This window comes from Dasypus novemcinctus, chromosome 30 (assembly GCF_030445035.2).
Source record: "Dasypus novemcinctus isolate mDasNov1 chromosome 30, mDasNov1.1.hap2, whole genome shotgun sequence".
NCBI classification, from domain to species: Eukaryota; Metazoa; Chordata; class Mammalia; order Cingulata; family Dasypodidae; genus Dasypus; species Dasypus novemcinctus.
This window is the reverse complement of record NC_080702.1, coordinates 38,021,519-38,093,607: the sequence shown is the minus strand read 5'-3', so window position 1 is coordinate 38,093,607 and position 72,089 is coordinate 38,021,519. Positions and strand designations below refer to the sequence as shown.

Below are 72,089 nucleotides of genomic sequence, written 5' to 3'. Positions count from 1 at the left end.
AAAATATGTTTTCCTTACCTTTTCATTTTAAAAATTTCAAAAAGCACCCATTAAAATTTCTATGACTCTATAAAGTTCATAGAGATCCAATCCCAGTCCTGCCTCAGGAAGTTCCTCCCTATCCCTTTCTTGAGAAGGATGGGATGGATGGGGATACACAGGTTTACCAGAAACAGAAATTGCCATCCAGGAAGATGGGAGACCTGCAGCATCACATATCTCCAATGTGAGAAGGGGAAGTCTGGGGCTGCCTCAGTGCTGAGTTTAGAAGGGTGGAAATAATCTATGTCTATCAATTTTTTATGAGAAAAAAAGACACCTTCACCCAAGTCTCCTTTCTTTCCTGATGAAGATGGGGGACATGGGCCCTGCTTTCCACTTTTTTTGTTTATCCTTAATGAAATGGAAAAATTCCACCGCTTGTAATTCTTCTACCCCTGAACACACTTTAGAGCTATTGTATCTATGTGTGTATACAGGGAACAGCCAGGGAGTCTACTGTGGGACTTGTTTTCCTCTCAGCCCCAATGAAAAGTTCAATGATCATGTAACCTCTCTCAAGCCCAGAGTCTGGGCAGGCAGGTCCTTGAATGTTGATGACTGCACACACAGGTGTGGTGACCTTGGCTATTGACTGCTGGACACGGTAGCCCTAGGTGGTGGCTTTGTGGGGACACACAGAGAAATTTCCTTTCTCTGTTCTTTTTTCCTCTAAATGAAAGGGTATATGATAGAAGGGAGTGGTTCAGAGGAATGAGCCTTTCAAATTGGGTTGATAAGAGGAGAGGCTATTTATAAGCTTGGGCAAGACATCTCTTCACATATTCAACTGCTTCACAGGTTTGTTTATAGCCATATGATGAGAACTGGATTCGAAAGAGGAAATATGAATACTGACCTCAGGTCTGGGTCAGGTGTCCCCACTGTCCCCTCAGCACAGGGTAACCCAGCTGTAGAGGAGTTCAGGGATGGGAACACTTCCTGAAACATTGTGGCTTTTATCATTTCACAAAATATATACTGTATTTGGTGGTGGGGGTGTGTGTATGATGTGCTCTGGGATGGATGGTGTAAAGATGAAGAATAGACTATTAGCTTAAGGAAGTGAGTTTTAATTTAAATTTTAAAAATTATTATTTTGGGGGTGTGTAGGTGCAGATGTGACATATTAAAACACTGTATAGTGTGGACTTAGTAAGGGGTCTGCGGTTTTCCCCTGACTGGCAAAGTGGTCCATGGAACCCCTGGCTTAGGGGATGTTTGAACTGGGCAATGATATCACCCATTGGGTGTACTCTATCTGGAGGTGAATTCCATCCCTATGAAGTCTTTGCCAGGATATGGCTTGATGACTTTATTGCGGGTAAAGGAATTACTCAGTCATTCATACTGGAAATGTTCACATTGCCCAAGGAAAAATGTGGCAGAGTGAGGAAAAATGTGGGTATGGTGGAAATTGAGGAAAGAGAATGAAGAATCAAAAAGAGCATTGGGATGTTAGAAGGAGTAGGCAGGTCCCTAATCTCCTAATCAAGACTCTCTCCTTGTGATCTTGATGAGTACTGGGGAGTCATGACATATTTTCCCCAGGGCCACCCTCAGCTGATGTCCACATGTGGGTCCTGTAGCTTTTCCTCTGGGTAAAGTGGTTCTGGACCTTGGCACCAAAGCAGCCAGGTCTCCATCTGTTTCATCTCCATGTCACCTGTGCTAAAGACATTAAAAGGCCAATTGGAGTTGCTGCTAGCAGAGAAGTTATGAAAGGGGTGGGGACCACTAAAGAGGCAAATGTTTTGTGGGGAGGTCCCCATGAATGGTTTATGAAAGAAGCCACCAGAGCTCCGTAACATATCAGTGCTAAATTTTATGCTGATAGGTTGGCAAATTAGAGGCAAATGGGGTACATCCTGGCTTCATCCCAATGCCTCCACATGTCCCAGCTCCTGAACCATAAGCCTAGAAAAGATGTTTTTTCTAATAATTGATTTTTATATTATTTTTTGTTTCTAAAGCCCCCATGGATCTAATCTAAGAAATCTAGAGGCTTCCCTCCTGCTTTTGTGACCCTGCCTTGGATTTCCTGTCTTTTACTCCAGACCCTCCTCTACTGGGGCCCTGTGTTATTTCCATTCCTAATTCCTTTACAAACTCTGGAGCTCGTTACTAATAACAAAAATTATGATCGATTCATTACTGTTTTCTGAGTTCCTAATATATTGGGTTAGCAAGTAGTGGAAGTGGATTCCAGAGTCTGGGTTCTCAAATACAACCTCTGGCTATGATGTTTCAACATCCATGCTTTCTATTTTCTAGATAAAAAAGGAAAGGACAATAGCACATAATAAGCACCTGCTCTATGGTATATACATGAAGTTTGAGAAAACTTTTCTTAACCACTGGATCACATGAATCCAAATTATTGGTTATTTAAAAATGTGAGTGTTACCGCCTTTCTCCACCCCTCCTCCCCTTCCAGCCTCCGCCGTCCTGCCCACCAGTCCCGCCCATATTGCCAACCTACAATCTGCCTTCTTCCCCAGTAACTGCTTACCTCAGGTCAGTCCATCAGCTTTAGCTTATCCACAGCCGCCCAGTAGATAACCCTCCCTTCATCACACTCCTCCCTCTACCCAACCCTATATAACTAAGTGTACTTCCTCAATAAAGCAGACCTGTTCTTGCGCTCAAGCGGTCTCCGTGGTTCTTTCCTAACCGCGCGTCCCCCACACCTGGAGAGCTGGTGCTCTGCCCGGAGCACCCCCCGCCAGCGGTTCGACTGGAGCAGCCCCCCAACTCCTGGGCCTGAGCGAGGTTGGAATCCCCCCGCTCTGCCACAACTGGCGCCCAACGTGGCGGCTCCTCCCCCGGTCCCTCTCTGCTGCTGCTGCTGCTGTAATCAGCGATCATCCTCCTCTCCAGGTAGGGACCCCTTGCCATCGTCCCACTCCTATCTCGTCATGGGCGCCTCTTTGTCATTGCGTCAGGCGCCTCAAGTCAGGGCCCTCGCTGCCCTGCTCAATGCCAATGGAGTCTGTGTCTCTCTGCGGCAGCTCCAAAAGTACTGGGATCTCTTGCTCCCTTTTAATCCATGGCTCGCCACCTGTCAACTCTGGAGTCCAGTTACGTACTCGCGTCTCATAGATCGAGTCACCTCTGCCATGGAGCACGAGAAACGCGCCTTCCCAACAGGCCTCTTACCCATTCTCGTTGCCATTCGCGCTTGTCACCTTGGTGCTCCGACCGAGGCTGTTTATGAAGCTTCTCCCAAACGGCCTCTAGACTGTGATCCCGATGAGCCCACCGACACTCTCTGTCTGACCAACTTGCTGCTGCTCTCGAGCGCAATCCTCCCCGTTCGAGCTCCCCGCAGCAGACAGAAATCATTCCTGCCGCTCCCCAAGATGGCGGACTTCCGCCTTCTTCTTCCACTTCTGCCCAAGATGGTGCACATCTGGCTTCTTCTCTGCCAGCGCCTTTGTCCTCCTCTTCCCGCCTCTACCCGCCTCTTCCTGCCCAGTCAACATCCGGTTCGGGCCTGGAAACTGCATGGTCGCCATCTTCCTCTAAACTGGAAGCGCCCCTTACGCCATCTTGTCCGCTGCCGGATGTAGCTGCTCCGCCATCTTGGCCGGCACCCGGAAGGGTCCCACCGCAATTTTGTTATTGCCTGGAAGCCACTAAGCCACCATTTTTTCACCCGTGTTCCGCTTATCCCTTGCCTCCGCTGTACGGCAATAGCCCTTCACCTGCCTTAGCTGCTCAATCAGTCCCCAATGCCACATCTTCTCAAACCCCTCAGCTGTATCTGCTGAATCCGCAGCCCATGCCACAGCGACCCCAAACTTGGTTACCCTTTACAGCGGAAGAGGTCAGAATCCTCTGCAAAGCTGTGAAGGAAGACAGGATTGGCAGCCCCTATGCGCAGCAACTCCTTGAGGAGTTGGGGACCCAACTCGTTCTCCCATATGACTGGATTGCACTGGCCCATGCCATCCTGACGCCGGGTCAATTTATTGAATGGCGCGCCCATTACCAAGCGGCTGTTGACCGGCAAATCGTGGAAAATGCCCAAGCTGGCGTCCTCGATCCCTCCAATGCATATATGGGGACCAACAATTATGCAGACCCTCGTTCTTATCTCCAAATTGACCCAGGGTTTTGGCACCGGGTAAAAGTCATCGTCCAGCGGTCTTTCTCTCTAGTCTCCACCAAGCAGCCCACCAAACTCGCACAACTGCTTCAAGACTCTAATGAGACTTTCCCAGCATTTGTCGCCCGCGTCCTTGAAGCTTGTCAGTGAAAAATTTCTAGCGAGGGTGCCCAGTTTGCGCTGGCCAAAGAACTTATCATAGACGGGTGCCTTGCGCCGTTCCAGGCCATAGTCCTTCCCATACGTGACAAAGCTCTGCATGAGTGGGTCCTTGCTTGCCGTGACGTCGACCCACAAGTCAAGTCACTCACCGCTGCCTTTGCCTCTGCCATGGCTGTTTCATCCGCCCCCACTCCTGTCTGCTTTCGGTGCGGCCAGCCCGGCCACTTCGTCCGTGAGTGCTCCCAGCCAGGCCCAACGCCTCACTCAGACCCGCCATTGCGGCGGCCAAGGGGCCCTTCTACACCGTGTCTGCGTTGTGGAAAAGGATATCACTGGGCCCGCGACTGCCGTTCCGCCCAAGGTCCCAGCAGCCTTTAAACTCCCAGCGGGGCAGGCCTCAGCCCCACCCTCAAGAGGCCCTCCAAAAAATTCCCAAGCCATAATGTGGACAATGCCCATCACGTGCCGCCAGAGACCCTCATTAGAGCTCAAGATCGATGGGCAATGGCTCGATGGGCTCCTGGATTCTGGCGCTGAAGTCTCCTGTGTTCCCTTCGAAATCGCCGCGTTCAATCACTGGCCCCTAGAAACCGGCCCTCAAGTCATCGGCGCCACAGGAGCCGCTACCTCCTGGAAAACATCCCAGCCTCTGCATTGGAGTGACCAAGAAGGCCATGAAGGCCAAATTCGCCCACTCATCCTCTCGTCAGTCCAGACCATCTTATGGGGGAGAGATGTCCTCAGCCAGTTAAAGGCCCAAATCACCACAGAAGCCTTCTCAGCTGCGCTGCCCCCCCCCCTTCTAGGGACCACTGCTCCCATCTCAAACCTGACCCTATCCCTCTGAAATGGGACACAGAGGAGCCCATCTGGGTCCAGCAGTGGCCCTTGCCAGCTCACAGGCTGCAAGCTCTCTCTGCCCTCTTTGAAGAGCAGCTACAAGCAGGGCATATAGAACCATCCACTAGTCCCTACAATTCACCAGTCTTTGTCATTAGCAAGAAAAACACTGGCAAATACCGCCTTCTCCGTGAGATTAACAAACATATTAAGCCTATGGGGTCACCTCAGCCAGGATGCCCGCATCCCACCGCAGTCCCCCAGCATTTTCATGCAGCAACCATCGACATCAAGGACTGCTTTTTCTCCATTCCTCTTCACCCCCAGGACTGTCCACGATTCGCGTTCACAGTTCCGCGCACCAACAACCAAGGCACAGCGCTGCGATTTCAGTGGTGAGTGCTGCCTCAAGGCATGCGCAACAGTCCAACCATGTGCCAGCTTTATGTTAACCACGCTATTGAGCTGCTACGCTCAAAGTTCAATCCAGAGCAGGTATACATCCTCCACTACATGGATGACCTCCTCCTAGCCGCGAGCTCCGGTGCGCTCCTCAATGACCTGCTTTCTGCAGTGATAACAAATCTCTCCAGCCTCGGGCTTTCCATACAAACGGATAAAATAAACCTCCAACCTCCTTTCCAATTCTTAGGCTTTCATTTTCATCGGTTTATCCAGCCCGCCAGCCCAAAAATCCACCTCTCTCAAAAAATGGCATTGACTGAACTCCAACAGCTCTGCGGGCAAATCAATTGGCTTCGCTCAGCGCTTCCTATCACAACAGCGCAAATGCAGCCTCTCTTCGAGCTTTTGCAGACAAAGGACAGCCCTCCAACGGCGACCACTCACAGCATCATCATCACTCCTGCGGCCCGAGAAGCCGTCCAACAAGTCAGCGCCGCTCTGCAACAGTGTCGCCTAGAGCAGTTCTCCCCTGGCCTTCCAATCTTGGCTTTAGTCCTGCCAACGCCAATCACTCCCACGGGTCTCTTATGGCAAGATGGCCCCCTCCTCTTTCTTCATACGTCAAAAAGCAAGCTCCCAAAAATCTTCCCTTTCATAAGGGCCTGGATCGCGCTAGCCACTGACTTAGTGCTTCTTTCCATACAGACGTATGGTATCCCACCACACACCATTGTCTGGCCTTTAGATGCCAAAGAAGTTACCTCCCTCATCATAAACAATGCCCAAATGCAGAGCCTGGTAGAGCTCTTTCGTGGCTCCTTTAACAACCACTATCCTCATCGCCGATTGCTGGAAGGAATGTCCCAATTGGCGTTTTCTAACCCGTTCCGGCCATTGCCCGCATGGAACCCGATCCCTTCAGCCATCACTGCCTTCACAGATGCCTCAAAAACGGCGTTCGCTGTCATCATATACACTCCTGGGAGTCCTGAGCTACAGCAGCTGCTATTCGCAAATGACTTTTCTGTTCAAGTGGGCGAACTTCTAGCCATCACTGCAGTTCTCAATCTCCACCCAGACCAGCCTCTCAACATCTTTACTGACAGCTTCTACACTCTTCAGGTGTGTCGCAGCCTCCTGCTTGCCACTTTCCTACCAAGTGACTCAAACATCGATCGGGCGCTCGCCTTCGTACAGCGGCTGCTTGAAAAATGGCAGCAGCCCTAGTTCATCGCTCACATTAGAAGCCATTCTGGCCTACCAGGACCGCTCACTCAAGGGAATAACCTTGCTGAAACTTCTGTGTCAAGCCGCCAAATAAACCTGGTCACCCTTCATGAAGACTCTATAGATGAACCGCGGCTTGGAGACTTTGTTAATCAAGCCAAGCTCCTACATTCCCAGTTCCACTTCTCTGCGCAGTCCATCCAGAAGCTCTTCCCAGACCTACCCATTGAAACTTGTAAACACCTTGTGCGCGTGTGTCGGACTTGCACACCATTGTTGCCACTTGGGCCTTTGCAACCTCAAGGTGTTAACCCCCGCGGCCTCCGCCCGAACTCAAGGTGGCAATTAGATGTCACTCATGTCAGCGCATTTGGCCGCCTCAAATATCTTCATGTGGCAATTGACACCTTTTCACACCTGTGTTATGCAGTTCCTCTCACAGGAGAAAGTGCTAAACAATGCATCAAGGCACTTCACCAGGCTATTTTGTTCATGGGAATTCCATGGGATCTCAAAACAGACAATGGACCAGCATATCGCAGTGCCGCCTTTGCCAGCTTCGTGCAGATGTATCACATCACACATCACTTTGGCATTCCATACAACCCACAAGGGCAAGGAATCGTTGAGCGTACTAACCAACATCTCAAGTTGCTCATTCAAAAGGAAAAATCCTCATCTCCCCACAAGGCTCCAGCCAACATTGTAAATGCCTGCCTTATCCACCACAATCTCCTAACCTTCGATGACAATGGACTCTCCCCCACCCACAAACATTGGGGACCAATGTGGCACCCCTCACAAGTCCCCCTTGTCCATTGGAAGGACCCCACCACGAATCGTTGGCAAGATCCAGCTCCTCTCCTAGCCCAAGGGAGAGGTTTTGCTTGTATTTTTCCTGACTCAGAGCCACAGCCGCTCTGGGTCCCCGGATGCTGCATCTGGCCAGCCACCGACCCATTAGTTCCACCGAACGATCAGCACCCTATGCCTTCGGTGAGAGATAACATTGACAGTGGTTATGGTCCAGAGGTCGCCCCGTTCACCTGGATCCAGCACCAGCCACCATCAAAGAACACCCCCTCTTAATACGTTTCCAACCCTCACCCCGCTCTCTTTACCCCCCTCATGCTGCCCACTCACCATGCGTGGAGAGCGAGGAATTTTCTCTTCTTTTGTCTCCACAGATGCCTCGCCGCCGGATGATGCCCCCGTGCTGCCTCGCGACCGTCCTCATCGTTCTGGCCTCCTTCGCTCTCCCGGTCGCTGCCAACCCGAATCACCAGCCCTTCAATTGGACCCTCTCCCTCTTGACCTGCAAAGGCTGCCATGAACAAAAAAGGCTCCTCGCCTCAAATGTGACCGCCTCCGCCCCCTCTTTCACAACTGATGTCGCCAATCTCACTGGACGCATAAACCTTCTGTCTTATAATTGGGGGGCAGGCCAACCTGCTGCCACAGGTTTCTACATGTGCCCATCCTCCGCCAGAGGATGCCATGATCCAACGCATTACTACTGTCCTTCCTGGGGGTGCGAAACCATCGCTCACGGATGGTCCGGCGCCCCTAACAAAGACCCATACCTCACTCTCCAGCGTAATGCTACTCGATGGAACACCATCACACTCACAGTTAAAGACCCCAACTCCGACCTCTGGTTACAGGGCCGCATGTGGGGAGCCAGCCTGTATGCAGTAGGCTACGATTACGGCGCCATTATCACTATAAAAAAGGAGCCAATTCCCTCACGTTCCACCCCAGTGGGCCCAAATCAGATTCTCAATCCTCCACAAGCACAGCCTCCCCCTCCGTCCCGTTCTGCCTCACCCTCTCCCTCGCCCAGCACCCTCCTCGCTACCGCCCTCCTTAGCTCCCACCACCCCAAGCCTCGCTTACCCCTTAGTCAGCTTTCCAGCCCTCTCATCAGCCTAATCAAAGCCTCTTACACCTCCCTAAACTCCTCCCACCCCAACCTCACCCGGAGTTGTTGGCTCTGCCTCTCCCCCTCCCTTCCTATCTATGAGCCTGTTGCTGTTAACTTCACGTTCAATGAACCCACTTCAGACAACCCAGCCAAGTGCAACTGGAACACTTCCTCTGTTCCCCTAACCTTCCAATCTGTTTCCTCCACAGGGCACTGTGTTCATTCCCGCCAAGGTTCTCATCCTCTTGTGCACGCCTGCTCTAACTACTCCTCTCCTAGCGCTTCCGCCAAATTCTTAATCCCCCTTAACACCTCCCAATGGCTTTGTACCTCCATGGGATTAACCCCCTGCCTCAATGTTGCCACCCTCAATGCCACCAATGAAACTTGTCTGCTCATCCTTCTCGCCCCTCGAGTCCTTTAACACTCTGACACCGATTTCTTCCACCGTTTGCTGTGCAAACAAGCCTCTCTCCAATTACAGAGGAGGGAGCCAATCACTGCAGTCCTAACAGTTGCTTCCCTCTGGGTATTGCAGGAGCAGGCACAGGGATCGCTGCCCTCGCCACACAGTCCTCTGCCCTCTCCTCTCTCAGACAGGCCGTTGATGAAGATATCACCTATCTTTGTAATGCTGTAAAATACCTAAAAGACTCTCTTAACTCTCTCTCTGAAGTAGTTCTCCAGAACCGTTGCGGCCTCGACCTCCTCCTCCTTAAAGAAGGGGGTCTATGTGCCGCCCTTGGAGAAGAATGCTGCATATACGCCAACTCCACTGGCCTGGTCGAGGACAACCTGAAGAAAGTCCAAGAGGGACTAGATAGACGCCGCAAAGAGCAAGAAAACGCGAACTATTTTTCCAGTGTTTTCCATACCCTCCTCCCATACCTCCTTCCATTTCTAGGCCCACTCATCATCATCATCTTAGCCCTCACTGTAGGACCTTGGGCCATAAGAAAAATTGTCCGCCTTGCCAAAGACCAAGCCAATGCAGTGTTCAGCTCCTTTGTACAAGTCCACTACCAATACCTCGCCACCGATGAGTCCCCCCCCAGCCGTCCACCACGCCCCTTCCGCCCACGCCACCTACTCCAAACCACACGCCTGTAACCTCCTGTCCCTCTCCCTGCACCTCTCCCCGCCTTTTCTAGCCGTCAGGCAGGGGTGTTCAGGGACATTGCGGGCCCGTTTTGCTGGCAAGGCTCGGCGCGCGCCAGGCGCCGGCGTGCGCCGACCCTAATGGCGGGCACATGCGTCCTGGCCAGATGCTATGTCGTCCGCTCACGGCCGGCCGGTCCTCGTGGTCTCCCCCCACCCCTCGCCCTATCCTAGTACACGTCCCTATGATCCCCTTTTCCTCCTCCTCCTCATAATCCTTGTCTTTTGTTGCTGCGCACGCTGAGCCATTCCCACCCACCGTGCACACCAAAACTTGTTGCTTCAATTTCCTTTTAAAACAGAAGGAGCAATTGTTACCGCCTTTCTCTACCCCTCCTCCCCTTTCAGCCCCCGCCGTCCTTCCTGCCAGTCCCGCCCTTATTGCCAACCTACAATCTGCCCTCTTCCCCAGTAACTGCTTACGGCAGACCACCACAGATCTGCCTGCCTGCCTCAGCCTATCCACAGCCGCCCCGTAGCCAACCCTCCCTTCATCACACTCCTCCCTCTACCCAACCCTATATAACCAAGTGTACTTCCGCAATAAAGCAGACCTGTTCCTGCACTCAGGCGGTCTCTGTGGTTCTTTCCTAACCGCGCGTCCCCCACGCCTGGAGAGCCCCGGTGCTCTATCCCTGGAGCACCCCCTGCCAGCGGTTCGCTAGGAGCTGACCCCCCCCGACTCTTGGGCCTGAGCGAGACTGAGACCTCCCCGCTCAGCAACAGGGTACAGCCAATTTGATCCCCTGTATAATGAGGTCTCTAAGATCTTTCATTTGTGCTCTGTCCCCCAGGTCATTTTTATCCCAATTAGGGTCTGTGTTTGGGAACTTCTGTTCTGCTGCCATTACCCCCTGTCCGGGTGGATGCTGCCTTTCCCACTCCTTTTTATACTTGACCTCTGCACCATTCCTCTTTCTTCTCCCATAAAGAGGATATTCAGTATGGACATAAGTTCAGGCAAGGTGTATAAACTAGATCCAGCCCCGCTTGATCTTCCATTAGAGATTTCATCTCCTTTTTGAAGTTCCTTCCTTCAGTACTTGTCAGTGGGGCATTTACATAGCCAATTTCCCCTGGCCCCATTGGTAATTCTTTCAGTGGATACAAAGGCTCAATGGAGTTTTGTCCTTTCACTCTCTTCTCCTCAGATGCTCTGGACAATGGGAAATTTTGTTTATCTTTCTTACACTGTTCCAAATCTTTTCTCAGCTGTTGGTGTGTTGTAACTGGTGGCACTTTTGGCCTCACTCGATTCTCTGGCTCCCCAGGGTTTACAATGGGTTCTATTAGACCCTCCAAGTTTAACGGTCCTTCTCCTGGGAGGGGAGGGGGAACATAAGGAGGAGGGAGATTAGACAGGGGGTCCCAGGGTTTAGTTTCTACAGATTTTGTTTCTGCAGCCTTTGATTCTGCAGCCTTAGTTTCTACAAACTTAGTCTTGGGGCCTGGATTTTCAGCTTTCAATGGATAGAAAGTGGCCCCCTTTCCCTTTAACCAGCACATGGCATAGTCAGACTCTTCTTTGGAGAAGGGTGTTTTTCCATTAACACATAGTACAAGGTCAGCACAAAGTCAATCCTCATCTGCCCCGTATTTTGGCCAGAATATGTCAGGCAGTAAAATACTTTCTTTGGTCCAGTTACAACAGCCATATTTAATCATTTTCTGCTTGTCTTTTCCCTTGGTCTGATTGCTATTGGTCCAATGCCTTAACATCCTCCCTAGTGGACTATCCGGAGGAATGTCTCCGGGAAATCCTACAGATACCCTCTTCCCCTTTTTTCCCAGTCTACTGACTGCCTCTATTTCCCATTCTGAATCTTGTCTGGGTCTCTTTCTTTTGAATCTTTCGCTTTGTCCGTATCCAGCCCTTTCCCTCACAGGTGAAGGGAAATGCGAATTGGGACCCTGCACTCAATTCACACTGTATGTAATGCATCTCATGCACACACAGAGAAACTCAGACTCATCAGAATTCCCAACCACCGAGGTAATACTTAAAAACCTTTGCTCTTACCTTGGTCCATGCATGTTGTCACCTGGTCAACAAGAGGCAGGTTTTTCCTTCCCTTTTTCTCATCCACAATTGGCAGATCTAAGTGTCTGTTCTTGGGCCTCCTGGCTGCCAGAGGTGAGGCTCCCGCTGGCAGAGTCCAAGACCGCTTAAGCAGTGGGATGCATCTCCCTGTCGTCCACCCCAGGGGTCTGCTCTCTGAAGCTTCAGAATCCTGGGTGAGCCCCCAAAGCTGTTAGAAAGAAATCTTCTGGAAGAAAATAAGGCTCACCCGATTGTGGAGAAGAAAAGAATTTATTCTCAGTCTTTCAAGAAGAGGGGCACAGCCAGAAAACGTGGCTTGTGCTCCAAACAAAGAAAAATGACACAATTTATACCCCTAAGCTTCGCACACAAGTTTTTCCTCTGTTTCTCCATAGATTGGATACTTTAGAAGTTATAGCCTATCCAAGAATATCTAACTTTCCCACACAAAAGTTTGTGATTAACCACTTCCCCCATCACATTCCAACCATTTTAGTTTTTACCTGCTCCCCTTCATTAAATAAGGAATGGAATTTAGTGCTGATTTGGTATTGACTTAGCTCTTTCTTGGGCATCTTTTTACTGCCTATAGGACTGGCTAAAGCTGGTTTCCTTTGTTGCTGTTTAACCTGGGAGTGGGAGACCGAGGCAATACATTGCCAGGTTACATTAATCAATATTTTCTTCCTTCATGTGGAAACTAAACTAATCATTTCTTACCTCATTTTTCATCAAACACATGGCAACCCTAGGCTTTCCAGACATCATGGAAAATATGCCTATTTACAAAGATAGCTTCTCTGCTCCACTCTGTTGTTCCACTCAGAGGGATGGAAACATTAATGCTGCATCCATCATCACATTTTAGGGAAGTCGAATGTCTGGATATATAATTCAAAATCATCCAATTTGTAAACGTTGATGACTGTTTTTTAGTTGACTATTTTTAAGTATGATATAAAAAATGAAAGTGCAATATATATATACACACACACACACACATACAAACACTCAGGTAACCATCACTTTGATCAAGATCTAGACATTTCCCTTGTGCTCCTTTCCAGGTAATAGCCATTTTTTTAACAGCATGAATGAAATGAAAGGGATCTGCAAGAAGGAGACAGGTTTTAGAAGCCCTGGATTAATATCATGGGCTGAGCTGTTTGATTTCAGCCAGACAAGAGTGCTAATTACAACAGGCCCCAGGGAATGTGGAAAAGAAACTAGTTAGCAAGTGGATAGAATAAAGAAGGGGAGGAAACTATAAAGCCTTTGGCATGGGAGGAAGGTTTTGTGTGAAAAATGAATCTAGGAGTGGGGAGGAATCCAACTGCACCCTGGATCTGGAGAGTGGCCATTTTCGACTTGAAATCCATGTTAAGTAGTCTTCAGATGAAAGTCTGGTTACATGTGAATCAAGGATATGGAAGGAAAATTCCATGAAGATGATTAGTGGGCATAAGAGTTAGGTTACTATGAAAATGGGTTTCCATTCAGAAATTTTCGCAATGTGAGATGCTATGGGCTATGTCTCAAGAGTGATGAAACATTCTGCTGCCTTAGGGAAATAAGAGTTTCTCAGAAGTCATTCATTCATTCATCCATCCTACACTTATTTGAATAACTTACTATATGCCAAATGTCTAGAGGCTCATTCATCCTGGGCAGTGAACAAGATTGAAGGGATTTTGACTCATGAGAGGGTAAGTTAATCACCAAATGCTCAATACTTTCACCCTGAGAAGGAGGAAGGGAAAAAAAAAACTAATACAGGCCTCTGTGGGATTCACCAGCACTGGCTAGACCCAGAGTAACTTGATTTATAGAAATCTATCATGGATTAGGCAGCAAAGAGTTTAATACATGTCTAGAACCCTAAGCATGCATTGACTATTCTTCCATTTTAAGATGGGTTTTTATAAAATGAAGATTCCTTTTAAGTTAAATACTTTTTCATTTTCATAGATGGTCCAAATGATACCTTCTCAACTCATAGGAATAGAGAAGGGGATCACACAATCCACTCAGAGTCATGCATCTAGTAAAACAATGATTTTTTAAAAATCTAATGAGCTATCACCCATCAAACTTGTCCTAGTCAATAATGGATGGTGGGCTCTTGGTGCCCATCAAACACTGTAGGAATTCTCCTCCCCATCTCTAGGTGCTGTGCTCCATCACTGCAGAGGAATTGAATTATCTCTACTTGACCTTCTTCACCTGGATGTTCCCTGGAACACTACCTGTTTGTCTCTGTCAGGACCCTCAAGATGGCTAACTACACACGTGCAAGCATGTCCCCTGTTGGTTACGACATCTTAGCTTTGATTGTGGCTCTGTTCTCCAGGTCTAACCAGCATGGATACAGCACACTAGGCAGTGAGTGTGGTGTGAACTGCTGGTAATAGGGACCTGCATACAACCTGTCGACTTGTGAATCCAAGGGGAGGAAGAAGAGAGAAGCTGACTCTGACAAATCTGATGCTAAAACTGCTGAATATTTACTCTGCCAGTTTTGTGCAAAGGGCTTCTCATGCAACGTTTCTCTTTACCCTCAAACTTACCCTAAGAGGAAGGTACTATTATTATACCCGTTTTTTTTTTTTTAACCTATGTAAACTCAGATTTATAGAAAGGTCATGCAACATGTCTCCCAGGTGACACCTATAATAAATTTGAAATAATATGGACCCTATGGCCTGGAGGCATAGTTCACATCTAAGATCCCTCATTTAATAGCTGTCATAAGTTAGTTAACTTCTTTCTAAATTTTTCTCATCTTTAAAATGTGGATAATAATATATCCATTTTACAGCACTTACAATAGTGATTGGCAAAAAAGGAATTTTCATAAAAATAACATAAATACATTTATATCATTTTTTTATATTGCTTTCATATTTGCTGCTACTAGTCTTATCTTTTTCAGTTGCTGGATAACCTTCCATAAAGGTTGTATCTGGAATTTCATAGCACCCATATCTACAGTCATCTTGGAATGTTTATATTATGTCTCTTTTCTTTTTTATGTTGAAGTTTAAAATAGCTATTATTTTTACACTCATTTGTTTCCTTTAAGGTGGAAAATGCTTGAGTATATTTCATTATTGATGGATAAAGAGAAAGATATGTGTATCTCCAGCACCTAGCATATCATGTACAATCTAGAAAAATATTGCAATTAATATGATAAATTAAATATGATTTGAAAGAAATTTGAGTGTCCCAAAATTTAGCTTATGATTAGATATAGCTTATGGATATAGCTTATGATTAGATATTTTAGATATTTTAAGCTAAGATATACTAATGTAACAAATATATCCTGAAATCTAAGTGGTTTAGTGCAGCAAAGATTTATATTTTTCTCCTGCAAATTCCAGCATGGGTGAGGTTGCTTTTTCCCATGTAGTGACTCAGGAATTAAGGCAACTCTAATCTTGCAGCTCTGTTATTTCATCTTGGGGTTCCTTTGTTTGCTGATGAAAGGGAAGAAAGCTGGAATACTGAGTAGACCCCAGACATACAATATGCTACCAACATCTTTCTGACAAGAACTAAGTCACAAGTACCAGACTGTCTATAAGTGATGCTGGGAAATGTCTTCCTATGTGCCCACATGCCGAGGAAGATTAAATGATGGGAAAATTACACTGCAATATTCCTGTCTAACTTGACCCTCTCCACACGGTTCCTTTGTAGGTCTGCAGAGAGGTCTAGTGTTATTTTACCAGAATCCGTGTTCTACTCCACATTAGTCTCAACATCTTTTAAATATGGAGGCACACCTTTTCCCCTGGTTATCTAGCACTCTGTACTCTGAATGTACTTATTGGCCTGCAATAGTAAGTAGTTTATCTATTTTAAACTCAGATAAATTTTATCTTGTTTTGATAGTCTTGTGGATTAATGAGAGTACACCTTTTTTTCCCTCAATAAAGACATATCTATGACCCCAAACACAAGATAATACAGGCTCAGACAATTAGAAGCACTTAGCATAAGTTGTTTTGCTATAGGATTTTTTACCACACAGGTGATGCCATACAGATTTTCCAGACATCCAAGAAATTCTGTGAGGAATATGGAGATGAATGTTGGAATAAAGGAGAGGAAGGTAGAGGGAGGGAATTGTTACTCATCAACAACCAAACACTTGATTATATAACTACGAGGCAGCTATAACTTTCTCATATTACAAATGGGGATAAGAGAGAGGTCAGGATGACTCTTACAGATATAAGATAATTTCTTCCTTATGTAAGAATTTTTTCATTTACTTCGGATTTGTTTATTTCAGGTGTGAGCAAACTACTGCACATGTACCACATCTGTACCTCTATTTTTAGGTAGCCCATGAGCTAAGAATTTTTCCTGTAATTTTAAATGATTGTGAAAAATTCAAAACAAAATATTTAATAACATGCAAGGGTTATGCAAATCTCAAATTTCAGTGCCCCTAAATAAAGTGTTACTGGGACACTGCCTTATTCTTTTATTTACATATCATCTGTGGCAAGTTTTACACTACATAGTCTAAGTGGAGCAGTTGTGACAGAGACCACAAGGCTTACAAAGCTAAACATATTTACTATCTGGCTCTTTACAGGAAAATTATTAACACAGCCTTCAATATTTGCAAGGGGCAAATTACGAAGCTTATATACATATAGGTTTACATACAACCACATAAACAGTAATTTGCCAGAGAGTTGATTAATGTGTTAGAATCACTTCAAGAGGATCAATATTTAAAGTGTATGAATTTTAAATCATAAAAGTAATGTAAAATACCATCCTATTGGCAAAAATTCATATTAGAGAAACACATCTGACAAAATATGCATTTATAAATTACTGGAGTTTTTACAGTTAAATAAGCCATTGTCTTCTTAAATCAAGTACTAATTATTATTTATTTTTTAACTGAATTTTTTTTTAATTTAGATGGGTGGACTGGGGGAGAGTGTAAACTACAATGTAAATCCTTATCCATGTGGTGTAGCAGTACTACAAAATGTATTCACCAAATGCAATGAATGTGCCAAGATGATGAAAAAGTTTGTTGAGGTGGGAGGAGTGGAGGGAGAGGCTGGGGGATATATGGGGACTGCTTAAATTTTTTCAAATGTAACATTAAAAAAATAAAGAGAGAGAGAGAAAGTATATGTATAGGTGAGGATTGTGGGAGCAGGACAGATGGGTTAGACAGATAAAGCTTAGCTCTTACTAAAATACCTGAGAGGGAGTCTAAGGCCGTCTTGGTAACCTGCTTTCAAGTACAGCAGACCAGGGCACTGCTTCATAATAACAAGAGAGTCAGGGACAGAGAGGAGGAAGCTGAAATAGCAAATGGTGAGGTATTGAACCTCCCAGTCACAGGAAAGTCTCCCCTTCCCTATTCCTGAGATATCCAACAAGGGTAAAACACCTGGCAAAAGGTGTCTGAGTAAGAGGAGAACAGGCTTCTTCCTTCCTGCCAGCACCTCAAGATATATAGGGAGTGTACAGGGAGGTGTGTGCCCCGGGTCATCCAGGAGGGTGCTAGAAAAAAATGAAAGACTGTTTATACTAAATTGGATATTTATCAATTGGATCGACAGTAAGGGGACCTGAATAGACAAAAAGATCTTAGAAAAGGAAGAACAAAGTTGGAAGACTCACGTTTCTGGAATTTAAATCATATTATTTAACCACAGTTTTAAAAACAACATAGTACTAGCATAAAGACAGATATATTGAACACTGGACCCTATTTAAGAACTCAGATATACAACCGCACATCTGCACTCAAGTGATTTTAGAAGGTGGACAAGCCCCACTAGCTAAGCTAGAACAGTCTTTTCAACAAATGGTGCAGAGAGAACTGGAGATCCTTATCAAAAGAAAGAAAGAAGATCCCTATTTCATACTTTATAAAAAAATTAACTGGAAATGGATCAGGGATCAGGGACCCATGTATAAAAGTTCCAATCATAAAACTCCTAGAAGATAATTTAGGAAAATATCTTCAAGATCTTGTAATAGGCAGTAGTTTCATAAAACTTACATCCAAAGCATGAGCAACAAAAGAAAAAAATAGGCAAATGAGGACTTTCTCAAAAATAGACACATGCACCTTAAAGGAAGTTGCCTTAAGGGTGAAAAGGCAGCCACTTCAAAAGAATATTTGGTCATAAAGTATCTGCTAAGGGTTTAATATCTATGATATTCAAAAAGATCACACAACTCCATTACAAAAAAAAAAATACCCCATTTTTTAAAAAATGGGCCAAAGAGTTGAAAAGACACTTATTGACAGAAGAAATACAAATGGTGAAGAAACACAAGAAAAAATGTTCAACATCACTAGAAATTAAGGAAATGCAAATCAGACACTGGGACATCATTTTACACCTATTGGACTGGTCACTATTAAAACATCATAAAAGTATTATAAACATTGGAGAGGATGTGGTGTGAAAGGCACACTTATTCATTGTTTGGAGTGTAGAAAGGTAAAGTCATTGTGGAGGACTGTTTATCAGTTCCGAAGGTCATTGACTATTGACTTGCCATGTTACCTGACAATACCATTACTAGGAATATATCTAGAAGACATGAGAGCAGAGATATGAATAGACATCTACACACACAGCAGCATGATTCACGATTGCCAAAAGTTGGGTACAACCCAGGTGTCCATCAACTTATGAATGGCTAAACAAATTGTGGAGTATACACATGATGAAATATTACGTAGCAGTAAGAAGAAATGAAATCATGAATCCTATGAGAACATGGAAGAAGCTGGAGGATATTTTGTTGAGTAAAGCAAGCCAGACCCAAAAGGACAAATGCTGGATTATGGCACTCTCATGAACTAAGTGTATTGTATAAACTCATGGAGTTAGTAATTAGAATATAGGACACAAAAATAGGAGGAGGATAGAGACTAGAAACCTGATGGTTAAGCAGCAAAATTGGTTAAAAACAAAGGCTGTTTTTAAGACTTAGGAAATAAATAGAAATAGTTAAAGCACATCATGGATCATGGTGTTTGTAACTAGCAGAGCTATTATATGTGTATGACAGTGAGTGAAATGAAACGTTTAAGGTCATGTATATTACTAGAAAGAAAGCTAAAAACTGCAACATGGGACTCTATAAGATAGTAAAACCTCATGTAAAATACAAATATGCATGATATTGCATATATAAGACTTTTTACAAATATAAATAATGATATACTAGAGAGAAGGAAAAAGTTTACCAGCTATCTATGGCTGGGGAAGCAGAGAGATTGAGAGGTGTTGAGTTTTGTTTGTGTGTGTCTGTTTTTTGTTAATTATTATTATTACTGGGGTAATGAAAGTGCTCTAGGAATGAAAAATATGTTGAATGCACAAATATGTGATTAGACCAAATACCACTGATTTTACACTATAGGTGGATTTATGCTTTATTAATATTTATCAATAAAATGGATTTGTTTAAAAATGTTATTAGCAAAGTTGTGGGTGTACAGAGCAATCATGTAGAAAATACAGGATTCCCACACAGCGCCACACCAACACCTTTCATTGATGTCAAATAATTGTTAAATTTGATGATAGATTTTTAAAATATAAGTGACCTCTATTTTTTACTGTAATAGCCAGTATTTAACGAAAGATTTTATATTCTAGACAGTGTGTGAAGCAATTTACATGGATTACAATAAATAAAACATTACTCAGCACATGAAATATTTCCTATTATCATTATTATTTATGCTTAATTTAAAAAGTAATTGATTTGCAGAAAAATCATGTAAAAATTGAAGTGTTCCCATATGTCCCTTATTCTTGACACTTTGCATTAGTAATTACCTTAGTTGCAGTGGATGGAGGATTATTAAAATAGTGCTGTTAACTGTCATCCATAGCTTACATTAGATGCATTTTCCCCATATACCACACTATTATTAACATCTTGTATTAAAATGTTCTACATTAGTGATTATACATAAAACAACATTCTTACAAATGCACTATTACTTATAGTCCATCATCTACAATAAGGTTCCCTGTGTTATACAGTCCTATGTTGTATTTTTAACATTTTCCCCAGTAATATGTAAGTCGCCTGTATAACTCAGTGGTGTTAATTAACTCACAATAATGTGCTACCAAAATGAGGTCATTTTTTATGAACAACTTCCACTTCTCCAGTTGTCAATCTTTCAATAAATTAGCCTTCTTAGAATAAAGTTAAGCGCACCTAAAATGAACTACATAATCTGTACAATCTGTTTATGCCTGTCTATTCTCACTTCTCCCTTTGCCTTGGATTCCAGTACCTCTGTCTTTTACAGTGCACCTGTCAAACTCAGGTTCTAGGCTCAGCTTATTCCCATGATTGTAATATTATTTTTTCTGTATCTCTGTCCCCTTTCCCTGCCTAGTCCTAAGTCCTGCTCATCTTCCAGGTATCTTTTCTAATTTCCTTATCATGCAAGGCTTTTTCCTTAGTTACCATATTTAGATTAGGGCATTCCCTTCTATTCTCTCATTGCATCCTGAATTTTCCTTCAAAGGCCAATGCCATCAAATCAAACTTTACACTTAGATTAATGAGGACAATTTCTGGTTCTATGATGTTCTGTTTTATATCTTCATAGAATAAATACTTTAAATGTATTAATGCATACATGTTGAATGAATGAACAAATGTCCACAAAATGAAATGCACACATAGCATCACAATTTTATGCACTCACAAATTTATTCAACTCTCCTATTGAAGTCTAGTGTGGACAAGGCCTTGTACATAGAAAACACTTCCTCTGAAGCCTTAAAGAGCAAAACTCATAATAACATTTCACATAGGGATAAATTCAGGGTCAGTAATGCAGTGTTAGTGACTATAAACTAGAGCAAGTAAAATGGGACTCAGAAGTAGAGAGTAAAAATCTGCTCTCATGTCCCATTTTAGTACTTCTAGATAGCAAGTATATTCATTGTAAATATTTTCAGGTGAGAGTAGAAAAAATGCATTAACATGATAACCAAAATGACTGGTTGAGGCTATACCATGGTCCACTCCACCACTCACACACCATGGGGTTTTCTCACCCAGGTCATGCTATTTCCTAGATGAGCTATTTGTTTCTGCCTGCAGTTTTCCTGCTGCCTGTAGTGATGGGAAAATGCTGTAGTTCTTTGTACAGAATTCAGTTAAAGTTTATTTCTCAGCTTAGTCTCAGTGCCTTGACAGTGAGTACCTATAGGTCTAGGGGCAGTAGGATACTTATCCATGCATTATTTGCTCTGCAAATTATTTTGGTGTTAGGGGATTATTGGTTTCTGAGTCCAAATCATGGAATCTCAGAAACAAGGGAAAGGGGATTCAAAGTCCAACTGATATGGCCCAATAAAAGCTGTATAATTCAAACTGCTACAGAGTGTGCCCAGAAACAGAGCTTTTATATGTAGGTATTTATTATCCTTAAAATATAGCAATTCAAATATGTGGGAAAGTAAGGAATATTCCCTAAATGGTATTGGATCATTAAGATCACCATAGTCAGGTAAAGACAAATGAGTTTATATGGCTAAGAATTCAAAATGTGTTGGGAGGTCATCAGAAGGGTGGTGCTTATGCACATCTCACATCTCAGTAGGATCTCAGAGACAGCCAAAGTAGATACAACCCCAGGTAGTGGTGCTTCTGAGGGTATGGTGACACCCAGGTCTTACAATCATGGCAGATGGCTCTGGAATTTAGTGCCTTGCCAGTGGGCCCTACTTGGCAATTTGTGCTCCTGAATTTGATGGAGTTGGACTAAGATGTGACTTCTCCACACAAGCGTTTTCTGATGCTATTATTGAACCATTTTTGGTGCTGGGGCTGGTGTATGCCAAGGAGACTTGAATCTCTGGACTGTTCATGTGCTAGCTGCGGTCTGAGTCTCAGCAGACTTGCAAATCCTACCCTCTGATTCATTGGATTTACCCAGGTCAGCTGAAAGGGAGGTAAGGATGGACAACCACCACGTCAAGGAACTGAGAGTTTAGACCTGTGGGCATGAGATTCCCATTCACAAGCCATGCATGATAGAAGTCCCTTCTCAGTTGAGAGGTGGAAAGGGCATCGCCATCCCAGGGTCCTCAGGTTGGAGATGTAAAATATGGAGTAGAGTGGACTTACTGATATTCTACTATAGAATTATTGTGACTCTAGCAATGGAAGAAATTATAGCAGTGATGTGGAGACAGTGGCCACAGGGGTTGGTGAAGGCAGGGAGAGGGAAAAGAAGGTGTGATAAGGGGGCATTTTCAGGCTTTGGAGTTTCTCCTGAATAGTGTTGCAGGGACAGATGCAAGACAATATATATCCTGCCATAACCTACTGAGTGTACTAGGGGAGTAAACTACAATTTAAACTATAATCCAGGATGTATAAATTATAATCCAAAATGTATTCATCAATTGCAATGAATGTACCACACTGAAGAAAGAAGTTGTTGATGTGGGAAAATTGGGGTTGTGGGGAGTGGGACATATGGGAAACTCCTATATTTTAAAATGTAACATTTCATGTGATCTATGTATATTCTAAAAATAATTAAATATATATTTTTAAAAATCAAAAAACAACAATTAAGAAAGACATAGCCAGAGAAAAGGAAGAAATCTATATCATGTTTTCGATGGTAATTTGGAAAAAAAGAAATTGAGAAACAAAGGACTGAAAACCAAAGTAAAAGTCTATATAAATATATTCAGAACACATAAAATATCTAGAATAACAGTATTCAGCATTAGATTAATTGTGAAATAAAAATAAGACAAATGAAATTTAAAGTTGAAAAGTTGGATGGCTGTGGTTGTCATTCTGATATTTTGAGAGAGGAGGAAAATTATATTTGCTTCATAATCAGTGAGGGTAAATGCAATGATGGTATAGATTTTCTTCAGATCTTCTATTTATTGCAGGAAAACATTAAATTATAACTTAAGACAGCTTATTGCCCCCAGAAGGTGATTTATACAATAATCCATGCTGAGTGTTCCTATCTGGCCTTAACAAAATAATATAGCACTTTGGGCCAAAGATGCAGGTTAGTAATCCAGCACTGGAAGCCAAGATGGAGAAGATCTTCACAGCTGCCATGACCTTCCCCTTGGTGCTGTGGTAGACAGGGAGGAAAGTGACCCAAACACTGCAGAACACCAACATGCTGAAGGTCAAGAACTTGGCTTCATTAAAGGTGTCAGGAAGGTTCCTGGCCATGAAAGCTACAATGAAGCTCCCGAAGGCCAAGCAGCCCAGGTATCCCAGGACACAGTAGAAGGCAGTGGCTGAGCCCTTATTGCACTCGATGATGATATAACCAGGCTCAGAGTGTGCATCTTTATCAATGAATGGGGGAGAGGTTCCCAGCCAGATGCCACAGATTGTCATCTGGATCAGGGAGCAAACGGGAATAACAAAGTTAGGTGCTCCTGATACCAACCACTGCCTCATCCTTCTCCCTGGAGCAGTGACCTTGAATGCCAGAACCACAGTGGTTGTTTTGGCCAAGACAGTGGACACAGCCACGGTAAACACAATTGCAAATGTGATTTGTTGGAGGGTGCAGGTGGCTGTGTTGGGACGACCGATGAAGAGCAAGGAGCAGAGGCAGCACGGCTTGAGGGAGATGAGCAGGATGTAGCTGAGAGTCCTGTTATTGGCCTTGACGATGGGAGTGTCCCGGTGCTTCACAAAGACTCCAAGAATAACAGCGGTGAGGAAAGAGAGGCAAAGTGCTGTGCAGACCAGAGTCATGCCCAAAGGGTCTCCATAAGCCAGGAAGGTCACAGTTTTTTGGATGCAGCGAGTTCTCTCACTGTTTGCATACTGATGATATGGACACTTCACACAGTGTTCTATATCTGACAAGAAATGCAAAGTGTCACCAGCACACATTCAGTAATTCTCACTTATTCACTGGACCCAAAACAATAAAATTGGACAATTTCAGCCAAATCTGCCCAGTTTGTGATGACTCGAAAGAACTCTGTGTTTTAATCTGCTTATTTTCCTTCCCCTAAACTTTCTTTTAGACTTCTGGCTTTCTTTTGGAAGTTCAGTCCTTCAATTTCATAACAGTTCCACTTTACTCACTTTTGAGCTGCCATTCTTTTCTTTTTTAAAATGTATTTCTTGGTGTGTAACATATAGTCATACAAGGGAACAAACCATACGTGTATGCCTTAATGAATTATGAGGAAGTGAAACTATGGGTAACACCACACAGGCCAAGCACTAGAACACACCCAGCCCTCCAGAGGCCTCTTTTCTAACCTCTCTAAATCATTTACTCCCTCTCAAATCTCCAAATAATCTACCTTCTTGAATTCTAAGCACCTAGTTTACTTCTGCTTGGGTTCTTTTACCAATATTATTTGTGAGATTCATTCATTTCACTGGATGTATTTGTATAGTTCATTCGTTTTTTAAAATTTTTATTCAAAATTACTAATATATGAACATACACAAAGACTAAGTATAAAATAAAAGTTGTGAACTTACAAACAAACATGCATAACATCACACAGAGATCCCATATGTCAAGTCACCACCAACACACTGTATTGTTGTGAGACAAAATCAGGGAGTATGGAACTAGTGTACCAAATATATGGTATGGATGATGGCTGGTGGTGATATACTGATTATATTATCTCATAACCTGTAACAAATATTCCCCTGTTTTGGTGTGTTGATGAAAGGGTGTTGTATGGGAATTCTACACATATGCTTGATTATTTTATAAGTGCCAACTTTGTAATAAAAATATATTTTTATATTATTTATAATAATAATAGAGTGGGCAGGTGATAAATACACTGAATATAACATGAAATATAGTTAATAGTAAGATTGTGATAATATTCTTTCATAATTTAGATTTCATTCACTTTTAAATATATTTTTATTTCCTTTTTACACACTCATTATGTGCACCAACAAATATTTCCTCTTCCCTTTACCCTCATCCCCTTGAACCCTCTTCATTGATTTCTGCTCCTGGGGATTTGCTCCTTTTTAACATCTCTTATAAATGACATTTCACTTCCTTATTTCAAAGAGTATAATGTTTGCAAGGTTCTTATATTTAGAAATGCATATCAGAAATTCAGTGTTCTTTGTAGCCAAATCGTATCTCATTGTTTGTATGTCCCACTGCTTATTTACCCATTCATTTATTAATAGACATTGGGTCACTTCCATGTGTTGGCTATTGTCAAAAATGCTGCTATAAACATTGTGCACAATTATCTGTTTGAGTACATGCTATCACTTTGTATGGGTACATCCAGGGAAATGGAATTAGCAGATCATGTGGTAATTCTATTCTTTAAGAAACTGACATATTGCTTTCTGCAGCAGCTGAACTATTTTACATTCCCACCACCAGTTTATTAGAGTTCCAATTTCTCTGCATCTTTCCAACACTTGTTATTTCACATTTTTAAAACATAGTCTTTGTGGGTGTGAAGTGTTATAATCCATTCTCTTATAATGCTGAATAGAATTCTATTAATACATCATTTTTTTAATCCATTTTACAGTTTATGGACTTTTGATTATTTATGAGTATTAGTTATTATTAAAGTTACTGCCATGAACATATTTGGTACGATAAGATGCTATAATTTTGGATTGTATAATAAGCAAATATTCACCATTACAGGTAATACCATAGAGCTGTCCAAAGTTTTACACCAATTTACCATCCAGTTGTTCCATATTCTTTTTTCTTTTATTATTTTAAGATTATTTATTTATTTATTTGTTTCTCTCCCCATTCCCTCCTCCCCCGTCCCACCTGTCTGTTCTCTACATCTATTTGTTGCGTGTTTTTTGTCCACTTATGTTGTTGTCAGTGGCATGGGAATCTGTGTTTCTTTTTATTGTGTCATCTTGTGTCAGCTTTCCCTGTGCGGTGGCATTCCTGGGGAGGCTGCACTTTCTTTCATGCTGGGCGGCTCTCCTTATGGGGCACACTCCTTGCGCATGGGGCTCCCCTACATGGGGACACCCCTGCATGGCATGGTACTCCATGCCCGCATCAGCCCTGCACATGGGCCAGCTCCACAAGGGTCAAGGAGGCCCAGGGTTTGAGCCACAGACCTCCCATGTGGTAGACAGATGCCCAAACCACTGGGCCAAGTCCGCTTCCCTCCATATTCTTTTCAACACTGGACACAGTAATAATGTTTAATTTTAGCTTTTATGGGATGTTCTGAGTATTTCATTATGCTTTTTAAATGCAATTTCCTTGTGAATAATTAATCTGAGCACTATCACATATGTGCATTGCATGTTTGGAGATGTTTTGGTAAGGAGGACTTGTTCACACATCGAACTTTTTTCTAATGAATTTTTTGCTTATCTTGATCTATAGGAGCTCTCAGTATATTCCTGATGTAATTCATTGTTGACTAGATCTATTTTAAATAATTTAATCCACTTGTGGCTTTACCTTTCATTGATGAGCAAAAAATAGCAGTATTATTGTAGTTAACATTTATCAAATGTTTCCTTTAAGGTTGATGTTATATTTGTTTTATTTAAGAAATTTTCGACTTTGAAGATGAAAATATTCTTCTTTAAGTTTCTTTAATATTTTTATTTTTACATTTAGAATTCCAATGTGCCTGATTTTGATGAATCTTTATGTGACCAGATTGTTTCTGGATATGCCATTTGGGTTTTCTTTTGTTTTTCTTTCTTTTTCTATCCTTATGCTGAAAGAACATTATTGTGACTTCATAAAAAATGAAACAGGTAGAATAAGTACTCCAATTTCAATCTTTGTCTTAAAATTTCTCTTGACCAAGTTTTTTTCCTGTTTGATTTCATATGAATGATATAATAAGTTTCAATTGCCTCAAAAAAGTTGGGATTTTGAAAGCAATTACATTGTGTCAATCCATTTGGAGAATAATGATACCTTTCCAATACTGAGTCCTTTCCCTTATGAATATGGTTTCTCCCTCCATTTATTTAGTCTTTTTGAAATTTTCCAAATGATTTTCTATATCTTTATGTGCAGAAGTCTTTCCAAAATTTGCTTAATATTATTTTCAGGTATTTAATACTTTCAAGATATTGTAAATGTAATCTCTGAAAATTTCATTTTAGAAAGTCCTATGACTTGCATATATAAGGATTTATATTACACTTGTATTCAGACCACTATCTCAGTTTGTAAAATCTTCCCGATTTTAGACATACACAATAAAATCCTTCACAAATGATGTCAGCTCTATTTTATCCTTTCCCATAATCACTCATTCCAATTATTTTCCTGCCAATATTACATTGGGAAAGAGCCCCAGTGTATTGGTGACCGTGTTAATACTGTGGATTTTTTCTTTATTCATCTCCCAGGCCTGAAATGCTTCCAAACGATGATACTTGTTAGTTTTCAGGTTGATACTTGTTAGTTTAAGGGATTAAGATGATTCCCTTCTATTCCATATTTGATAAGTGATACTTTTGTTGTTTGTTTTAAAATCACTGGCGGTGTTGAATTGTATTAAATGTTTTCCTGCATGCATTGAGATGACTCTACTTTTCAGGGGGCACACATACTGAATTACCTTGCTTTGTCATGAGAACACATCTTTATACAAGCTGGAAACCTAGACTACAAATTTTTTTCTCTTTGACATGTGAGTTCATGTTTAAAAAGCAAGACACCTGTAAATTTTCTATCTTGTAATGACCTTATAAGATTTTGATAAAAATGTTAAGCTTTAATCATAAAATGAATTGAGAAGTTTTCCCATTTCTTTCCTATTTCCTGGAAGAGTTTGAGTAAATAAGCTTAATTTTTGCCTTGAAAGTTTGGTGGAATTCCCCAGTAAAGCCATTGGTGAATATAAAAATATATGACAATGTTTTAAAGTTTTTAAAGTGTGGATTCAATAATTGAAGGAGATATGAAACTTTTCAGATATTTCATTTTTTCTTGGGACATTTTTTGGTAACTTATTTTTCTGGGAATTTGTGAATATAATTTACATTTTCAAATATATTGGAATAAAATAGTTTATACTAGGCTTTTATGATACAAAATTCTGCACAGAGGGCAACTTTTTTTTAGTCCTGATATTATTTATTTTGCAAATTTCATTTTTCATAATACACCATTCTAGGGATTATTAATTTTTTCCCTAATTTTAGCCTTAGCTTTATCTTTTTATCCTATCTAGATTGTCCTTTATTAAGTTTCTTATAATTATTATTTTCTCTCTTCTCTTTTCTTTATGATTTATTTGCTCTTATTATTTTAATTTTTGAAGAATACTTAGCTGTTCAGTTTTTTCATTTAAATATATATAATAAATAATTTAAAATTATATATTCTATCATTATACATTTTTCTCTAAAGACAGCTAGCTTTAGCTCTATCCCATATCACTTAAAATGTAGCATTTTTAATTTCAAAGTAGTTTTATAAAATCTATTGTATTATCTAAATTAAATGAGTTGCTAAAATGTATATTTCTTGATCTCCTAACATGTGGGAGTAGGCGTTGATGGTTACAGTATTCTTTATATGTGCACATGGAACATATACTTGTACCTGTATTGTACCGATGTGTACATGGATCATTTTCCCAAATTGACAAATTGCTTTGTTATATCTTTAGTCTGAACACATCTCCAAAAAATGGAATAATAGGAAGTGTTTTGGAAAATTTAACCTCATATTAATCAATAAATGAAACTCAGAAATTCCCCACCAAAGATGTCATTCCAGCATGTAATATCATGAATATGGCTAATTTCAAGAATTGTATTATGAAGAAAATATGGCATATTGATTTTCTGTCACATTTATATACCGTGTCTCCATCTCCATCCTCAATATCTTCTGTGATCTTAGTCACACTGAAATCTGTTTTCCAGTTCTCTGAATCTATGAATAATACATGCAGTGGTGATTTGCTTCTTTCTCATTTATAAGAATTCTGCCAAGAATTTATTGCCCCTTCATTCATCTTACATAATACTAATGCTACTGCTTCTATGAAAAACTCCATGGAAACATTTGTCCCAATGAATTTGCAAGCCCTTAAACCTCTGCACATGCACTAATTGCAGGCTTTAAGGATGTACACAAAGTATATCTATGTTTTGTCCCCACGGTCAGCTGTGAACTATGAGAAAGCAGAAAGTGAAACCCATTCATTGTAGCTGTGCTGTATATTGTCCTCATATGGCACTCCACAGAAATATTCATTTCTAAAAAATGTAACAAATGTTCTGAGCACCTGTTCTTCATATCAGTGTTAGTTATGGTGAAACTGAAGAGGATTAAGACCCAAGCTTTTGATACAATCTAAATATTCTTTCAAACAGGATGCAGAGCAGGTAGTTATAATACAATGTATTAATTACAGGATAAGGATGAAACTTAGTTTACTATTGTGAGTTCAAGAAAAGTGTTTCCTATAGATGACTGCCTGCAATGGGTCTAAAGTTTATCAAATATAATAGATAAGTGCAGAGGAGTGTCATCTCAATGGAAAATATTATTGATTATAAAATTAAATTGCTAAATGAAGGATGAATTTTGACTCTAGTTTCCTACAGAAACTTTTCAATACCTTGTATGAGTGGGGGATATAAAGGAGAGATGGGACTTTCTTCTTGTCATGAACTTACCTGTCTCATTGGAAATCTCATTCTCTGGGCATGCAGTACAAAGAAAGCAGCAGGCAGGCTTTCCCAACTGAGATGTTTTGCTGAAACCAGGAATACACTTCTCACTGCATACTGAGTGGGGAGTCTAGGAAGAAAATCAAAAACCTGTTAAAAAGTGTAACTTTATCTCTCCAAAATATACACTGCTAGGGGTGTTGACACAAACACAAATTTAAATTTTAAATACATGAATCAATTTATCTGAAAGGATTTCATTTTCATGGTAATATGTGAAATAAAAAATTATATATATATATATATATATATATATATATATATATATATATATATATATATATATAAAATGTGTCCTTACCATCCATTTGACAGTGTGTAAGAAAAATTTTCAAGTTGAAGGTTAAGATGTTAAATATACAGATTGGCAATTTACTGAGCAATAAGGAGGAAGGAATCCCCCATAAAGATATTTTCTTTATATGTAATACAAAATACGATGATTGAATCATACCCACCTCTGAAAATCCTGCGTTCCACTCTATCATCTCCTCAGATATTGAAAATTGTTGATCATGTGGCATATCTGAAGCAAATTGTCCTACTTTAACTTTTAGACCAAAACCTTCTGGAAAATTCCAAAAGTTGAGAATGTCAAACCTGGTATCCAATTTCCTTGCCTCATCCAAAACCACGTGGTCACCAACAGGATTTTTAAATTGTGTGTTTTTCAGAAATGGGTGCAGCTAAAAGAGACATCATTTGTTGAGAGAGTTTGTCCAAAGATTAAAGATTGAAAACCCAAATTAGGGAACATCCATGAACCTATGGGAGCCCTGCTTCATAATACAAATTAATTATTAGCATCCGATGAAGTAAAAGAAAGAAAAGTGAATGGAGAGAAGATGGGAAAATATGGTGGCCAAATAAGTAGCTAGAAATGTCAGCTTGTCCTACAAGACAATTAGTAATCACCCAGAACTATCTAAAGCACTTGTTTGGGGTACCTGGGGGACAGTGGAGCATCCTGCAACATCTGAAAGAATGGAAGGAGACTTCCCATTTGCAGATATTTGTGAGTAAAGTTCTCCCCACCATGGAGGCTTGTGGCAGCAGTGCAAGCCACCTTGGAAACTATTCTGAGTCTGAAATTGGAAGATCCACTTTGAAAAAAATGCAGAGAAAGAGACTTCGGTGTCAACTTCAGCTCCTGATTAGGAACCTCAACTGGATAAAGTATAATCCTAAGAACAGCTCAAATTTGAAACTGCCTAAGTCAGAAAAAGAACAGTAGGCTAGGCTCCCTTTTAAATCTGTCTCTGGCATGATGGGAGGCAGGGCTGACAGAAAATCACAGTGAAGGTAGGGACTGGCATCTTTCCACCAGAATTGGATAGCAGCCCTAAGATCGGCTCCAGCCAACCTCTGGCAGGAAGGAAGCTGGGGGGACCTGGACCAACCTTTTTGTGTAGCCACAGGTGATTTTGACAAGTACAGACTGAATATTTGGAAATCTTAGACCTGCTGATTTTTAATCACTTTCAATTCCATCTTCACCTCTGCCTCCAAATGGGATAGGAAGGGAGCTGTGTGTCCTCAGCCTTTCTGGACAATGGTAGGCACTTTTGGATTGCATAGACTGAACTGGTGGGTACCTGTTGATCTGCCCCCAACTCCCAATAGGTAAGGAGGGGTCTTAGGTTTCCAGTGTCTTTCCAGGCAATGGCAGGTAATTTCAGCCTGCATGGTCTGAACCTCTGGTCACCTGTGGGTCCACATCAATGACCCAAAAGGATAGGACAAAGCTGGCATTTTCTCAGTCTCTCTGGGCAATGGAAGACCCTTTTGGCATGCATGGAATGAAGGGCAAGGTGCCTTGGGATCCACCCCCACATGCTGAAAGGTTAATTGGGGACTGGTGTTTCCTCAGCCTCTTCAGGTATTGGTAGGCACAGACTAAACTGTTGCGTATCAGTGATTCGGTTCTCACCCCTTAAAGGGAAGTTCTTCAGGGCAACTGAAGCCATATTTAGCCCAAATGAATATGATTGCTGTGCACTCTAGAGAGTCCATTCCCACCCCCAGCAGGGAGGCGCCCCAGAACTATGTCATTCTACCTGGGCCTGACATTTTGAACCTATATGGCATAAGATTGAAGCCCATACCTGAATCTCTACCCCCACCCATACCAGTCGAGGAAGGGTCCTGAGGCTTCATCAGTCTATTTGGGCAACTACAGATAATCTTTGCCTGAACAACTTGGATTATTATGCATGGCTGAAGTTCGGTCCCTACCCCTGACAGAGAAGAAATGTTGGAGAAGATTAATCAGTTCCAGGGCAATGCAAGCAGCTTAAGCCTCCACAGCTTGCAGCACCAAGTTCATCCTCAGTTTCTACTACAACACCAGCAAAGGAGAAAAGGCAAGAAGGATCTAAAGTAAAAGGAGAACATGCATCCATTATAAATAAATCTTGTAAGCCAGATGCCAAGGCACCAAAAAAATAAAAATACAATCCTTGATAAGAAAAAGGAAGATATGGGCTATTTAAAGGATCAAGATAACCCTCCAGATGACAAAGGATTTGACACAACTAAGCCTAGATTTCAAACAAGTCTCCTTAATAAATTCAATGAGATAGCTAAAGGAATTAAGGGTATTAAGAAGACACTGAGTGAGCACAGAGAAGAATTTGAAAGTATTCATAGAAAAACAGCAGACCCTAGGAGAATGAAAGATTCAATAAATGAAATTAAATACACACTGGAGCATATAGCACCAGATTTGAGGAGGCAGAAGAAAAGATCAATGAGCTTGCAGATATGGCTTCTAAAAGCAAACATACAAAAGAACAAATATAGGAAGGAACAGAAATAATTTAACTGAGTCTCATGGAACTAAATGGCAGAAAGACATGCAAGCATACACGTCACTGGTTTCTGAGCAGTAGAACAGAAGAGAAAATGGGCAGAAGGATTATTTGAAGAAATAATAGTAGAAAATTTCACAACCCTATTGACAGACATAGATATCCATGTCCAGGATGCACAGCACACTCCCATTTGAGTAAATCCGAATAGACCAACTCCAAAACACATAGTAATCAGAATATCAAATACCAAAAACAATTAGGGAATTCTGAGAGTAGTAAAAAAAAAAAGTGATGCATAACATAAAAGGGATACCATATAAAATTAAGTGATGATTTCTCCTAAGAAACAATGGATAAAATTATGAAGTAACATGATATATTTAAGATACTGCCTGGGAAAAAATACCAGGCAAGAATTTATATCTGGCAGGACTGTCTTTTAAAAATGAGGGTGAGTTTAGAATAGCCATGGATAAACAGTAACTGAGAAAGTCTATCACAGAGACTAGCATTGTAGGAAATACTAAAGAGAGTGCTAGAATCTGAAAAGAAAATAAAGGAGACAGTCTTGGAAGAGAGTCTAGAAATGAAGATTACATCAGTATAAGTAACTAAAAGTATCAAAAGAGTGGTGAAAATAAAATATGATTGATAAATTCCAAAGCTTAAAAAGGGTTAAATAAGAACTGATTTCACTGGAAAAAACATTAAATATTAATGCATTAAAGTCCCCAGTCAAAAGTCACAGACTGATGGAATAGAAAAGAAAATAATGAGCCCCCTATATGTTGTCTGCAAGAGGCTCACCTTAAAACCCGGGATACCAAGAGATTGAACATGAAAGATTGGAAAAAGATATTCCTCCATGCAGTAACAAAAAAAAAAAAAAAAAATGCTGGAGTAGCTCTATCCATATTGGATGGAATAGACTTTAAAAGCAAAATTTTCATTACACACAAGGAAGGATATTATATATTAATAAAAGGGGCAATACACCATGAAGAAGTAACAGTCTTAAATGTATGTAGATCTAAGCAATATGTCCCAAGATACATGAGGAAAACACTGTCAAAACTGAAGGGAGAAAAATGTATTTTGATAATAATAGTGGAGACTTCAATACTCTACTCTCAGCATTGGATAGAACACTTCACAGAGGATCAATGAAGAAATAAAGAGCTTGAATAATATGACAAATGATTTAAACCTAATGGACATATACAGAGAACTGGACCTAAATATAGCAGGATACACATTCTTTTCAAGTGCTCATGGATCTTCCTTCAGGATAGATTGTATATTGGGTCACAAAGCAGATCTCAATAAAATCAACAAGATGTAAATTACACAAAACAATCTCTCTGATCATAATAGAATGAAGTTGGAAATTAACAGGAGGCAGAAAAGTGGTAAATTTACAAATATATGAGCATTAAACATCTAGTCATTAAATAATCAGGGGGTCAAATAAGAAATTTTGAGTAAACCCACAAATATCTTGAGATGAATGGAAATAATAACACAGCATATCTGAACTTATGGAATGTAATCAAGGCAGTGCTGAGAAGGAAATTTAAAGTCCTCAGTGCTTACATTTAAAAGGAAGGAAGAGTTAAAGTCAATAACCTAACCACTCAGCTTGAGAAACTAGAAGAAGGACAGCAAAATAATGCCAAATCAAGTAGAAGGAAAGAAAGAATAAAGATTAGAAGAGAAATAAATGAAATTGAGAACAACAAAAAAGTAGAAAGAATTAACAAAACTAAAAATTGGTTCTTCAAGAAGATAAACAAAATTGACAAACACATATGTAGGTTGCTGTAAGAAAAAAGAGAGATGATAAAAATATATGAAATAAAAAATGAAAATGAGGACATTACTCCTGACCACACAAAAATAAAAGACATTATAAGGGGATCCTATGAACAACTGTATGCCAGAAAACCAGACAATGTAGATGAAAGAAATAATTTCCTAGGAATGTACAAACTATGCTGTTTCTAAATGAAATCAAAGATCTCAACAAACTAATCACAAATAAAGAGACTGAGGCCATCATCAAACAAAACACTAAAATGAAAATCCCATGACCAGATGGTTTCACAAGTGAGTTCTTCCAAGCATTTGAAGAAAATTTAATACCAGTCTTACTCAAGTGTCTCCAAAAGTTTGAACAACAAGGAATGACACCAAACTCATTCTGGGAAGCCAATATCATCCTAATAGCAAAGTCAGATAAAGATATTAGGAAAAAAATATTACAAAACCATTTCTCTAATGAGTATGGATGCAAATATCCTCAACAAAATACTGGATAATTGAATCCAATGACACATTAAAAGAATTATTTATTATGATCAAGTGGGTGTTAATGAGGCATAAAAGTGTGGTTCAAAACAAGAAAAACATTCAGCATATTACTGAACATTAATAAATCAAATAAGAAAAATCATATGATCTTATTAGTTGATGCAGAAAAGGCATTTGACAAAACACAGCATATCTTCTTGATAAAAATAGTACAGAAGGTAGCAATTGAAGGAAACTTTCTCCACTTGATAAAGTCTATATATGAAAAACCCTCAACTAACATTGTACTCAAAGGTGAAAGACTGAAAGCTTTCAAAATAAGATGAGGAAGAAGAAATCAATGTGCAATGTCACCGCTGTTTTTCAATATACTGTTACAACTTCTAGGTAGAATAATCAGGCAAAAAGTAAATAAAAAGCTTCCACATTGGAAAGGAAGAAGTAAAATTTCACTGTTGCAGTTGATATGATCTTATCTCTAGAAAATCCAAAAAATCTACAATAAAGATGCTAGAGCTAATAAATAAATTCAGTAGATTGTGAGGATACAAGATCAATATTCATAAGTGAGTGGTATTTCTCTACAATCATAATGGCATAATCTGAAGGATGAAGTAAAAAATTTCCATTTAAAATAGCAAATAAGAGAATCTCATGTTTAAGAATAAATTTCAACAAGAATGTAAAACACTTATATTCATAAAACTATAATGCAATAATTTTAAAAAGACCAAAAAAATTGGAAGAATTTTCCATGCTCATGGATTAGACTAAATATCATTAAGAAGTCAATTTTACCCAAATTTGTATGCAGATTTAATGCAATCCCATAAGAATTCCAGCAGGAGTTTTTTTAAAAAATGGAAAACAAAATTGCAAATAATATTTAGAAGGGCCAAGGAACCCAAATGATCAGAAATATCAAAAGGAAGAGTGAGGTTGGAGGACTCTCACATCCAGACTTCAAATCATATTAGCTAGCTACAGTGGTAAAAATATCATGATACAGGCATAAAGATACACACATAGACCAACAGAACTGAACTAACTGTTCAGAAACTGAACCTCACACATCTATGGTCCAGTGATATTTGAGAAGCTTCTCCTACCCACCCTGCTGGAGCAGAACTATCTATTCAGAAAAAGGTGCTGGGAGACTGGATATCCATAACCAAAATAAGAAACAGGATCCCAATCTCATACCTTATACAAAAATTAACAAACAGTGGATTAAAGAAAAGCAAGAACCACAAAGCTTCTCGGAGAAATGTAGGAAAACATCTTCAAGACCTGGCAGTAAGTGGTGCATTCTTTTTTTTTTTTCTGTTTTTTGTCTTTATTTATTTTTTTAATATTACATTAAAAAAATATGAGGTCCCCATATACCCCACACCTCCCCCCACTCCTCCCCCCATAACAAACAATCTCCTTCATCATCATGAGACATTCATTGCATTTGGTGAATACATCTCTGAGCACCACTGCACCTCATGGTCAATCGTAGCCCACACTCTCTGACAGTCCACCCAGTGGGCCACTGTAGGATCTACAATGTCTGGTAATTGTCCCTGCAGCACCACCCAGGACAATTCCAAGTCCCGAAAATGCCCCCACATCTCATCTCTTCCTCCCACTCCCTACCCCTAGCAGCCACCATGGCCACTTTTTCCACACCAATGCCACATTTTCTTCGATTACTAATCACAACAGTTCATGAATAGAATATCAGTAAGTCCACTCTAATCCATACTCTATTCCTCCATTCTGTGGACCTTGGAATGGTTGTGTTAGTGGTGTATTCTTAAACCTTACACTGAAAGCACAAGCATCAAAGGAAAAATATGGATAAATGGGACACCCTGAAACCTAAACACTTTTGTGATTCAAAGGAAATCACCAAGAAGGTGAAAAGGCAGCCTATTCCATAGGAGAAAATATTTGGAAACCATATATCTAATAAAGGTTTAATTTCCATTCAATATAAAGAGATCATTCAAGTCAACAATAAAACGGGAAGGAATCCAATTTAAAAATGGGCGAAAGATCTAAATAGACATTTCTCCAAAGAGGAAATTGGAAATTCAAATGGACAAAAAGCACATTAAAATAAAGTTCCATATCACTACTAGGGAACTGCAAATCAAAATGACAATGAGATATTGTCTCACACCTCATAGAACAGTCATTATTTCATAAATCAGAGCACAATAAATGCTGGGAGGATGTGGAGAAATAAGAGGACTCCTTCACTGTTGGTGGGATTATGAAATGATACTGTGTCTGTGAAAGACAGTTTGGCAGTTCCTTAGGAAGTTAAATATAGAACTGCCCTATGACCCAGCATTCCTTTACTAGGAATATAACTAGAAGAACTGAATATTGTGAGACACACAGACATCTGCAGACCAACATTCATAGCAGCATTATTCACAATTACCAAAAGATGAAAATGACCCAACTGTCCATCAACCAATGAATGGATAAACAAAATCTGGTATATACATATGATGGAATACAATGCTGCAGTAAGAAGAAATGAAATTGGGACACTTATAACATGAATGAATCTTGAAGACATTATGCTAGGTGAAGTAAGTCAGAAAAAAAGGACAAATATTGCTATAGTCTTATTAATATGAACTAAATATGAAAAGTAAATGCATGGAGGTAAAATCTAAGTAGAAGTCATTAGGAGATAAGAGGAGGGGTGAGAAGGACTACTGATGCTTAATGTACGTTGGATTTTAATTAACTTGACTCTAAAATGTGGAAATTGATATAGTTGATGGTAACACATTAAAATGAGTAGTATCTGATTTGTAAATGGTATTGCAGCTGAAAGGGTAGGCTAGGGATATAAAAGTCAAATGAAAGTAAGCTAGAGAATAGTCTAGGGGCTGAAAAACAGTGAACCCACAGCTGGATGACAATTATGGTTGATGGCTGATTTACAAGAGTGTCCTTCTGTGAGCTATTCTAGAATTGTGTCACTATTTCAGTGTAGTGAGAATGTGGATAAGCATGGGAAAAATACAATTAGTGTGACCTCTTGACTGTGGTTATGAGCGTTACTGTAATATTCTCCTCAATGCTAAAAATATATTGTGTTGATAGTGGTGGGGTATGGAGAAATTTGACAAATGTACACTATGGGCAATGATTGTTGATAATAGTCTGATGATATTATCAGATAATCCATATTAAATATTCCAGCACTGTGTGATGTGTTGGTGAATGTATGTTGTATGGGAATTCTAAACATGTGCATGATTGTTTTCTAACTTCACAACCTCTATAATAAAAATATATAAAAAATAATATAGTAGTTTGGGGGAAAATACACCAAATGTAAGTTATGGGCTATAATTATTAGTAATATTTTGATGATGCCTTTGCATAGCTTATAACAAAAGTTTCAAAACAATGCGAGATGTTGGTGGTGGTGTGATGCATGTGACCAATGTATGATAATATGCATGGTTGTTTTGTAAGTTCACAGTTTCACTACACACTTATTTTTTTGTATTTTCATGTATGAATATTTCAATAAAATAAAATGTATGGAGGACTAACATATCATAGAGTCAATACAATAACACTCAATTTGTGCAGAAAACTCCAAAGGCAAGGTGATAAAATAATCTATACACATCAGTTGCAGAAAATCTTAAGGTGGATTATACCTAACCATACTCATTTAATCTTTGAATTCTCCCAGATAATCATATTGCAAAGCATGGTTATCAATACCTAAAGTAGTTGTGGAATTAAATGTGATAATGTATGTACAATACTCAACACTGTCTAAAAGACATTAAGTCCTGTTGTCATTTAAGTGACTGGTGGAAGATGTCTTGATATTTTCTATTTAAAACATTAGTTGGGAAGGAGGTTGAGATCCTTAGTAACAAAGATTGTAAACTCATTTCCTCCCACCCAATGGCATTTCCTTTTTGATGAACTTTTCTACCTAAGACTAGATTTACCTCCTAGACACTAAAACAAGTACACTGAATTCTGGGCTTTTGGGGAACGAACCCTAAGCTATAAACTTGAGCACATATGGCACTCTAAGAAAGTCACATTTATGATATGTTCTGAAAAAACACATGCTATTAAGTGGAAGAGACAGTACCTGCCAAGGCTCAACAATAAGCTCATCTCCATTTTCCCCTGACTGGATTTCTACTCGTTGAAGAAGCATTTCCTGAAGGCTCTGAGCTACAGCATACACTGCATTATATACATTATAACTCCCTTCATTCATGTCCTTGTCAAACTGCCACCAAGGCATCAACTCCAAGGAGGCATTGGGAGGACAATTTTCCAGAGTGTTACAGTCAGATTCAGAAAGCAAGCAATCAAAAGAGATGAACCACAATTTAGCAAGGTAAAAGTCTTCTGGGTATTTTACAGGGTTAACAATCTGGATAAAAGTTTTGAAACCCGGTATCTCACCATGGTGGTATGAAAAAATGAGAGTCCCATGGAATGAGTCAAGGAAAAAGTCTCTTTCACTTGTGGTAACATCCCATTTCGAGGTTGTGATCCAGACTTTCCCTATCACTAACACTCTCCATCTACAAAAACTCAAAACCAATAGTGAGTCAGAGTCACCATAAATGACAACCACTTTCACTGGTGATTCTTTGATACGTAAATGATAGTGCCACTCGAATGTGAAATATGATTTCTCAGTGATAGGGATCATTTCCACAAAGGCTGCACAGACTCCATTCCTGTCCATCTCTTCTCTGAAGTCCCATAGAAACTGGATACCTCTCTTGTGTTCTGAGATGACCAGTCCCACCCAGGTCCAGCTGAAATGCAGCATCAATGAAACCATGCCAAGGGCTAGAGAGGTATCCTTGGGAGCCATCTGATAAATTGATGGAAACTGGCCATCATCCCTCAGATTAGGATCATAAAAAACATAAGTAAGCTAAGGGGTAAGGAGAAAATAAGTCCACATGAAGCAGAGAATTGGTGAACTACCCTCTCAACCCCAATAAATAACAAGCATTCTTAGAAACATAGAAGAAAAGTCTTGCTCTTTTTATTTTCTAATCATCTCCTGATCCCTGGGAGTGTTTTAGAAAATCATTCATCAGTGTCTGAGGTCTGGGGAACTCCTTTATCTTTTCGCCCCTTTCCTTTATATCTATTCCATATAAAGGATATGTGCACATCCCAACATTCTGTATAATGGCCACACCCTTTCAGAAATACATAAACAATTCCATACTTGAACCTTTAAGTTTCTTGAAAATCACACCAAAGGATACTTGATTTAATACTCGGCCCCCTCCCCCCACCCCCACCAAGGCTTACCTGTGGAATTTTGTAGAGTTCCAGCAGTATCCCACCCTGAATGGAAAGTGCCCATGATTGTCCTGTAAGGACTGCTACTGACTTGCTTTCTTTCCTACAGTTGTAATTAGGGTTGTACTTGCCCATCCCGGATTGCCAAATGATGGGAATTTCCAAAATTCTCTGTTCACTGTGCCGGGCATTGTAGATATCAAATCCCAGAGAAATGTTGGGTAATAGATGGGGATTCCTGTTGATCTCTTCAATGGCAAAAAGCATGGCCAGAACATACTGGTAGTTCTTGGTTAGAAACCTTTGTGGTGGGCACAGGGATATTTAGGGAAAAGACACAAATCATGATTATCAACCAATCCAATTCAATGACCAAATTAAGGAGCAAAGCACAGTGAAGTCATTCTAGACTGGGTCTTCTGAATCCACAATATTTTAGCTAATGCTAAAAAGCTAAATATTTCTTTAAAGCCCTGACTGACTTCTACCTATATGGGAATAGGTAAGGGTAGCTACAATGGAAGGTTCAATGAGTGGAAAAACAGAATACCTTCATGGTAGGATTTGTTCTTTAATTCTGGAACCAAAATACTTTTTAAAATATTAACACATCATTAAATGATTTGTAGAATGTCAGGAATATTGGCATGAGTTTGAAGACAGATTATTTCCAACTAAAGTGTGAGTCTCCTTAACAGTTCAGATCTGCAATAGGGACAGAAGTGGATGGGACAGACAAAATGATCTGCAGAAGACTGACAGTCAGTTAGCCTAAACATCTACCCCATCAAGTTTTGGATCTTCCATCATCAAAAATCAACAAACTGTGAAGAGCCTCAGAGACGCAGTGAAGGAGGATTCAGGCAAGGCAGGAAGATTTGAGAGAGTAAAAATGATGAAGGGGGAGGTGAATATTATGCATACCTAATAAGACAGGAAACACTTTAGGAATCTAAGAGGAACTGCATCATAAAGTCTAAAAAGTCTATCATCCATTTGCTAATTTTAAAAAATCCTGTTATTAATAATTAGTCAAGAACTTCAGTGGTACTTCCTGCAAATAATCCTTATTATTTTCATTTTTCTGCAGATTACACTAAGTTCTCATTTACTTATTAAGAAATTATCATCCAGGCCAAAGGAAACACCTTTCATTTTTATTAAATGTATCTGAAATTCCAAGAAAAAGAAAAGCACCCTTGTATTTATTTCAAAATTCCTTCTGTTCAGGCTTAGTTAACATATTACTAAATGTACATTAATGCACCCCGTGTGCTTGGCAAGAATGGATATTTTTCAATAGTAGGACACAGGTATCCAAATGTGCTCAATAAATCGAACTTGTTTTTTTTCCAAATACAATTGATATTTCTTAGATATATGTTATCATTTGTTTGAGAGATAAATGTTGAAAGTTTCCACTATGATAACTGATTCATTTTATATCTTCTTGTTTCTCTTTATTGCTTTATTCATCTTAGGCTTTTAATCTTCATTAATATATAACAATTACTATATATTTGTGATGAGTGTTTTATCATTATGAATTTATCATTTGATTCCTAATAATGCATTTTATCCTTATCCATTTTGTGTGGTATATCTACCTCTGATATATTTTGATTATTATCTGCCTTGGGAATCTTTATGTCTAATTCCGTATGTTGCCTTTCATATTTTCCATTTTTCCTCAAAATTTCTTGTAAACATAAATATAGAAAAAGCATGGTACAGGCTTTATGAAAATAAATTGAGTTGCCTAGTGAGAAACGCTTTCACAATACAGTAAAAGAAAGAAATAATTTAAGAAAATGAAACAACTTCCAATTGAACATATTATTTTAGGAGAAGAGTATTTACTGAATATGCTTAAAAACACAAACTTTCTTAACATTAGAATATAGACTTTGCTTCATACAGAGACAGTGAATCACAATTGAAAGTAGGTGAGGGTCAGGGATGGTTGAATCACCCCCACCCAGGGACTCATCTCCACAGTCAGATACTCTCCCCTTGCAGTCTGATTGAATCCTCACTATTAGCCAAGTTTACTGATAAGTCATTTTCCTCATGTATTGTCGGACGAATATTGCTAAAAATTCCTTGAACAAAAAACACTCCTATTAAAATCAAGAATATGTATAAGTTCTGTAGGGGGCAGAATTAATTAGTACCTTGTTGGAATTTCTAGTCTATCAGATAGTGCAATAAAATAACAAGTGAAAAACAATGGAAAGAGTAACGACCCACAGTACTTCGCTGCAGATAAGATTGTTCACAAGGGAACTCCAATAGTAAATGTGATAAAGATATGCAATTGATAAGGCAGTACACAAACAAATATATAACAGTCAATGGCTTTTCAATAGTATACCAACAGTTTATAGAAGCTTTTGGGGATGATATATATGATAGCAAAAGATTAAAAAATTGCTGCATCTCCTGTGGATAAAATCATAAAACTCTTATCAAGGAATGTAAAACGTTGGAAACAATTTCGCAAAGATACACACTGTTGGAAAAAATACGGCTCTTACTGGGACACAGAGACTGATTGACCATAAGCAAATAATTTATTTATTGAGAAGCTCTTCCAATGGAGGGGGTCTGAAGAACAGACTTCAGTTCCCCCACCAGCATCCTGGGAGTCTGAAGAGAGACGCCAGCCCATTCCTGGAAGGAGGGGACTTGAATTTATACAGAACTTTCCTAGGTGGGGAAATGATAGTTAGTGGGAGAGGGCTTGAGGGTCTGAGTGAGGTAGTGGGAGGGGTTTGAGGGAGTCTATGGCTTCTTGGAATGCGGCAGGAGCAACCGTTTCTTTTGATCTGTAAGGTTTTAAAGTCTCCCTCTGATATGCAGGTAGAGGTAGTAAAGATTTCCATATCCCTCTGATATGCAGATGGTGAAGATCTCTATCTCCCTTCACACCTGTCTTGAGTGGATTCCCTTGTTTAACCTGTGGGAAAGTGCCACACTGGGGAGGTGGTTTACCTTTTTCCCAGTGCATATCATGGGAACTGAGGTACGGCTTGTTATTTCTTGCAAACCTCTAACACAAACAAATCTACAAAATTTCTATAAAAGTTAACACAGCATAAATATTGTATGATGGTGCTATTATGAACTAAATATGTTGTATAAATTCGTGGCATTAATAAATAGAAAATAGAAAGAGGGTAGGGAATGGACAGTTTTTAACAATTTGCAGAATTATTTTAAAAGGTTGTTTGTAAATCTTTGGAAATGAATAGAAGTGGAAAAAGCACATGATAGTGTAAGCAACTAGCGCAGAGCTTTTAAATGGATATGACTAAGGATGAAAAGTAAAATCTAAGGACATGTATACTACTATTGTTGTAGAATTTGAGAGAAGTTCAATTATTTGATATAGAGAGGCCAGGACTCAGGAATGATTTTGAGAAGGAAAAATGGTTTATTGACGGCCAGCCGGACTCAGGAACTTCTGTTTGAATCCCGAGCCCCGAACAAGATTTTCAAACATCTTATATACAGAGAGGAAAGGCCAAATGGTCCCTTTGTTTCAGTTCTCAATAGGCTTCAATTAGCATATATATCTTCCACATCTTAGGTAAGCTTTTAGCATGGACTCCAGATATTCTAGATAAGCTTTTAGCATATTTACTTTTTGCATTTCCCCTAAATACTTAAAGTTTATAGCCCTTGCATTGTTAAACTGTTTCCTGGGACTGGAGCCTGTTGTCATTGTCCCTAAGGGCAGGACTGCAGCCTCTTACCATTCCACACCCACAGCCTTCAGCTTAGGTTATCTCTGAAGAGACAAAGAGCCTTCCACCCATAGCCCACATCACTATAAGGATAACTAAAAAAATTTAACCTCGGGCTATATAACATTAAAACCTTATGTGAAATACAAATATGGGTGATGTTGCACATATAAGAGAATGTATACAAAATATAAATACAAATAAACTAATAGAAACAAAATAGTACCTAAACACAGTATGGGAAGCATAGAAAGATTGAGAGGTGATGAGTTTTCCTGTTTTTGCTTTTTATTATTATTACTATTACTGGAATAATGAAAATGATCTAGTAATTATTAAAATGATAAATGCATAACTATATGTACACTTTCAATAGGTTTATGCTGTATTAATATAGTCAAAATATGATTTCTTAAAAAAAGCTAACACAGATAGATAAGTTACCAGGGCCCAGCCGATGAGGGAAGGGGAATCGTTTCTAATTGGGCAAGTATATTTTTTTAGAGATGATGAAAGGTTGGGGTAAGGGATGATTGTGATAGTGTCCCAACATTGTGAATGCCATTAATTACACTGAATTGTACACTTGACAGTGTTTAAAATGGAAAATTTGGAGGTTGCATGGATGTTAGTACAAAAATTATAAAAATTCAGAGAGTTATTTTAAAGGTAATGTTAATACAATTTTAGAGGTTTTTGGAAGTATGCAAAGTTCAGGAAATTAGGGAAAATAATTGAGAACACTAAAGGCAGATTTTGATTTTACAAAACCAATAACTGCAATTTTTAATTAGCCACAATATTTTAAGGAGTGTGGTAAAGACAGAGGAAGATATTGTTGTATCTCTAGGAAATAATAGAAAATAGAGAAATGATGTATGTCTAAGGGAATGTTTCATGCATCTTCAAGGTGGTCTTGAAAAACTAGTAAGGGGGAAATAATGGGTTTAATTAATGGAGAAAGAAAATCATTTTGGAATATTAAATTGAGGTAATCTACTTCATACTAGAGGCAAACACTTTCCATATTTCAAAAAATAAAACAAATTACTGGAATTAGCACATCTATTAATAAACTTACAGATTGGGGTAGCATGGCCAAAAAGTCAGACAGAATAGGAGAAAAGATGATTGGATTTTACTTTAATACTGATTTTTTATTTTTTTTAATTTAAATACTCCACAATTAAACTATTTTTTAAAAAAGGAACAACAGGAAAAAAAGACTTTTTAGAAGGTCCAAGGGATTGAACTCAGGACCTTGTACTTGGGAAGCAGGTGCTCAACCATTGTCTAAATCCACAGCCCTAAAATAAATGTTTGCAAACACATACTTTATATTTTCAGTAATGAAAACATTTGAAAAAAATGAAATGGTGTATACATGAATAGAAATATGACCCAAGACTTAAAAGACAAATCATCAAATATATTCTTAAGACCAAATAACTGAAGAAAATATTAATGCAACAATTGTTAAAATAAATGCAAATGTGATCAACAGGAGACCAATATCTAACATCGATTTATTCAAGTATGATAAAAAACAATGCAAGGAAGGAGATATTTCCTTTATGGCTAGTAAAATTGTCAATTAGTGTACTTCTGGAGGATTCTTTTACAATAGGTTTAAAATACATTTAAAAAATATCCAAAATTGCACCCAACCACTTAACTACAAAAATTCTGTTAGCTTCTTTTATAATGCAAAGTTCTATTACTCTATCCATTATGTACTTAATTATAGTAATAAAATATTAGAACCCAATAAAAACACAAAAATTTTGCTGAAATAAAATTAAAATAACCCTAAGACTATAAGATAAGTAGACATACAAATTGTATATTGGAAACACGTATTTATATGAAACATGTTTGTGATTTCTTCTTTTATATGCAAGCACGTTAAAGGATAATGGGGACAGAATGATCTCGCGCTTGTAATATACAAATTTTTAGCACAGAAACGTAGTGAATATGTTTAAGGATTCATTACAACTTCCATGGTCTGAGACATTTATGTACATTTTTGCATTTTATGACTTAGTTATTTTAAAAACAAATTTAATAATATTATATATTAAAACATTCTCTTTGACAAAACATTTATTTATTCTTCAGATTTAAAAGGATATCAAAACATTTTCTTGACCCCCAGTGTGGTCAGCACTGGGCACTGTACCTGCTGAACCTAGTGGATAAGTCACCACGGAATAGAAAGCCTTATTTAATTATCAGGGCATTCTAGCAAGTGTCACTCCTGGTTTCTACTCTTCAGCAATGCAAATCCACCAAATGCTCATTTCCCTTACATAGTTTGAATGGACAGCAGAATATAAGAAGAAAACAGTTTAGTATCTCCTTCTCTGACAATGCACAAACTCTTCCCCTCCACCTTACAGGGTGCTTCAAGCTGGGACATGAGTCAAACTTGCCTTCTTTCCTAAGAGATTCAGGCCAGAATACCCTGAATCAATCACCCTCAACTCCTATGTCCCTGATGCTTCTGGAAAGACAGCCATCAGCAGTACCCATCAGAAAGAGGTGTGTGTATATTACAGATACTTACAAAGATTTTGGAAAATTATGGAAAGCAAATGAGCAGTGAATCACTGGAGGTCTGTCAAAGAATAAAAGAGATAAGCAGAAAAACAACTAGACATGAAAAGGAAGAAAACTAAGTTGCAAACTCTTTCTACAGCAATTTCTGAACCTTGCCATCTCCAGTCACAAATGTGTGCAGCTGCTTGCAAAACATATGTGTCTGGTACTTTCAAAACCAGATTAAGCTATCATTTTCTTTAGTAAAATACCCTCTTCTCACTCAAGCTATATCTATTAGCCAGAAGCCCATCAAAAATATTTTAAAGAATTTTTTGAAACCTATCACCCCTGCAGTTTTAATTTATCAATTCTTTAATTAGACCATTACCATTAGAAATGGCATTTAGAATCATGCTGGAGTGGAAAGTGTCACTCAGATCCTTCATCATTTTAAACCTGGCTTGGCTGGCAGCTGGAGGAGAGAAGGAGGATACCTGATGGGCTATGATATAAAGATATTTCAGAGAGTAACCAGCTGTCTACAGTAAGAAATCTGTCCAAGCAAGTGGGCCCCAGATATCTGTGGCATCTTTGTAGGAATATTAGCAATTATACTTATGGGAAAAGAATCATTAGCAGACCCTTAATTTGGGGAAAAGACATTTTTCTACAACCTCTTAGCAATGCCCTAATGGTAGTGGGCTGTGTTTCTAAAGAATATCATTTCATTCACTACTCGTGGCAGCTGAGGTCAGAGGAGAGGCAAGGAGAGAGGCAAGGAGAGAGGAGAGGCTGGAGAAGGATGAATCCCTTATGTTCCAGAAATGGAAAAAAGAATGTCATGGGAACTAAAAGGAAGAAAGATAAAATATACTCACTTTCCTTTGAAAGAAAAATATCCAGTCAGAAGATTATGGACAATCTGGGATCTAGGTGTGCAGCGGGGAAGGCAAGGACAATAATGTGGAGTGTGTTGATCTAGCCATCTGCAAATTGTCTAGGCATTGCTTATCATAATAATGAGGCAGAAAATAAATGAAAAAGGCACTTACTGCTGCAAAAAGAATCCTTTGAAAGGCCGGACAGTCCTTTCTTGTGTTAGAAATGTATAGAGGGGGAAAAACCCCGCAATAACCAGATCTCCATCCTTAAATACATTGGGTTTCATTCTGTAGAAGCAGGCAGGATCCGTTAACCTCCATGCGGAAAGGGGAAGTTGCAGGAGCAGGACAATGAAAATCAATAGGTGCATCTTAGAAGTAGCTCCCAGTTTAGCCAAAGCTTTAATTATGTGCAAGGTAAGGGGCATGCAGAGCTGAAATGGAACCTGCAGACTCAAGCAGTATATAAATATATATAAGTATATATATATATACTGTATATACATGTATATATACTGCTTATATACGTATATATATATACTGTTTATATATATAAATACATCTGTGTGTATATGTTGTTGTTATAAACTCGAAAGTCAAATCTAAGGGCTGTGATGACCTTTTTTTGCTAAGCTTTTCCAAATCCTCTAGACAACAGGGGGACCTGTAACACTTTTTGCCCTGGGGCTCTGCATCTGAGGCTCCATGCCCAGGTGAAAAACAAGAGTCGGAAAATATGTTTTGGATTAGCCTCAGCAGCCCTAGGTGCTATCATTTCACTCCAGTCCAGGGAAAGCAAGGCCCCAGGGACCACCCACTCTCCAGGCAGATTTAGTACTATCCCTTGTCAATCAACCAGGCCCAATGAATAAGCTGGTGTTAACTGCATCACAAGGGTGGTCTGTCAAAAGGGGCTCATGCCAGTCATGTTTTAGCTAAGGACATCCTGGAATCATGCACTCCATGGTCCAACAGTGAGATGGACAGCCTCACACAACTATGTCTCAGGTTAGGACAACAACATGCCTCCTAAGGTAGATGCAGGCCTGCATACCATTCCTGTGACCAGAAACACCCACGATTCAATGTGCCCCTGCCTGAGATTCAGCAGTCATGCAATTTTCATAAATTACAAATCTGTAGCATAAGATTAATGTGAAAATAGAACTGCATTTTGAATTCCTAAAATTTGACACCCTTGTCTACTCCTCAGCCCCTGTAAAATGCATTAATACCATAGATCAGCAGCTTGTGCTGATCCATTTCTCCATCTACAGAGAGTTTTTCCTAATAATTGCACCTTTATGGGAACATAGAGTTATGTTGGAAACATTTATTTTTTGTCACCCCAAAGCAGAGAATGGTCACTTTAATACCCCATATATTCTCCACCATATCAAACATCTAAGACACAGGCAACCCATATGGCTTTTTATTACCCTGGATAAAAAATAAAGGGCTTATGGCCACTAACTTGGAAGGGAATGTAAAGTTGTGCCCATCTCACAGGCACATACTCTTGCAAGTTTATCAATGGTCAGGGCAGGAAGCTCTAGGTTTTGGGAAATCCACATCAAGTGTACCTCCTCTGACTATGGGCCAGTTTCTGATCCTTGAGGCTGTTGATGGCAGAGATCCAATAACACAAGGAACAAACAGACAACATAAACAGACAATAGGGGCTTTTTTCGCTCTCTTCCAGGTAGTAGTGAAGTTCACATATAAACATACTCCATTGCAGTTTTATTGAGGTCATAGGTATTGGTAAGGCCATTACAATATTTGAGGATATTGAGATATTTATGTGAGGATGAATATCATGCTGAAGTTTATTGGGATGTATGTGATACAAGTGATTCAAATTGGCAAAAGAGCTCTCAAGCTGAAATTGTATTTTGCACCCTGCCAATTGGCCCTACTTTGGAATTTATGCTCCCCAGTGTGACTGAGTTAGACTCCTTTGTGGTTTCCTACAAATTGCTCTTCTGCACATTCTATTTAAAACTATACTTAGTACTAGACTTGATAGGACTTAAATGTTTTGGGGTTCCATGTGCCAGGTCGGCCCTAAATCTCAACAGATTTCTTGCACCTACTCTCCAGTTCATTGTACTCACCCAGGACAAGTATCAAGGAGATGATGATGGACCACATCCATCCCAAGGAACAGAGAGAATCTGAACTGCACGCGATTTATTCCCATCTATCAGCTCCAAAGAATCTAAGACTCTCTCATTTACAGGAGGGGTAAATATCACTATCCCAGCATCCTCAGGATAAGGAAATTAAATGTGGATTATAGAAAATTCATGGTTATTCTTCTATACACTTACTGTTATTCTAGCAATGTAAGATATTTATCATTGAGGTGGAGACAATGGTCACCAAAGGTTCAGAGGAGCAGGAAAATTGAAATACAGGTGTAATATGGGGCATTTTGTGGACTTCGGAATTGTCCTGAATGACATTGCAGTGACGGATATAAGCCATTATATATTTCATCAGAACTTACTACATTGTGTGGGACAGAGTGTAAAATATAATGTAAACAAAAATCCACACTTAGCTGCAGTGCTTCAACATGTGTTCATCAATTGTAACAAATATACCACACTAAGGAAGAATGTTGTTAATGCTGGAAAGTGTGGGAAGGGGAGGGAGTGGGGCATATGGGAATCCCCTAAATTTTTCATGGAACTTTTATGTTTAAAATACAAAATATTTTAAAAAGGTTAGTGTAGTCATGTCCAACTGGTCCTTCCTCAGTTATATTTCAAGAAATAATGTTTCCTTATTCAATTCATGATGAAGCAAATAAGGTCTTCTATGAAATTGATTTTTTTTTCTTTTTAATGCTTGAATAGGTGTCTAATATTTTAAATATTCAACTTTCCAAGAAGAAATGGTTTCTTTGTTTTTACATATGCTAAACTAGGAGTATGCGGAAGCTTGTGGGATGAGGGATTGAAACTCATGCATTAAAATGGGACTGTGTAAAATAGTGTATGTTTAAGGCACAATTCATTTGGTCTGAGAGGGAGTAAGTCTCAGAACTTGAGAAGAAGACGTAAGTCTTTTTTAAGTATTTTTGCCAGTTATGTTCAATGGTGTCTCCCAAGCACATAGAAGAATGTCTTAATAAGTGCATTTGTTTTTTTTAAAGATTTATTTTATTTCTCTCCCCTTCCCTCCCCCAACCCAGCTGTCTGTTCTCTGTGTATATTTGCTGTGTGTTCTTTTTTTAATTATTTTAATTATTTTTATTTATTTATTTTTTAATTGATTTTGTAAAAATATTACATTACAAAAAAATACATGAGGACCCCTTCAACCCCACCACCCCCACCCCACCCCTCCCCCCCCAGCAACACTCATTCCCATCATCATGACACATCCATTGCATTTGGTAAGTACGTCTCTGGGCACCTCTGCACCTCATGGTCAATGGTCCACATCATGGCCCATACTCTCCCCCATTCCATTCAGTGGGCCCTGTGAGGATTTATAATGTCCGGTGATTGCCCCTGAAGCACCATCCAGGGCAGCTCCAAGTCCCTAAGACACCTCCACATATCGTCTCTTCATGCCATTCCCCATACCCATTAGCCACCATGTCCACTTTTCCCACTCCAATGCCACCTTTTCTCTGTGGACATTGGATTGGTTGTGTCCATTGCACCTCTATGTCAAGAGGAGGCTCAGATTCCTCATGGATACTGGATGCAGTCCTCTCGCTTTCAGTTGTAGGCACTCTAGGCTCCATGGTGTGGTGGTTGTCCTTTTTCAACTCCATCTTAGCTGAGTGAGGTGAGTCCAATAAATCAGATTGTAGGTGCTGGAGTCTGTTGAGGCTCAGAGCCTGGCTATCACATTGTCAGTCCAGAGATTCAGATCCCCTAAATATATCTTAAGCCCTGACACCAACTACAACTCCAGCACAGTAGCATGAAAGTCTTAAGAAGAGAGATCCCATCTGAGTCCAGATTCATCACGCATAAATGTATGTACTTTTTTGTCCACTCCTGTAGTTGTCAGTGTCATGGGAATCTGTTTTTCTTTTTGTTGCATCATCTTGTGGCAGCTCTCTTTGTGTGCAGTGCCATTCCTGGGCAGGCTGCACTTTCTTTCATGCTGTGCAGCTCTCCTTATGGGGCACACCACTATGCTGGGACACACCTGCATGGCAGGGCACTCCTTGCATGCATCACCACTGCACATGGGCCAGCTCCACATGGGTCAAGGGGGCCCAGGGTTTGAACTGTGGACCTCCCATGTGATAGATGGATGCCCTAACCACTGGGCAAAGTCCGCTTCCCAAGAAGACGTAAGTCTTGAGGTCTCCTAAATCTGGTATGGTTTAGGACAGTTTTTATTTTTTAATTGTAAAGGAAGACTTTTATTTTCCATCCAGAATGATTATAACAAAATAATTTAAACACATCTGAAAAATTCTGAAATAATGCAAAGAAGGCACAGAACAAATAAAAGTATTTAATCAGATAGCTTAAAATGAGAAAATCCAAGTGTTTTCATAGTTTCAAAATACCATTCTGACCAGTGTCAACAGTCTTTTGTAAGAAAACCTGTGACTTAAGTGCATTCCAAAGCTTCCAATAATAAAAACAACATTGAAAAAATTTTCCTCCAAAAATGCTTATTATACCATAGGGTTTAGTGTAAGTATTTCATATATAACAAACCAGTAATTATGATTTTTTTGATGGACAGCTAGTCCCCAAGAAAAATGATGTACTCTTATAAAATGTTCTTAAAATTAGCAAAGTAGGTTACAAAATTCTATCTGCAGAGCAGGAAAAACCTTGTCCCATGTCAATTAGAATATCGAAGAATTCTATAATCACATTATTTCAAAAGCAATCATCAAATAACCATACCATAACGTAGAGGGCATTTCACTGTGTCCTGGTTTTATGTTGACCACAGAGTATAGCAAAGGACCGAATACATCAGTAATCATTATAATTGCAATTTCTTGTTTATTCAAAAGAGATATATTTTTTTAAGATTTATTTCTCTCCCCTTCTCGCCCACCCCGGTATTTTTTTAATCATTATAAAATTAACAGAAATCATCAGTGACATGCAGATACACTAAATCACAGCAAGGAAACCACTAAGTTGGAAAATAAAGTGGTTGTGCTTCTCAACAGATATAGTATTTTGAATTACATTCTCTGATCATCAAGACCATTTATTCCAGAGTCATTTATAAATTAACATACATTCTGAACTAGGTTTGTAAATGAAACTTTTTTCAAGTATGTATAACATTAATAAGGAAAAGATACTTTTTTCTTATTCACTTATTTATGCTCTTTCAAAGGACAACCATATCAAATAAAGGACCAACCAAGTGGGTGCTCATAGCTTTCAAAAATATTTCAAAATATGAAATAGTCTAGTGACCAAGATTTGATTGAAAGGTCACATCAAAAATTTAATGTTTCAGATTAAGAAAAAGAACTTCTCAATCTCTTACTTAAAATAGTTAAGTTCATAATTTAAGAAATAATGGGGAAAACAAGAGCTTCTAAAACATTTAAGACTCTTACAAAAATGATCTTCTCTTACTCAACAGTGATATTGATTGTTTATCTAATAGCAGTATGGTTTTATCTTTATCCATTTTAATTGCATAAATCACAAAAATATTTCCAGATAAGTTTGCTAATAAATACAATGCAAACTCCAGAAAGGATTTTTAGCAAAAAACTGCTTCAGAATTTTTCTATGTAACAAAATATTCCTTTGGAAATGAATCTTTAATGCAGCAGGATTATTCACGCAAATATAGCTTTTACCACCTTCAGCACTAAACTATAATCACCTTACAATTCCTCTTTTCACTAGAAAAGATGCTTGATTCACAACTAATTTTAAAAAAGTGGGGGCTGGGGAAGTGGGGCATATGAGAATCTTTATTTTTTAGTCACATTTTGTGTGATCTCTGGATCTTTTAAAAATAAATTAAAAATACATTAAAATGTTTTAAAAAATCGATAGCAGACTTCCAGACCAACAAATAATGGTCAATGTGACTTTCTTCCTCTGATCCCTCAGCATGAGGACTAGGGTGGAATGGCTCATTCCCATGGCGGATAAGCCATTCACCCCTACAATCTTATCTCTACGTTTTAGTCTTCAATCCTAATAAGCATGCCTTTCCTGGATGATAGTTTTAAGGAAGGAAGGCTGATTGGTGTGGCTCTCCTCATGTCAACCAACAATAGTAAAGCCCCAACTTCCCAAATAGCTTCTTAAAACTAAATCATGGCAGCCATGCAGAGGTCTTGGAAGCCCAAGCCATGTGATCCATGATAGAGACCAGCTGGCATGGTACTCATTGTAACTGAAAGCACTTGGCACTCTTCCATGGCTTTTGCTGGCTCCTCTAAAACTGGAACTCCAGTGTTTTAACGGCATCAGCTGGGGAAGCAGCACTGACTTGCAGCATAGCTACCACCTCACTATGATTTAAGATGATGAAGTCTATAGCATTGATAGTCAGCATGACATCACCGCTCTTCATTCTGCCATCTTGTGCAAGATAGCCATGAGGTGACCCACTGCACACAAAGATGGGCAGCTCACCTCTCTTACTTCCCTGCTTCTAGCAACTGTCTTTCCAGGGGACTTCTGTAGCTTTTAAGCGTGAGAGATTAGATTTTTAAAAATTATTATTGAATAATCATGGAAATCCTACTTTTCTGGTAGAAGTTCCTGTGTGTTGTTTGCAGTAGAAAGGAGTAAACCATGGAAGGAGAGAAAAAGTTCATACAATTCATCTGAAGATATGAGGGAATATGTTAGTAATTGAGACTGCTCAGTCTTCAAAAATGGGAGATGAATTCCCTCAGGAAAAAGTAGAACTAATGGGTGAATCTCAGAAATCAAGTATATTAAGCTCTTCAAAGAAGTAAAGGACTATTATGTGCATTAAGAAACAAATGTGAATAGTAAAATGGGAGGCGGGGAAAGATGGCTTCTGAGTGAGTGCACCTCATAATCTCTCCTACAAAGAAGCAGCTGAGTAGGGTTGGAGTCCTGCTGGACCAGGCTGTTTCAGATGCTTGCAGGGCAGGAGGTATCTGAACGTCAATTTAGTGGGACAGTGACAGAGGAATTCTTGCAAGAGGGAGAATTTTGGGTCTCTTTCATGGAGGTAGGGGTTGTGAGTAGGACCCTTCCCCCTGGGGCTGGCGGCTGGACTGCAGTGATCCCTGCGATCTTTGTTGTTTGGGGAGTTCCCAAACTCTGAGCAGGCTGTTTCGGGGGCTTGCAGGGCAGGAAGTGTATGGATGTTAATTTGGTGAGCCAATGACAGAAGAGATTCTTGCAAGAGGTGGAACTTACAGTTTCTGACATGGAGGTCAGAAGTTCTAGGTGGAACCCCTCCCCCTAGGGCTGGCGGCCCAGCCGCGCTGGTCGATGAAATCTTTGTAGTGCAGCGGCAACCCCAGTGAACTGTTTTGGGGGCTTTCAGGGTAGGAGGTATCTGGATGTCAATTTGGTGAGACAGTGACAGAAGAGACTCTTGTGAGAGGTGGAATTTTGCATTTCTGACACAGACATCACAGGGTGTGGGTGGGACCCCTCCCCCTATGGCTGGCACCCAGCTGCAGGGATCCCTGAAGGCTGTGTTGTGCTGTGGTGCTCTCAGGCCCCCTGTTAACCAGATGCGTGGTTCCCAGGTCTGAGTGCCCTAAACCCTGATGGCCCACGCTCTAGACACACACACCTTGAGTCTGCAGTGTCACAGACTTCCCATCCATGAATCCATAGCTCCCTGAGGTCCATCTGAGTTCCTTGATTACCCTAGCACTCAGCATTTGTGTGTGTGTGTTTTTTTTTCTTTTTATTTCTTGTCTTGGTTGCTAATATTGCATTGTCTCCTTGTCTTTTCTCCTGTTTTATCCCTAAAGGTCCTTCTTCATTTATTTAGTTTTTTTTTCTCCTTTTCTTTTTCTTGTTTATTTCCTCCCCTTTTCGTTGCCCACCCCCATTTTTCTCTTCTCTTTTTTCTCTCTTTTTCTTCTTATTTTATTTTATTTTATTTTATTTTATTTATACAATAGGAGCTACAGGGAGTGCTTCATACTTGCTGTGTTCCCTCATCCTCCATTTCCTCTTTTCTGTGTGAATTGATTTTGGCCACCTACACTGTTCCCTTTCCCCACATCATACCATCATCCATCATCTACTGCTTCTCTTACATTCCATCTTCCTTTCTTTGTCACTCAAATTGTCTGACTTTTAATTTCTAATACCTTTGTTCTGTTTTCTGTCTTTTACCCACTCTAGATAATATTGTCTTTCTTTTCTCTTTTCGTCTCTCATGAAAACATTGGCTTTTTAATTCATATTATATTCCTCCCCATATTCAGTTGGCGGTCTCATTATAGGTACGCTACTTAAAGATATAACCCTACACAACTTACATGAGTTTAATACCCATTCTCCCAGATCTCACATTTTTGCTCTGTTAACATTTATTACCAATACTACTTTATACATTTTCTTTTCTTACACATTTTGCTTTCCCTGGCCCTAATATTATCCATCATAGTGAACTTACACAGCAAAAAGAAAATAGAGTAAGAAAAACAAAGTGACAAAGAGAAGACATAACACTTATGCATGTACAAAAACTAATTAATCCCCAAGACTAGACAAAGATGCTAAGGAACTGATTAAACCCACCAAGGTAAAATGAAGAACAGACAGCAACAAAAACTACAAACCAAACCAATAATGAGGAAAACATGGCTGAAATCCAAAGAACAAACTGAAAACCTGGAAGGGGAGCAGAACATGGGACAAGTACTTAAAGATCTCAAAACATATATTAGAGACCAACTTAATGAAGTAAAGGAAAGGATTAACAATATGAAGAAAACACTTAGAGAGGAAATTGCAGACATACACAAAAAGGTAACAGATATGATGGGGATGAACACCACAGTTCAAGAAATCAAAAATACACTCTCATCAAATAACAGCATATTGGAAGAGGCAGAGGAGAGAATTAGTGACGGGGAAGACAGTACATCTGAAATCAAACAGATAGTATAACTGATCAATAAAAAGATAGAAAAAAATTCAGCTAGAACTTAGGGACCTGAATGAAAATGCAAAATGCAAAAAATATGTATTATAGGCATCACAGAAGGAGAAGAGAAGGGAAAAGGGACAGAAGCAGTGTTGGAGGAAATAATGGCTGAAAACTTCCCAAATCTACTGAAAGAGATGGATGTACATGTCCAGGAAGCATAACACACTCCAAACACCATAAATCTCAAAGGCCCACCCCAAGACATATACTTGTCAAATAATCCACTGCTCAAGACAAAGAGAAAATTCTAAAAGCAGCAAGAAAAAAGAAAACCATCACATACAAGGGAGGCTTCATAAGATTAAGTGCTGATTTCTCATTCAAAAACATGGAAGAAAGAAGGCAGTGGTAGGATATTGTCAAGGAACTAAAAGAAAAAAATTTCCAACCAAGAATACTCTACCCAGCTAAACTAGCATTCAAAAATGATGTAGACTTCAAAATATTAACAGATAAACAGAAATTGAATGAGTATGCCAACAAGAACCCTGCCCTTCAAGAAATACTAGAGGGAGGTCTACAGGAAGAAAGAAAAAAACAGGAGAGGCAGAGTTGGAGGACAGTGTAAGAGCAACAAAAAAGACAAAGAGAAAGAAAAAAATATGACAAACACAAGTCAAATCAAAATATGGCTAGCATAAATAATTCCTTGAAAGTAATAACAATGAATGTCAATGGATTAAACTCACCTGTCAAAAGACTCAGACTGGGAGATTGGATAAGGAAACATGATCCATATATATGCTGTCTATAAGAAACACATCCTAGACCCAGGGATTCATGTACGTTGAAAGTAAGTGGCTGGAAAACAAGATTATAAGCAAACAATAACCAAAAGAAGGCAGGAGTAGCTATATAAATGTCAGACAAAATAGACTTTAAATGCGAAACAATTGTGAGAGACAAAGAAGGATACTACATATTACTGAAAGGGACAATCTTTCAAGAAGAACAAACAATCATAAATATTTATGCTCCTAACAAGGGTTCCTCCAAATACATGAGACAAACACTGGAATAACAAAGTGAAAGAATAGATGCCTCTACAATTATAGTGGGAGACTTTAATACATCACTATCAACTTAGGATACAACATCTCAAAAGAGAATCAATAAAGAAACAAGAACTTTGAACAGTATATTAGAGGAGCTGTATCTAATAGACATACACAGATAATTACACCTGAATACAGCAGGATATACATTTTTCTCCAGTGCACATGGAATATTCTCCAAGATAGAATACATACTAGGCCACAGAAAAAGTCTCAATGAATTCAGAAAGATAGAAATCATACAAAATAATATCTCTGACCACAGTGGAGTGACCCTGGAAAACTGCAAGGCCCAGAGGCCCAGATTTCACACCATGATATGGAAATTAAACATCACACTTAGAAAAACAGTGGGTCAAAAAGGAAATTTCTAAAGAAATTAATAACTATCTTGAAACTAATGAAAATGATAACAAAACATAACAAAACTTACGGGATGCAGCAAAAGAAGTACTGAGAGTGAAATTTATAGCCATAAATTCATACATCAAAAAAGAAGAAAGAGCAAAAATTGAAGAACTAGCTGCACATTTGGAGGAATTAGTAAAAAAACAAAAACAAAAAAAAACTAATCCCACAGGAAGAGGAAAGAAATAACAAAAATAAGAGCAGAACTAAATGGAATAGAAAATAAGAAAGCACTTGAAGAGTTAAACAAAAGTAAGAGCTGGTTTTTTGAGGAGATCAATAAAATTGACAAACCTTTAGCAAGACTTACATAGAAAAAAAGAGATGAGATGCAAATACACAAAATAAGAAATGAGAAAGGAGATATCACCACTGAACCCAGAGAAATAAAGACTATCATAACAGGATACTTTAAAAAACTATATTCCAACAAAAAAGACAACTCAGAGGAAATGGACAAATTCCTAGAAACACATAGGTAACCTATACTGATAAAAGAAGAAACTGATGATCTCAACAAACCAATGAAAGGTAAAGAGATAGAATCCATCATTAAAAACCTCCCAAATAAGAAGAGCCCAGGGCCAGATGGCTTCACAGGTGAATTCTACAAAACTTTCTGGAAAGAACTAACACCAATCCTGCTGAAACTCTTCCAAAAAATCGAAACAGAAGGAACATTACCTAACTCATTCTATGATGCCAATATTACCCTAGTACCAAAGCCAAACGAAGACACCACAAGAAAGGAAAATTACAGACCAATTTCTCTAATTCACCTAGAGGCAAAAACCCTCAACTACATACTTGCTAACTATATTCAACAATACATTAAGTGAATTATCCACAATAACCAAGTGGGATTCATTCCAGGTATGCAAGCATGGTTCAACATTAGAAAATCAAAAAAGGTAATATGTCATATAAACAGATTGCAGGGAAAAAATCACATGATTATATCTATAGAAGCAGATAAAGAATTAGACAAAATACAGCACACTTTCTTGATAAAAACAATGCAAAAGATTGGAAAACAAGAAAATTTTCTGAACATGATAAAGAGTATATATGAAAAGCCCACAGCAATAATTGTTTAAAATGGTGAAATCCTAAAATCCTTCCCTCTAAGATCAGGAACAAGACAAGGATGCCCACTCCCACCACTTCTATTTAACATTGCCTTAGAAGTACTTGCTCGAGCACTGAGGCAAGAACCAGATATAAAATTTATGCAAATTGGAAAGGAAGAACTCAAAATTTCATTATTTGCAAATGACATGATCCTATACATAGAAAACCCTGAGAGGTCTACAAAGCTTCTAGAACTCATAAATGAGTTTAGTAAAGTTGTAGGTTTTAAGATCAATGTGCAAAACTCAGTAGCATTTCTGTACACCAATAATGAGCAAGCTCAGGAGGAAATCAAGAAACAAATATTTTTTACAATAGTCAATAAAATCATATACCTAGGAATAAATTTAACTAAAAATGGAAAAAACTTATACACAGAAAACTACTAATGCTGTTCAAGGAAATCATAGAAAACCTGAATAAATGGAAGAATATTCCTTGTTCATGGATAGGAAAACTAAATATTATTAAGATGTCTATCCTACCAAAACTGACCTACATATTCGATGCAATCCCAATAAAAATCAACACAGCATTATTTAAGGAACTAGAAAAACTAGTTATAAAATTTATTTGGAAAGGAAAGAAGCCCTGAATAGCCAAAGACATATTGAAAAAGAAAAACAAAATTGGAGGAATCACACTACCTGACTTCAAAACGTACTACAAAGCTACATTAGTGAAAACAGCATGGTATTGGCACAAGGAGAGACACAAGACTAATGGAACCAAATTGAGAGTTCTGATACAGATCCTCATATATATAGTCATATAATATTTGATAATGCCACCAAACGTTCTCAACTGAGAGAGAATGGCCTATTCAACAAATGGTGCCTTGAGAACTGGATATCCATACGTAAAGGAGTGGAAGAGGATTACCATCTCACACCTTATACAAAAATAAACTCGAGATGGATCAAAGACCTAAATATAAGAGCCAAGACCATAAAGACTTTGGAAAGCAGTGTAGGGAAGCATCTACAAGACCTTGTAATAGGAAATGGCTTCATGAACTTCACACCAAAAGCACAAGCAGCAAAAGAACAAATAGATAAATGGGACTTACTCAAAATTAAAGCCTTCTGCACCTCAAAGGAGTTTGTCAAGAAAGTGAAAAGAGAGCCTACACAATGGGAGAAAATATTTGGTAACCATTTATCTGACTGGACACTTATAGCCTGCGTATATAAAGAACTCCTATATCTTGAAAATAAAAAGATAAACAACCCATTTAAAAAAAATGGGGAAAAGATTTAAACAGACACTTCTCCAAAGAAGAAATAAAAATAGCTAAAAAACACAAGAAAAAACCTCCCAATCTCTAGCTGTCAGGGAAATGCAAATCAGAACTACAATGAGATACCATCGTACTCCCATTAGATTGGCAGTTATGAAAAAATACAGAAGACTACAAATGCTGGAGAGGATGTGGAGGAATGGGAACACTCATCCAGCGTTGGTGGGAATGCAGAAGGAACCAACCATTCTGGAGGACAGTTTGGCAGTTTCTCAAAAAACTAGCCATAGATTTGCCATATGACCAAGCAATTCAACAGCTGGGTATATACCAAGTAGAACTGAAAACAAGGATGCAAACCGATATATGCACACCAATGTTCATAGCAGCATTGTTCACTATTGCCAAAAGTTGGAATCAACCCAAATGCCCATCAACAGATGAATGGATAAATAAAATGTGTTATATACATACAATGGAGTACTACTCAGCTTTAAGAGCGAATACACTACAAACACATGTGATAACATGGATGAATCTTGAGAACCTTATGTTGAGTGAAGCAACCCAGGCATTGAAGCACAAATACTACATGACCTCAATGATATGAAATAAATAAGCCAAGCTGCCTCAGAGAGCTAGAGACTTGATGATAGGCTTACATGAAATTGGGGAGGGGGGGTAGAGGAAGGATGTAAGCTGACACATACATGGGTGAAATCTATGATAAACTGGAGGTAAGTATTTGTACAAGGAAGGAATAAAATGGGGGCACAGGGTTATCTTTGGGTGGGCCTTTGCAGGCTTGAGGGGGACCTGGGATATGAAGATGGGTAATATTGTCCAAGAAATTGGGAGGAGGATGAGGCAACATATGAACATAGGATATTGTCAGGTATTTGGTTGAGAGTATAATGCTGAGAAAATGTTTTCAAAAATATAATAAGGAAGGTTACCTTTTAAGATGCTTAAAGGGGATAATCTGATGCAAGACAGGCTCCTAGGGAATATGTGAATGCTCATTTTGCCAAAGTGGTTTACATCACTGGTTAGAGACCCATATAATAAGAGTGAAGGTGTAACCACATCCTGGGGAGGCCTGATCCCCTCAAATAGAGGGTATTGTGTCTCTCAAGAGATATGGTGACCTCCAGTACATTAGGGCAGTTGAAGATGTCAAACCCTCAACACTGTTACAAGTAACAATGAATATGGCCCTTTAAGCAATGAAGATTGACTGTCACTGTGGACCCTAAGGGGTGGTGGAAAGAGGTATTGAATAGAAGGAACCAGTGTAATGGTGTGAGCATTATAAATGTTCCACAAAAGTACACAAGTGCAAAATTACACCAAAAATATATAGGGGCTGATAGGCTAAAATGTAAATCATAATGTAAGACATAACTAAAAATTTAGAAAATCATATAGTCTAAAATATAAATCACAATGTAAACCTAAATGTTACCTTCTTTGAAAGCTATTGTCTCAATATCTGTACATCAGTTTCAGTAAATATAGTATGAATATGTAAAAAGCTTATTGCTGTGGAAGGGAAAATGTTTTATGTTGGATATGTGGGAGTACTGAATATTGTATATATGAAGTACTGTGATCTAAAACTCTTGTGAAGATAAGCTTAATAATTAGAAAAAAGAAAAGAAAATATAGCATGTAGACACTGAGGAAAAGATGGAAGTATTTGCCTTGCAAATTTGCATACAGGGCAACACTTATTGCAGTGATGGAAGGCAAAACATCAAAAACAAAGCTTTAGCATTTTTTAAATTTTTTGATACCCCAATTTATTTTTATCTTAATTTTTCCAAATTAATTTGTATTCTGTATCTAACCTTTAAACTCATCGCTATATTCCATTTTACTATTAATGGAACCTGGAAATATATTGGGCTTCACTTTTCAGGAAGTTTTGGATCACAGAGAGTTTCAAAAATGGCAGTGAAGGAATACTGGTGTGGGATGTTATTGGCAGGGGTGACATGGTTGGCAGGGACTTCTGCAGGGCATACATCCAGGGTACATAAAAATGTTTGGATATTTTCATAGTGGATATAATTAAAAACAACAACTGAGGGATTGCTGAGTTCCAACCAGGGGAGCTCTATCACAGTCCCTAGAGGAAAAGCAAGAATCCACCAAGTGCAATGGCAAAGACAAAAAAGGAAGGAAGGTCCAACAATGAGCTCTTGATACTAATCACTATGCTTGTGAACCTGAGCACCTGAAATAAGAACTAGGCCTAGAGCTGTAGGGTGCCTAAGAGTGTCCTCCTGAGAGCCTCCTTGTTGCTAAAATGTGGCCAGTCTCAAAGCCAAACTCAGCATGTAATTGCGCTGCCTTCCCCCCAGCATGGACCATGACTCCCAGGGATGAGCCCCCCTGGTGCCGAGGGATTACTACCAGGTACCAGCTGAGGATGTAACTAGAAAATGACCTTGAATAAAAGGGTCAACTTAGACCAGCAGAATATCTCAATCTACATATAATACCAGGAGTTAAAAATGCTTTTTGACCTGAATCAAGGGGGAAATGGATAGGACAAATGAGTTTATATGGCTATGAGTCTCCATAAAGAGCCGGGAGTTTATCAGAGGGGTTGCCCTTATGCATACCTCAGCAGAGTCCCAGTGACAGATAAAGTAGATACAACCATGAGTATTGGTTCTTCTGAGGGCTGCAGAGACCCACAGATTCTGTGGTCATGGCAGATGGAGTTCAGTGCCATGTCAGTTGGTCCTAATTTGGAGTTTGTGTTTCTGTGTGATGGAGGTGGACTCAGATGTGATCTCTGTTCACAAGCCTCTCCTGTTGCATTTTCCAGAACTGTAGTTGTGCTGGAGTTTAATATATACCCAGGGGACCTGAATCTCTGGACTGACCATGTGGTAGCCAGGCCCTGAGCCTCAACAGACTATAGCTCCTACACTCTGGTTTAATGGACTTACCCCACTCAGCTAAAATGGAGTTGAAGAATGTCAACCACCACACCATGGAGTCAAGAGTGTCTACAACTGAAAGCAGGAGGATTGCATCCAGCATCCTCATGGAATCTATGCCCCCTTTTGACATAGATGTGGAGTGGACACAACCATTCCAAGCTCCACAGAATAGAGGAATATAGTATAGATTAGAGTGGACTTACTGATAATATATTCATGTACGATTGTGATTAGTAACTGAAGAAAATGTGGCATCGGTGTGGAGAAAATGTGGCCATGGTTGTTGCTGGGGGTAGGGAATGGGAGGAAGAGAGGAGATGTGCAGGAATTTTCAGGACTTGGAGTTGTCTTGGTTGATGATGTAGGGACAGTTACAGGACAGTGTATGTCCTCCCATAGCCCACTGGGTGGAATGTGGTAGAGTGTGGAGTATGATGTGGACCATTGACCATGAGGTGCAACAGTGCTCTGAGATGTATTCATGAAATGCAATGAATGTTCATGATGATGGAGGAGATTGTTGTTATGGGGGTAGGATGGGGGTGAGGGGGGTAGGTTTATATGGAAGACCTCTTATTTTTTGAATATTAATTAATATTACAATTTAAAAAATAGAGACAAAAAATAGTAATAAAAAGAGAAACAAAGGAAATAAATTGACATATAGTAATCAAGAACATAGAGGTAAGAAAAAGCACAATTATAATTCATGAAAACAAGGTATAAACTAGTGGAAATGAATTATACAATTTAAATATTTGTACAAATACTTAGACCAGACCTGAACATAGTAATCGAACTGTAGAATTTACCAATAACTCAGAACAGAATGAGAAAACCGTGAACAATAACAAGGAAAATGAGTGTCATTGAGATAATCTTGAGTGATTCCAGTCACTAAAGATGTTCCAGAATGCAAGAGTAAAGTGAATAACAAAAAATCCAAGTTAGAAGAAATAATGGGATAGAAATGTCCAAAATTTAAGCTTGATGTTTTCCACTTAAAAATGTCCAATATTTGCTGTTTTGTACAGTAAATAAAAATCAGTCCACCTGTAGATACATTGGAATCTAATTCCTCCCCTGTGTTCTGTGGATTTCCTTTATTTGGCTACTCCCAATCGCTTCCTCTCTGTGTCCAATTATCTTTGCATCTAAGGCCTTCAGCCATATTGGATTAACACCTACCCTCATTCAATTTGGGCACAGCTTACCTACTAGCTTCCTCAAAAGCTCTGTTTACAAATGGGCTCACACACCATGAGTAGAGTGTGCGACCAGAACACGCCTTTTTGGGGGTCACAATTCAATTCCCAACAGTAATCTATGTAAAACACATCCAGCCTCTAATCAATGAACTCCCCAACCATTTGCAAATAATGAAAATAATAATAACCTCTCATAGAGAAAAGATGTGGAAATAGGTACAAGAGTTTATTAGTAATGGGATTTAAATAGCATAACAATTTTGGAAGATAAGTTGGAAATATTTTAAGAAATCTTGCAATATGCATGCACTTAAATTCCTCAAACTTGGTGCATAGCATCTCTGGCACATGAAAGAGAGCCAGTATGGATGTAATGCCAAGCCATCTGCAGTTGGCAGAGCCAAAAGAATATGAAGGAGAAACACATTTCCATCTACTCTAAGATCATGATCAGGAGATGTGGCAGATACCTTTATTTTTTTAGGGGTCATAGTGACCAATCTAGCTAATAACTGAAATTGGGAGGCACCATACACAGATTTGGAGCCTGGTTTAAATGCACAAGAGAGTCTGATGAAACTGAAGTCCAACTTTTAAAAATTTCATACACTTCCTAAACTTTACCTATGTAATTTATATCAAATGAACTTAGCTATATTTTGTACTTTACTTTTTATTAAGTGAAAGAGAAAATATTTTGAAATCATTTGAAATAAAAAAATAATTTTCAGGATTTGCCTTTGAGAAAGCACAATGTTAAAAGTTGTTGTTTGGACATTATGGATTTTAAGGTGAGAGGAATGTTTTCTCTTAAATCAAGAACACAATAAATTTAAAGCACAAGAATTTGTTTTGACAAAACAGACTTTCTGCTTTGTTTACTGCTCATTCAGCAGAAAAACTCCATGATATTTTACTGACCTATACTGATGTGGGCTTTGGGTGGGAGGCTCTGTCTCTTCAGAGATAACCTTAACCTAAACTGTCTGTCCTTACTTGTGAGTGTGGAACAGTAAGTGGCTACAGTCCTGCTCTTGGTGACCATGGCAATGACTCCAGTCCCAGGAGGCAATTTAGCAATGCAAACTCTATATACAGACCAGTCAGTCCAGGGAAATCTCTGATGGTGGTGATGCAGAAACTTAAGGGAACTTGGGCTTGGCCTCAAATGGGAAATATAATACAGCCTGTGTATAAATTAAAAATCATCTAATTCTATATCCAAGTGTGTCTAGTCACTAGAAATCCAGGTAAGTGACATGAGCTTTGAATGTTCAGAAAGAATGTAAGACTAAGTGTGTATTCAAGGTTGCATCCAGAAGGAATGTGGGCAAGATGCTAATTCAAGCTCACCTGAGGCATGGGCGATATGTTAATTCAAAACCTACCTGGTACTCAGGCAAACACCTAACTAACAAATAAAGTAGTTTTCTTTGATAAAAGCACCATTTGACTCCCCACCCTGTTTAAAAAGGACTTGAAAATCTTGTTCTGGTCTTGGGATTGAAACAGAAAGCTCCCAAGTCAGCCAGCCATCAATAAACCATTTTCCTTCTCAAAATCATTCCTGAGTCCTGGCCTCTATACAGAAATAATTGAACCTGTCTCAAATTCTACAGCAATAGTAATGATTTAAGCAACTTTGTCATTTTAACAAAGAAAAAATGAATTTACTTTTGCATCCGTATAATATTTGATGCTAAGACTTTTATATTCTGTAAATAGATCCACCAAATCTTACCTAAGTTTGATGATAAAAGTTCCTTTTCTGTGAACCTTCTGCGTTTTCTGTGTTCTTTCAGGTTTTGTCCCCATTTTCTTCTTTCTTATCAGTCATTTAATTTTCTTAGAATGAAATTACTTTCTTTTTCCTTAATTAAGAAACACATTCTATATACATTAGTAAATTTAGTTACTGTAATGACTTAGGAAAATGTCTCCAAGCAAAGCTCTTATAACATACAATTATCAACAGTAAGCAAAATAGTCAGAATAATGTTTCAATTCAGTTACATGGAAACATAACTTCTCTTCATTTCAAATACTACTAGAAGATTGATAGGTCATAGGGGTTTTTAGTTTACTATTTATCAATATTTTATAGAGTTATATTATGTAACATTTACAAGGACACCTTTCTAAAACAATTTTCTGGAACCACATTTTCAGTGTTAAGTCACAGTGAAATTGCAGGCTTACAAAAGCAGCTAGTAATTGTCTATTTTTTTCTCCCTCTTTTACTTTCATAGAGTTGTCTAGTTCAAAACTTACTAAACTTTAAAAGCATGGATATTATTAACCTGTCTATTAAGATTCCATTAGAATTAACATGGAAACAATACTGAGAACATCAATGTTACTAAGGTTTTCTGCTTCTCCAGCAGTTAAACCAATTCCATTGGTGATGAAATTTAAAGGCTCGTTTATTGGTTACTTTACACCATCATTTACTCTGTGGCCAGGCAATGTTGAAATAGAATATCATTTCTTTTTTCTTACAGGGTCTCCTCCAAATTCAGACCAATTTTCTAAGACACAACCCAGATGAGTTATAGCTGCACACACAGCACCTAGAGAAATAACAAAGACAGAGCATCAATATGAGGACCTCCTCAAAGTAAAGTTTCCCACATCAAAGAAAAATACAATTACAAAATCAAGGTGGATCCCAAACCTAAGATCATGGGTAATAAGATGCAAACCCACCAAGCCTTTATTTACCAGCTCAGATTAACTAAAAATTCAACAGTCCCTTCATCATGAGCAGACCCACAGGGGGAATCCAACAGTCCCTTCAGCATGAGTGTTGTAGAATTTGAGAGAGGTTCAATTATTTGTGTATAGAGAGGCCAGGACTCAGGAATGATTTTGAGGAGGAAAAATGGTTTATTGATGGCTGGCCAGACTCGGGAGCTTTCTGTTTCAATCACAAGCCCGGAACAAGATTTTTGAGTCCCTTTTATACGGAGAGGAAAGGCCAAATGGTCCCTTTGTTTCAGGTCTCAATAGGCTTGAATTAGCATATTTATCTTCCACATCTTAGGTAAGCTTTTAGCATGGACTTCAGGCATTCTAGACAAGCTTTTAGCATATTTTGTTTGCATTTCCCCTGAATACTTAAAGTTTATAGACCTTGCATTGTTAAAGTGTTTCCTGGGACTGGAGTCCATGCCATGGTCACCAAGGGCAGGAGAGCAGCCTTGTATCATCCCACACTCACAAGTCACAGATAGTTTAGGTTATCTCTGAAGAGACAAAGAGCCTCCCACCCATATCCCACATCATGAGCAGACCATCAAAACCAGTCCAGCACTCTTCTTGGCAGGAGCAGACTCAGAATATGAAGTAAGCACAGATCAGGACAGAAGAAAGTATTTCACACTCTTATCTAACACAGAGAAAAATCCAGCTTCACCATCACCTCCACACAAAGCACCCAGTGTCCATGCACAGCACAAAACCCACCCAGATCCTCCAGTCTCAGTCCTCAAGGGAACTCCCTGGGCAGCTACTGGACATAGAACTGAGGGGTCCAGAGAAGCCTGTGGTTGTTGAGAAATGACTCAGGGATACTCCAGGGACTGCATTAAAGAGAAACATGGTTCTAGACTTGCTTCACCATAATTGTTTCTCTAAGCACAGCTAAAATACAATAGAAACACTCACCCAACCTGACACCATAAAGGAGAAACAGGACTCTTAATGAGAATGTTTAACCATAATCCAGGAAAGATCTCTCCATAGTTTTTTTGGGTTTTTCTTTACTTACTGAAATTTGTCAATAGAGTGACTAATTACCTTTATTTTGTTGGAAAGAAATCTTCTGGAAGAAATTAAGGCTCATCTGATTGTGGAGAAGAAAAGCATTTATTCTCAATCTTGCAAGAAGGGGCACAGAACCAGATATGGCTGGCCCCCGAACGAATAAAAATATCTCAGTTTATACCCTTAAGCCTAGCACGCATGCTCTTCCTCTGTTTCTCTATAGATTGGATACTTCAGAAGTTACAGCTTATCCAAGAAGATCTAACTTTTCCATGTAAAATTTGTGATTTAACTGCTTCCTCTATCACATTCCAACCATTTTAGTTTTTACCTGCTCCCCTTTGTCAAATAAGGAATGGAATTTAGTGCTGAATTGGTATTGACTTAGCTCTTTCTTGGGCATCCTTTTATTGCCTATAGGACTGCCTTAAGCTGGTTTCCTTTGTTGCTGTTTAACCCAGGAGTTGGAGAATGAGGCAGTAGGCTGTCAGGTTACACTAATAAATATTTTTCTTTCTTTATGTGAAAAATAACCTAATTTTTGTTTGTTTGTTTTTTTTTTTAATTTTATGGCTGACAAAAGTTTAAACTAGGAAATTGCAGGGCAAACTGATTCTTAATTCCCTAGTCTAGTAGGTAGGTTTAATCTGCCACAACTCTTGCAAAGAGGAGGGACTTTCCCAATAGTTTCTATAATAAGATTTCTATATTTCTTTTTCATTCTGCTTACTTTAATTTGGGTTTCAAGAATATTTATTCACATATAACTGCATATTTAATTTTTAACAATTTGAATAGAGCTCTTTTAAGAATTCTCACTTGTTAATTTGATACCATCATCCTGATCTATGAAGACATACACTGAGCAAATGGGCAGACACAAAGAGTTAGAAACAGATACACAACTCATTGATGTTACTTATAATTTGCATTATTTTATATACTGTTTAGCTTAATTTGGGGCCCAAAAATATATATTACTTATATAACTGCGTATTTAACCTCAACAATTTTAGCAAATAGGCAGACATGAATAGTGTGACACAAAAACATAACTTTAGTTACTTAATTAAACCTTCCATTTTTTACAAAATAAGCATGACTGCAAAACATTTCAAAGGCTCCTGAAACTTTTCTTAATTCACATTATGACTGTTCAGTTTTACACAAGAATTTGTTTCTTAACTAATGGCTTGTAACTAAAATGTTCCCAATGCTTTAGCACCATTTTTGTTTCAGAACTTTATATTTTACTTTCAATTTAGCAGAATTTTGATAAGCAACAAGATTAATTCTTGATGCTTCAGGAAGAAAGACTGGTTTCTCTCATGAATTGCCACTCTTAGGAACACTGACAATGAAAGCAGGAGACTTCCTTTATTCCCCCCAGTCCTTGGAGATAATAAAACTCCAGTGATCATTTAAACCAACGGGCTAATATTCCACCAGGCAGCAATTTATTTAGTTTACACTTGAATTCATGAGAGAAAGGGTTACTAATACCAGGACAGGAGACAGAGATGCCCCAGCGCTTCTATGGACTGTAGGAGCAGAAGCTATTATGAAATAACCATAGGCAAAGGCAAGGGGTGAGGTTAAACTTGAAGTAACCATAAACAAAGGAAAGTTTAGTTTAGAATTTACACTTAATAGTTTCAGGCTAAATTAACCCAGCTCTAATTTCAGTTATTATTTTTTGCTGTTTTATAATATAAATGCATTTATAAATGATCTTAACTCAGTTACAGGTTTTATTAATTTTTTTAACCTTAAGATGAATTGGATACCTTTATTAAATAAGCTACAAGAATTTTATTAATAACAATTCCTTGAAGTCTTGCCTTTCCTTCCCTGAGCACTGAGGAAATGCTGAGGTTAAAGTACAAGAAGCTGTTTTGATAAAATAGTTTCTTTGTATACTCTTATTCAGGAAACTTTTACCAAAACAAACTAATGATTTGAGAGACTTTGAAAAAGGACAAAATTTTTATCTTTGCATTAGTATACTATTTGAAACTAAACATTTTAAAACTTTATAGACAGACCCATTAAATCTTACTCCACTTAAATCATAAGAATTTCCTTTCCATGAACCTTTTACACTTTCAGTATTCATTCAGGTTTTGTTCCACACTCTACACTTTCTGATAATCATTTTATCTTAGGACAAAATCATCTTCTGTTTCTTTAACAATAAAAACACATCCCATATATCCCACATACTAAATTACCAGGCAAACATCTTACAACATATAATTGCCATTAACACTAAACAAGCTTGTGAGAATAATGAATTTTTCTTTAATTTAAATACTTAGTAGCATGTAATACCAGAAACAGTTTTTTTTGGAAGCAAGTTGGCAGGGGAGGCTGGCCACCAACAAGTTTTCCTGTTATAAAATTACCTTTTATTAGTAGCATTATCAATTCAGGTTTTGTTTAATAAAGACTTTTGGAATTAACCATTTAAATACCTTAATTTAAACAATGCTTTGTTAAACTTTTTATAATTATTTATAACCATATAGACAATAATTATATTATTTTAAGACAAATTTTACCTTCAGAGAAAACATTCCCTTAGTTAAAGTTACCACAATACCTTCTAAGAACCTGGGCAGAATGGAAACATATTTTGGTTTTGACACCCTAGGGAGGGAACTTTACTGCATTTATTTTGATTCTGCTCTTCATCCCCTTCACTTCCCCCCTTTCCAGGCAGTTGGGTGCACAACCATCAAATAGAAATGTGGCTTATGAATAGAAGGTGTGGACTCATACTAACAGCTGCCTGGTTAAATATCAAACCCTATTATGTGAAAATCCAGCTGCTGTCCAACTTGAACTTGTAAAAACCCTAAATCCTGCCACCCTGCTATCTGTGGAGCCAGGAGTTCCGGTCCTTAACTGCCTGGAAACATTGCAGGAAGTATTTTTCAGCCTGCCAGACCTCCAAGACCAACCACTTTTAAATCCTGACATGGAGTTCTTCATGTATGAGAGTAGCTTCATGCAGGGCAGAAATCAATGAGTGGGATATGATCTAGTAACATCTGAGACCACAATAGAGGCTCACTGCCTCGCAGATAACACACCAACACAGAAAGCCAAACTCATTGCCCTAACCCAAGCCCTGCAACTTGTGGCTGGAGCCAAAGTTAATATCTACACAGACTCCAAATACACCTTCGTTACCCTACATGTGCATGAAGGCCTATGCAAACAAAAAGGACTCATTGACTAGGAAGGAAAGAGCATTAAATATGGCATACAGATTCTGGAGCTACTAGAAGCAGTTTGGAAGCCTGTCAAAGTGGCTGTAATGCACTGTAAGGGACACCAGGCAAACCACAACCCCATTGCCCAGGGAAATGTGAGGGCAGATGCTGAAGCAAAAGAGTGACATAGGAAGGGTCCCTATCTGAAAACCTGGTTGCTGGTCTCATTTCTCAACCTCTTAACTATCATGATGTGTGCTATGGGTGGGAGGTTCTTTGTCTCTTCAGAGATAACCTAAGCTGTCTGTGACTTGTGGGTGTGAGACGGTAAGAGGCTGCAGTCCTGTCCTTGGTGATCATGGCAATGACTCCAGTCCCAGGAAACAGTTTAACAATGCAAGGTCTATAAACTTTAAGCATTCAGGGGAAATGCAAACCAAATATGCTGAAAGCTTATCTAGAATGTCTGAAGTCCATGCTAAAAGCTTACCTAAGATTTGGAAGATATATATGCTAATTCAAGCCTATTGAGAACTGAAATAAAAGGACCATTTAACCTTAAAAAGAAACTCTTAAGTCTTGTTCAGGGCTCTGGTTTGCAACAGGAAGCTCCCAAGTCCGTCCGGCCATCAATAAATCATTTTTCCTTCTCAAAATCATTCTTGAGTCCTGGCCTTTCTATACACAAATAATTGAAC

The 72,089-nt window shown here is 38.9% G+C and overlaps 1 protein-coding gene across 1 annotated transcript; it reads right to left on the bottom strand.

Moving 5' to 3' along the window:
- Positions 1–11,964: 11,964 nt before the first annotated feature.
- LOC131272987 (vomeronasal type-2 receptor 116-like) lies at positions 11,965–40,238 on the bottom strand. Its single transcript, XM_058290380.2, has 6 exons — positions 40,113–40,238; positions 38,917–39,723; positions 30,117–30,344; positions 29,605–29,728; positions 23,111–23,810; positions 11,965–12,115 (listed from the first exon to the last, which is right to left on the bottom strand). Exons 1-6 carry the CDS (start codon positions 40,236–40,238, stop codon positions 11,965–11,967), a joined length of 2,136 nt encoding a protein of 711 aa, XP_058146363.2.
- Positions 40,239–72,089: the final 31,851 nt, after the last annotated feature.

Bases quoted from the DNA above. Each gene is read 5' to 3' on its own strand.
- LOC131272987 (XM_058290380.2), bottom strand. From the start codon at position 40,238: ATGGGCAAGTACAACCCTAATTACAACTGTAGGAAAGAAAGCAAGTCA. The intron at 39,724-40,112 runs GTAAGCCTTGGT...CTTACCCCTTAG, and splicing joins AACTCTACAAAATTCCACAG to CTTACTTATGTTTTTTATGA. The intron at 12,116-23,110 runs GTTGGTGTTCTG...TCTTTCTAACAG, and splicing joins AAGTTCTTGACCTTCAGCAT to CTTTGGGGGCTCACCCAGGA.